At 43.4% G+C, this 72,089-nt stretch overlaps 1 protein-coding gene across 1 annotated transcript; it reads right to left on the bottom strand.

Moving 5' to 3' along the window:
• Nucleotides 1-13,500: 13,500 nt before the first annotated feature.
• On the bottom strand, nucleotides 13,501-56,150 carry FAM83C (family with sequence similarity 83 member C). The gene is made up of 4 exons (XM_069751769.1): nucleotides 55,436-56,150; nucleotides 27,961-28,128; nucleotides 17,882-18,006; nucleotides 13,501-14,716 (listed from the first exon to the last, which is right to left on the bottom strand). The coding sequence occupies exons 1-4, from the start codon at nucleotides 55,940-55,942 to the stop codon at nucleotides 13,933-13,935; spliced, it is 1,584 nt and encodes a 527-aa protein (XP_069607870.1). The 5' UTR covers nucleotides 55,943-56,150; the 3' UTR covers nucleotides 13,501-13,932.
• Between the last annotated feature and the right edge of the window lie 15,939 nt (nucleotides 56,151-72,089).

Genomic DNA, 72,089 nt, shown 5'->3' with positions numbered 1-72,089 from the left:
AGAGGGCTGTGCGGCCCTCTAAAGAAATGCTACCCCACACCATTACTGACCCACTGCCAATCCGCTCATGCTGAAGGATGTTGCAGGCAGCAGATCGCTCTCCACGGTGTCTCCAGAGTCTGTCACGTCTGTCACGTCTGTCACATGTGCTCAGTGTGAACCTGCTTTCATCTGTGAAGAGCACAAGGCGCCAGTGGTGAATTTGCCAATCCTGGTGTTCTATGGAAAAAGCCAAGCATCCTGCACAGTGTTGGGCTGTGAGCACAACCCCCATCTGTGGACACCAGGCACTCAGACCATCCTCATGGAGTCAGTTTCTAACCGTTTGTGCAGACACATGCACATTTGTGGCTTGCTGGAGGTCATTTTGCAGGGCTTTGGCAGTGCTCTTCCTATTCCTCCTTGCATAAAGGCTGAGGTAGCGGTCTGTTGTGAATTTTGCTCTTGGGTTCCCTCCAGTGGTTATCGGTAGGAATGCAGTTGTCTCTGAGTCACAGTCCTGGCCAGGTGTATCTGCTAATTGCTGTTCTGACTGGGATATTTAAGTGTGCAGGATTCATTAGCCCCTGCCAGTTGTCAATGTTCCTTGTGAATAGTGTTGAGCATTCCGATACCGCAAGTATCGGGTATCGGCCGATACTTGCAGTATCGGAATTCCGATACCGAGATCCGATACTTTTGTGATATCGGGTATCGGTATCGGATCAATAGGGATGTGTAAAATAAAGAATTAAAATAAAAAAATATTGATATGCTCACCTCTCCGGCGGCCCCTGGACATCATGCTGCTAACCGGGAGGCTTCTTTGTTTAAAATGCGCGCCTTTAGGACCTGGGAATGACGTCCCGGGTTCTGATTGGTCGCGTGCCGCCCATGTGACCGGCACGCGACCAATCAGAAGCCGCGACGTCATTCGCAGGTCCTCAATTCCTAGAATTAGGAGTTTTTGTGAATGAGAATGACGTCGCGGCTTCTGATTGGTCGCGTGCCGGTCACATGGGTGGCTCCTACATCTTTAGTTAGATGTAGGAAGTTTTTGTATATTCTGCTGTGGATATTTTCGAAGGGTTTTAATACTGACCGCACAGAACTCTGTCCTATCCTGTCCTATTTAGCTAGAGTGGCCTCCTGTGCTAAATCCTGTTTTTCTGCCTGTGTATGTTTTTTCCTCTCCGACTCACCGCCAATATTTGTGGGGGGCTGTCTATCCTTTGGGGATCTGCTCTGAGGCAAGATAGTATTCCTATTTCCATCTTTAGGGGTATTTAGTCCTCCGGCTGTGACGAGGTGTCTAGGATTGTTAGGTACACTCCACGGCTACTTCTAGTTGTGTTGTTAAGTTCAGGATTGTGGTCAGTATAGTGACCACCTTCTCCAGTGAAAGTTCTCATGCTGCTCCAAGGTCACCGGATCATAACAGTACAACTGGCCATCAATGAGTTAAATGCATCTCAGAAGAAGGGAAGAAAGGTCTTGAGCCATTTTTTTTTCTCCAGTCTGTTTTGTGTTCTCTTCCCTCTTAATATCTGGGTGGCTGAGGAGCCTGGTGCAAGCATGAATGTTCAGGAATTAGCTTCTCGTGTACACCAGCTTGCTGCTAGGGTGCAGGGTATTTCTGATTATATTGTTCAGACTCCTGCTTTAGAACCGAAGATTCCTACTCCTGATTTGTTTTCTGGTGACAGGTCCAAATTTTTGAGTTTTAAAAACAACTGTAAACTGTTTTTTGCTCTGAGACCTCGATCCTCTGGTGATTCCATTCAGCAGGTAAAAAATCGTAATCTCCCTGCTGCGTGGCGACCCGCAGGATTGGGCGTTTTCCCTGGAATCTGGGAATCCGACTTTGCTTAATATTGACTCCTTTTTTCAGGCTTTGGGATTATTATATGATGAACCTAATTCTGTGGATCAAGCAGGAGAAGACCTTGTTGGCCCTGTCTCAGGGTCAAGAGGCGGCAGAATTGTATTGTCAGAAATTCAGAAAATGGTCTGTGTTGACTAAATGGAATAATGATGCTTTGGCGGCAATTTTCAGAAAGGGTCTTTCTGAATCCATTAAAGATGTTATGGTGGGGTTTTCCACGCCTTCCGGTCTGAGTGATTCTATGTCTCTGGCCATTCAGATTGACCGGCGCTTGCGGGAGCGCAGAACTGTGCGCGCTGTGGCGTTATCCTCAGAGCAAATTCCTGAGTCCTTCATGCATGATATCTTCCGGACTTATCTTGATAAATTCTTGATTGTATATTTGGACGATATTTTGATTTTTTTCCGATGATTGGGAGTCTCATGTGCAACAGGTCAGGATGGTATTTCAGATCCTTCATGACAATGCTTTGTTTGTGAAAGGGTCTAAGTGTCTCTTTGGGGTGCAGAAGGTTTCTTTTTTGGGCTTTATTTTTTCTCCCTTGTCTAAAGAGATGGATCCGGTTAAGGTTCAGGCCATTCATGATTGGATTCAGCCCACATCCGTGAAGAGCCTTCAGAAAGTTTTGGGTTATGCAAATTTTTTTCGCCGTTTCATTGCTAATTTTTCCAGCGTGGTTAAACCCTTGACCGATTTGACGAAGAAAGGCGCTGATGTGGCGAATTGGTCCTCTGTGGCTGTCTCTGCCTTTCAGGAGCTTAAACGTCGATTTACTTCTGCTCCGGTGTTGCGCCAACCGGATGTTTCTCTTCCGTTTCAGGTTGAGGTTGACGCTTCTGAGATTGGGGCAGGGGCCGTTTTGTCTCAGAGGGATCCTGTTGGTTCCTTAATGAAACCGTGTGCCTTCTTTTCCCGTAAGTTTTCGCCTGCTGAACGCAATTATGATGTCGGCAATCGGGAGTTGTTGGCTATGAAGTGGGCATTTGAGGAGTGGCGACATTGGCTTGAGGGAGCTAAGCACCGTATTGTGGTCTTGACCGATCATAAGAATTTGATTTACCTCGAGTCTGCTAAACGGCTGAATCCTAGACAGGCTCGATGGTCCTTGTTTTTTTCCCGTTTTGATTTCGTGGTCTCGTACCTTCTGGGTTCTAAGAATATTAAAGGGACACTGTCACCTGAATTTGGAGGGAACAATCTTCAGCCATGGAGGCGGGGTTTATGTGTTTTTGATTCACCCTTTCCTAACCCGCTGGCTGCATGCTGGCTGCAATATTGGATTGAAGTTCATTCTCTGTCCTCCGTAGTACATGCCTGCACAAGGTGCAATCTTGCCTTGCGCAGGCATGTACTATGGAGGACAGAGAATGAACTTCAATCCAATATTGCAGCCAGGATGCAGCCAGTGGGTAAGGAAAGGGTGAATCAAAAACACAAAAACCCCGCCTCCATGGCTGAAGATTGTTCCCTCCAAATTCAGGTGACAGTGTCCCTTTAAGGCTGATGCCCTCTCTAGGAGTTTTTTGCCTGATTCTCCTGAGGTCTTAGAGCCGGTCGGTATTCTGAAAGAGGGGGTGGTCCTTTCTGCCATTTCCCCTGATTTACGACGGGTTCTTCAGGAATTTCAGGCTGACAAACCTGACCGCTGTCCTGTGGGGAAACTGTTTGTTCCTGACAGATGGACTAGTAGAGTGATTTCTGAGGTTCACTGTTCCGTGTTGGCTGGTCATCCTGGCATTTTTGGTACCAGAGATTTGGTTGGTAGGTCCTTTTGGTGGCCTTCATTGTCGCGTGATGTGCATTCTTTTGTGCAGTCCTGTGGGACTTGTGCGCGGGCCAAGCCTTGTTGTTCCCGTGCTAGTGGGTTGCTTTTGCAATGGCCAGTCCCTGAGAGGCCCTGGACGCATATTTCGATGGATTTTATTTCTGATCTTCCGGTGTCCCAGAAGATGTCTGTTATCTGGGTTGTTTGTGACCGGTTCTCTAAGATGGTTCATTTGGTGCCTTTGCCTAAATTGCCTTCCTCTTCAGATTTGGTTCCATTGTTTTTTCAGCATGTGGTTCGTTTGCATGGTATTCCGGAGAATATTGTGTCCGACAGAGGTTCCCAGTTTATTTCTAGGTTTTGGCGGGCCTTTTGTGCTAGGCTGGGCATTGATTTGTCTTTTTCTTGTGCATTTCATCCTCAGACAAATGGCCAGACCGAGCGAACTAATCAGACTTTGGAGACTTATTTGAGATGCTTTGTGTCTGCTGATCAGGATGATTGGGTGGCTTTCTTGCCGTTGGCCGAGTTTGCCCTTAATAATCAGGCTAGTTCGGCTACCTTGGTTTCGCCTTTCTTTTGCAATTTTGGTTTTCATCCTCGTTTTTCTTCTGGGCAGGTTGAGCCTTCTGACTGTCCTGGTGTGGATTCTGAGGTGGACAGGTTGCAGCAGATTTGGGCTCATGTGGTGGACAATTTGGTGTTGTCTCAAGAGGGGGCTCAACGTTTTGATAATCGTCGTCGGTGTGTTGGTTCCCGGCTTCAGGTTGGGGATCTGGTCTGGTTGTCTTCCCGTCATGTTCCTATGAAGGTTTCTTCTCCTAAGTTTAAGCCTCGGTTTATTGGTCCTTATAGGATTTCTGAGATTATTAATCCGGTGTCTTTTCGACTGGCGCTTCTGGCCTCGTTTGCTATCCATAATGTCTTCCATAGATCTTTGTTGCGGAAATATGTGGAGCCCATTGTTCCCTCTGTTGATCCTCCGGCCCCTATGTTGGTTGATGGGGAGTTGGAATATGTTGTTGAGAAGATTTTGGATTCCCGGAAGCTTCAGTACCTGGTCAAATGGAAGGGTTATGGCCAGGAGGATAATTCTTGGGTTTTTGCCTCTGATGTCCATGCTGCTGATTTGGTCCGTGCCTTTCATCTGGCTCATCCTGATCGTCCTGGGGGCCCTGGTGAGGGTTCGGTGACCCCTCCTCAAGGGGGGGTACTGTTGTGAATTCTGCTCTTGGGTTCCCTCCAGTGGTTGTAGGTGGGAATGCAGTTGTCTCTGAGTCACAGTCCTTGCCAGGTGTATCTGCTAATTGCTGTTCTGACTGGGATATTTAAGTGTGCAGGATTCATTAGCCCTTGCCAGTTGTCAATGTTCCTTGTGAAGTGTTGGATCACTTTCTGGCTTCTCCTGCTAGCTGCCAAATCCAGCAAAGATAAGTGTTTGGTTTTTTGTGTCTGTGGCACACTGCTGTGTGCTTGTTTTTGTTTGTATTCCTGCTCTGTTTGTAGGATTCGCTGGAGTTGCAGATATACGCTCCTACATCTTTAGTTAGATGTAGGAAGTTTTTGTATATTCTGCTGTGGATATTTTCGAAGGGTTTTAATACTGACCGCACAGAACTCTGTCCTATCCTGTCCTATTTAGCTAGAGTGGCCTCCTGTGCTAAATCTTGTTTTTCTGCCTGTGTATGTTTTTTCCTCTCCGACTCACCGCCAATATTTGTGGGGGGCTGTCTATCCTTTGGGGATCTGCTCTGAGGCAAGATAGTATTCCTATTTCCATCTTTAAGGGTATTTAGTTCTCCGGCTGTGACGAGGTGTCTAGGATTGTTAGGTACACGCCATGGCTACTTCTAGTTGCGGTGTTAAGTTCAGGATTGTGGTCAGTATAGTGACCACCTTCTCCAGTGAAAGTTCTCATGCTGCTCCAAGGTCACCGGATCATAACAGCGGTCCTGCTGATGGGTTGTTGCCCTCCTACGGCCCCTCCACATCTCCTGGTGTACTTGCCTGTCTCCTGGTAGTGCCTCCAGCCTCTGGACACTACGCTGACAGACGAAGCAAGCTTTCCTCCCACAGCTCGCATTGATGTGCTATCTTGCATTACCTGCACTACCTGAGTCACTTGTGTGGGTTGTACGTAGAGTCCATCTCATGGTACCACGAGTGTGAAAGCACAACCAACATTCAAAAGTGACCAAAATATCAGCCAGAAAGCATTGGTACTGAGATGTGGTCTGTGGTCCCCACCTGCAGAACCACTCCTTTATTGAGTGTGCCTTGATAATTGCCAATAATTTCCATCTGTTATCTATTCCATTTGAACAACAGCATGTGAAATTGATTGTCAAACAGTGTTGCTTCCTAAGTGGACAGTTTGATTTCACAGAAGTTTGATTTACTTGGAGTTATATTCTGTTGTTTAAGTGTTCCCTTTATTTTTTTGAGCTGCATATTTGGGCACTGTGTAAGATGCTGTGTGCACAAACCCTTAGGCCGGCGTCACACTGGCGTTTAAAACGGCCGAGTGCAATGCGATAAAAAAATCGCATTGCACTCGGACCAATGTTAACATATGGGGCCGCTCCCAGCAGCCGACTTTTTGTCGGCCGTTTTCCTCGGTCCGAGACAATCGCAGCATGCTGCGATTGTCTCGGACCGAGGAAAACTCTTGGCTCACTCGCACCCATATAAGCCTATGGGTGCGAGTGAGACAGCGCACACCACTCGGATAACATCCGAGTGATGTGCGCTATAAGCGGACCCCAGCAATGGAGGAGATGGAGAAATTCATTTCTCCGCCTCCTCCGCAGCTGTGCTCCGATCCTCCCTGTGCGAGAGAATCGGAGCACAGACGCATGACACTCGGCTCCTGCACTGCTGCGAGCAGGAGCCGAGTGTCATTAGCATATCGCATCCGATGCTCTCGCATCAGATGCAATACGCCAGTGTGACGCCGGCCTTAGAACGTCTTACTAATGTACTCAGTGCCAGTAAGAAAGATGCAGCTTCTAATTTGTCAGTAACTATTGACTGGCCTGCATAATAGCAGGGTACACACTGGTGGCACTGATGTACAAGAGCCTCCGGACAGTGGAAATACTGGGCATGTGTGTCCACTGGCTCTTTATACAGTAGGTGGACCTTCTGGGTGAAAATCAAAAGAACACTAGGTGGCGTTATAACTAATGTGTGAAAGCAAATAGAAAAACTGTAGAAAATTCAATTTATACATTGTTTTGCCACTTTTCAAAGGCTGGCTAGAGAGAAAAGGCAAAATAAAAATGTGGTCCTTATCCTCCTGTACCCCCACTGCTCAGGTGGTCTCTGCAATGATTGGAAATGATGATGTATTAATCAGTCAACTGATCACTGAGACTATTAATTGACAACAAGGTCAGGTGAATGATGAGTGGGACATCATTTTTTCTGTTTCTGGCATAGATCCATTCCCTCTAATCAGTTTTCAAGCAATTATTAGTGGAAAACACTGTGAATTGTATATAAATATGAGCTTTTGTCTAGCACCTTGGACACGACTATAAGTATTTTTGACTAATAGCATGCAATGATTTACGACCATGCACAGTCACCACTGAATTGAGGTAATGGGTAAAAAACAAATAATATCTCTATTTAAGGATTTGATCCTAAAAATATGATAATTTGTGTCCTAAATTATACCATAGTTTACGGTTAACTACACGGCATAAAAATCCAACACAAGTACTATAACTTTAACCCCTTTACACCCAAGGGTGGTTTGCATGTGAATGGCCAGGCCAATTTTTACAATTGTGACCACAGTCCATTTATGAAGTAATAACTCTGGGATGCTTCCATGGATCCCGGTGATTCTCACTTTGCTTTCTCGTGACATATTGTACTTTATGATAGTGTTAAAGATTTTTTTATATGACTTGCAATTATTTGTGAAAAAAGCGTAAATTTGGCAAACATTTTGAACATTTTGCAATTTACCAACTTTGAATTTGCCCTTTAATCACAGAGCTATATCACACAAAATACTTAATAAGTAACATTTCCCATATGTCTACTTTACATGAGCACAATTGTGGAACCCAATTTTTTTTTTGCTGGGAAGTTATAAGGGTTAAGGTTAAACAGCGATTTCTCATTTTTACATCATTTTTTTGGGGGACCACCTCACATTTGAAGTCACTTTGAGGGGTCTATATGATAGAAAATACCCCAAAATGACACCATTCTAAAAACTGCACCCCTCAGGGTGCTGTTATGATACGGTGGTCTAGGAGCAACATGGAACGAGCTCTGAAGGAAGTGGTAACTGTACTGACCGCAGTCCCTAAGCTCAACACAACACTAGAAGTAGCCGTGGAATGCTCCTAACTCTCCCTAGGCATCTCGTCACAGCCTATGAGCTAACTACCCCTAAAGAAAGAAGCAGGAAAGTTATCTTGCCTCAGAGAAAATCCCCAAAGGATAGATTAGCCCCCCACAAATAATGACTGAGTGGAGAGGGAAAAGACATGCACAGAATGAAACCAGGATGAGCACAGGAGGCCAGTCTAGCTAAATAGATAGGACAGGATGCAATACTGTGCGGTCAGTATAAAACACTACAAAAAAGTTTCCAAAAATCTCCACACCTGACTAAAGGTGCGGAGGGCAAATCTGCCTCCCAGAGCTTCCAGCAAGACAGAATTAATTCACACTGATAAGCTGGACAAACATAGAAAGCACAGAATGGATAAGTCCACAATCTATGGACAGAAAAGAGCAAGCAAAAACTTAGCTTTGCTGAACTGGTCAGGATAACAGGGAACTCCAAAGAGATGTGAATCCAACCAGGAACCATTTACAAGTGGCACTGGCTGAAGAAAGAGCCAGGCCTAAATAGCAGAGCAGAAGAGACGATAAGTGGAGGCAGCTGATGACAGCTAACTCCAAGGAGCAGCCATACCACTTGAAACCACAAGAGGGAGCCCAAGAGCAGAACTCACAAAAGTGCCACTTACAACCACCGGAGGGAGCCCAAGAGCGGAATTCACAACAGGGTGCTCAAAACCACATTCAAGATGTTTATTAACCCTTCTGGTGCTTCACAGGAATTTTTGGAATGTTTTCACCAAAAATGTAATACAGATCAAATTTTTTTATTTTACCAGGGGTAACAGGAGAAATTGGACCCCAAAAGTTGTTTTGCAATTTATCCTGAGTTCGCTGATACCCCATATGTGGGAGTAAACCACTGTTTGGGCGCATGGCAGAGCTTCGAAGAGAAGGAGCGCCGCTTGACTTTTCAATGCAAAATTGGTTGGAATCGAGAATGGATGCCATGTCGCATTTGGAGAGACCCTGATGTGCCTAAACAGTAGAAACTCCCCAGAAGTGACATTTTGGAAACTAGACCCCCTAAGGAACTTATCTAGATGTGTGGTGAGCACTTTGAACCCTCAAGTGCTTCACAGAAGTTTATAATGTAGAGCTGAGTATGCTGATATGCAATATGTTGGGGTAAACCACTGTTTGTTTTGCAATCTGTCCTGAGTTCGCTGATACCCCATATGTGGGGGTAAACCACTGTTTGGGCGCATAGCAGAACTCAGAAGGGAAGGAGCGCCAGATTTTACTGTTATGGTTTGCAGGTGCCATGACCCACTGGGAGCGCCCATGAGGTGCCAAAAGAGCAGAATCCCCCCATAAGTAACCCCATTTTACGAACTATACCTCTCATTGAATTCATCTAGGGGTGCAATGATCATATTGCATATTTTATACCATTGGGCAGTGAGGACAAAATCAGTACATTTTAAATATTTTACATTTTACACAAGACGTGGGTAAAAATGGCAACAAAATTTGTCTTATAATTTCTACTGAACGTGGCAATACCCCATATGTGGCTGTATAGTTCTAATTAAAAAAAATATGGCATGAGTACCCCTTTATTCTTGATATCCAACCTTGCTGAAGCTGACAGCTGATGGTTGCAGCCCCAGCTGTGAGTTTGGTCAAAAATAGGGGTGTCAGTATTCCTGGTTTTCCAAGTCACCTTGTGAATGATTTTGCCCTTTGTTAAGATGGAGTTTGCTGTTTTTGTCTGTCCTACTTCCTGTTTGTTTGTTTAAAACCTGACTCAGGTGTCAGCCTCTTTGCTGGAGTACTCTGCTTCCGTTTTCTCTTCAGCTCAGCTGCTTGTTCTACTGTGCTTCTACCCGTGGCTCTGGACATTCTCTGCCTATGTAAGCTACACTCTCAGTCTGTTGACTTTGGAACTTAACACTTGGTTCACGCCTCCTGGTAAGAACTCTGTTTTTGAACTGTGTTTTGGAACTATGTTGCTGACTGTGCTTTTGCTACTTAATCCTTCATTTACTTCCCCCGGAGGGAGCTACTGAAATTTACACCAGTATAATACTTTAATGCAGTATAATACTTTAATGTGAACTTGTTCTGGACTTACCCGTGTTTATACCACAACTGAGATCAACTTGAGAACTTGTTTCTAGACTAACCCGTGTTCATGCCACACCTGGAATTAACCTGAGGACTTGTTCTGGACTTCCCTGTGTTTATTACATACCTGGATATGACTCTTTCTGTACCAGCAGTGTTTTGGATCTGCACGTCACCTGTCACACTCACTTTGATCAGGACGTGTGAAAGAGACCTTATAGATTGTTTTTATGTTTGGCTGCTGTCCACACTAAAAGATGGTTTTTGTTGCAAAAAATAGTTTTTGCATCAACATATTTTGAGAGCTATAATTTTTTCATATTTTGGCGGACAGAGTCATGTGAGGTCTTGTTTTTTGTGGGATGAGTTGACGTTTTCATTGAAACCATTTTTGGGCACATGACATTTTTTGATCGCTTCCTATTCTGAATTTTGGGAGACAGAATGAATAAAAATCAGCATTTCATGAATTTCTTCTTTGGGGGGTGGGGGGCGTTTATACCGTTCCATGTGTGGTAAAATTGATAAGACAGTTTTATTCCGCAGGTTAGCATTATTACAGCAATACCTCATTTATTTTTATATGTTTTGGCACTTTAATACAATAAAAACTATTTTATATAAAAAATAATTATTTTTGCATCCCTTTATTCTAAGAGCTATATCTTTTTTATTTTTCCGCTGATGGAGCTGTATGGGGGCTTTTTTTTAGCAGGACAAAATTACATTTTCAGTGGTACCATGTTTATTTATATACGTCGTTTTGATTGCGTGTTATTCCACTTTTTGTTCTGCAGTATGATGATAAAGCATTGTTTTGTAGTAGAAAAAACACACATCCGCACTGCTCAAAGGACAGACTCAATGTCCGTATTAAATTATCGGTCTAGCACCACAGAAAGTGATACTGGCTGTATGAATCCTCTACACCTGAATCAACGGGGTGCTGCTGCCAGAAAAAATGTACACAGAATCCAATGTCAAAATAGAAAAAAGTAGGCGCGCACTTACCCTGTTGCGGTGAATATCACTTTATTAGGACATATAAACAAACGGATAGCAGGGAGGGATAGAGTCAGCCAAGCATTGTTTTGTGCCTTGTTTTTTTTTATGGTGTTCACTAAAGGGGTTAACTAATGGTAAAGTTTTATAGGTCGGGCCATTGTGGATGCGGCGATACCAAATATGTGTACTTTTATTGTTTAGATTTTTTTTCATTCAAATATTTATTTAATGATCGAATAAATATTTTTTTGAATTATTTTTGATCTTTTTAAAAATATTTTTACAATTATTTAAAACATTTTTTTTAACTTTTTTTCTGACTTTTTTTACTTTGTACCACTATGGGACAATAATTTTTTGCAGGCTGATTGCTTCTATAGCATGCAGATGAAGCAGCATCTGCATGCTATAGAAGCTGTCTGCACTGCACTCAGTGCACTGACACTGAGAGACTTCCTGATTATGCACTGCCCATGACAGGAAGTTTCTTAGCTATGGTGACCCAGATGTCGTCTTGATGACATCGGGTTACCATGGCAGCGATTGGGACCCCGTGGCATCTCCGATCCAAAGGCAGAGGGGCTGTCAGCCCTCTGCCTACTCATAATAACATAGTAACATAGTAACATAGTAAGGCCGAAAAAAGACATTTGTCCATCCAGTTCAGCCTATATTCCATCATAATAAATCCCCAGATCTACGTCCTTCTACAGAACCTAATAATTGTATGATACAATATTGTTCTGCTCCAGGAAGACATCCAGGCCTCTCTTGAACCCCTCGACTGAGTTCGCCATCACCACCTCCTCAGGCAAGCAATTCCAGATTCTCACCGCCCTAACAGTAAAGAATCCTCTTCTATGTTGGTGGAAAAACCTTCTATCCTCCAGACGCAAAGAATGCCCCCTTATGCCCGTCACCTTCCTTGGTATAAACAGATCCTCAGCGAGATATTTGTATTGTCCCCTTATACACTTATACATGGTTATTAGATCGCCCCTTAGTCGTCTTTTTTCTAGACTAAATAATCCTAATTTCGCTAATCTGTCTGGGTATTGTAGTTCTCCCATCCCCTTTATTAATTTTGTTGCCCTCCTTTGTACTCTCTCTAGTTCCATTATATCCTTCCTGAGCACCAGTGCCCAAAACTGGACACAGTACTCCATGTGCGGTCTAACTAGGGATTTGTACAGAGGCAGTATAATGCTCTCATCATGTGTATCCAGACCTCTCTTAATGCACCCCATGATCCTGTTTGCCTTGGCAGATGCTGCCTGGCACTGGCTGCTCCAGGTAAGTTTATCATTAACTAGGATCCCCAAGTCCTTCTCCCTGTCAGATTTACCCAGTGGTTTCCCATTCAGTGTGTAATGGTGATATTGATTCCTTCTTCCCATGTGTATAACCTTACATTTATCATTGTTAAACCTCATCTGCCACCTTTCAGCCCAAGTTTCCAACTTATCCAGATCCATCTGTAGCAGAATACTACCTTCTCTTGTATTAATTGCTTTACATAGTTTTGTATCATCTGCAAATATGGATATTTTACTGTGTAAGCCTTCTACCAGATCATTAATGAATATGTTGAAGAGAACAGGTCCCAATACCGACCCCTGCGGTACCCCACTGGTCACAGCGACCCAGTTAGAGACTATACCATTTATAACCACCCTCTGCTTTCTATCACTAAGCCAGTTACTAACCCATTTACACACATTTTCCCCCAGACCAAGCATTCTCATTTTGTGTACCAACCTCTTGTGCGGCACGGTATCAAACGCTTTGGAAAAATCGAGATATACCACATCCAATGACTCACCGTGGTCCAGCCTATAGCTTACCTCTTCATAAAAACTGATTAGATTGGTTTGACAGGAGCGATTTCTCATAAACCCATGCTGATATGGAGTTAAACAGTTATTCGCATTGAGATAATCCAGAATAAAATCCTTCAGAAACCCTTCAAATATTTTACCAACAATAGAGGTTAGACTTACTGGCCTATCGTGTTCGATCGCAGCATTCCGGGGGGTTAAAGTGCTGGAAGCGGTCTGTGACAGCTCCTGTCACCTAGTGCCGGGTGTCTGCTGTGAGATCAGCTGACACCCGGCCGTGATTGGCCGCGCACCCCCCATGTCCGTGGCCGATCGCGATGGCATACTATTCTGTCCATGGTCAGACAGGCCAAGATCATGGAATAGTACGTCGGATGGCAGAAAGGGGTTAACAAAACTGTTTACCATTCAGTTAGTTGTGAGCATCCTGCTTTATAGGACACACTCTTTCCATAGCTTTAAGTAAGAATTTTTAGAAACACAGATAGGGTGTGCAGGGTTTTCATAAGTAAAAAATATGGTTTTGCTGCTGTATCAGCCAGTTGAAAAAAGATTGATTGCTGTCACTAGTAGAAACAAAATAATAATCTTGTAATTATGATATCTTTTAATTTCTAACAAAATAAAATAAATGATGTTACAAAGCAAGCTTTCCAGACTACTTAGGTCTCTTCATCAGGCACGGTATAACAAAGCATCTGGGGAAGGACAAATATATGCACAAAAAGAGCAGAGATGTGAGATAAATGGACGTTTAAAAAAACAACAGGATTTTCGAAGCATGATGTTCCAAAACTGGATTGGTAGGATTATAGCAATAAATCTAACAAAACATATTTTACAATTTAGAATACATCAATAGTCCGTTAGGAGATGAATATGACATGGATGTAATTCATAGATCCTAGAATAGACAGTCCATCTTGCCGGACAGAAACATTACTCCACACATGACTTTCCAAGCAGGGGTAACAGTTTGACATTTTTGTTAATTAAAGTACTTTCATCTACATCACATTGCTTAAGGCGGACACTGAAAACGACTGTACACCTTATTCTCTAGTAATTTGTTATTAACTTGTGTAATAAGTTCTAATTTGCTATGTCCTAGGGTCATCCTTTTAAAATCTTTGCTAGCATCCTCCCTTTTAATATCAGCTAAAGCAGTCTTATTCGTGGGAGTGCTATCATAATTTTTTTTTTTATTTATAGCCACATCACTTTTCATTCTTGGTGATATCTTGTTTTGTGGATGTAGAAGTTTGTTCTGAAAATGTTCAAGCTTGGCTCTAATAGTAGAAGGTGGGTCGATCAGATCAGGGGTAGATTTTGAAAATGCCTTTTGTTGCATGGCCATTAGGTTATTTTGTTCTGTGTGAGGAACTGACGGTCGTCTCTGATCTTTCGGTGATTCCGCTTTTTGTTTACTTCTCTCGTCGCTTGTGTTTCTGTGATAGTACCTTGACAGCACTGGTTTTTCTTCGCGTATCACAGTGACTGCCTGGTTACTATTGAAGGGTGGTGTCTTTACACTGTTTTGGCTGTCTGAGCTAGAGCTACTGTCAGATTGGTGTAAGCGATCAAGAGGTAGAGGCGATTGAAGAGGAATGTCTACAGCTTGCCATCTGCTCCTGGTGGGTGTAGACACAAATGGTTTGTTGTTTTCATTTTCCGTATTACAAAAGTAGTCATTTTCTAATGAATCTGCATACAAACATCGAAATTCTCTGTCAAACTCTTCCACTATGTTCCCTTTGAAGTAGGTTGCCATATTACTGTGGACATGACCCGAAAGCCAGCTGAAACTGAAAGATAATAAATGTCAGAATAGGTTTTGCTAGGCAAACAAGTAAACATTTTTTTAAAACATTTTTTTTTTAAATCACAAAATCTCAAGAAAAGGGTACGCTCACACTGGTGTATAACACGGCCGAGTGCTATCCAATGTTTTATCAAATAGCAATGGGCCCAATGTTATACTAAGCGGCAGTGCAGATCTGTGATTTTTTTTCTCTCATGTTGATTCGGCATGTGAAAACAATCACAGCATGCTGCCAATGCATATGAAAGGATCATGCTTACCCATGGATGTAAAGGAAACATCAGATTACACTCGGATGTGTGGTGGGGTCGGGTTAGCCGTCCTAAATAGTGATGAGCGAATATACTCGTTACTCGAGATTTCCAGAGCACGCTCAGGTGTCCTCCGAGTATTTTTTAGTGCTCGGAGATTTAGTTTTCCTCTCCTCAGCTGAATGATTTACATCTCTTAGCCAGCTTGTTTACATGTGGGGATTCCCTAGCAACCAGGCAATCCCCACATGTACTTATGCTGGCTAACAGATGTAAATCATTCAGCTGCGGCAAGAAAAACTAAATCTCCGAGCACTAAAAAATACTCGGAGGTCACCCGAGCGTGCTCTGGAAATCTCGAGTAACGAGTATATTCACTCATCACTAGCCCTAAACCTCCAACCTAAGCATGTCCAGGTTTAGAGTGTATATATATATATATATATATATATATATATATATATATTTTTATGTATCGTTGCCACGTATTGTTTGATAAGATATATATTAAATATAACATACACATAGTAATATTAAATATACATTTCCTAGGGAAAGTGTAGTATTAATTTTGAACCACTAGATGGAGATAGTGAACATAATGTAGGATAGAGACTTAGTAATAGTGTAGATAGTTAATGTAGGAGGGGTCCCTTGGGTTAGAGGGAGGGTTCTTCATGTTTTCAGTCAGAAGGGGCCTGGGCACCCATAAAGCTCAGAAGGGCTTAAGTGCCCAGAAACAAGATAGATACCCTGCAACGCTGCTGTTAAAGCATAGTGCCCAGCCATCCAGCAGCCCCATTACTAGCTTGGTCAAAGCCATGCAAGCGTCAGCAGCTTCTGGATCAAAGCTTTATTTACCAGTATACATGGCAGGAAAGACAGGCAGGTCGCTCGCCATGTGGCAGATGATTACGTGGGCTAATGCCCTCGGAGCTGGGGCAAAAAGGCTGCTGAGGGAACCCCCACATAAGGCAAATAAACTGGACAGAGAGGACGATGAAATGCCGTATGAGACGGTAGGACCCGGGCTCGAGACGTGTGAGGAGGAAAGGATAAAAGGGAAAACTGAAATGACGTACACTGTAAAACCTGATGTATCTGGTGTAATGGAACTGAATGACCTGCAAAGAAACGAAAGTAACTGTTGTGCTTGAACTTATCCTTGGACTGTGCCTCAGTTAATTCCAAAGGGACTGGAGCAGTCTGACTGGAGCCGAGTAGAGGTTTTGCCAGTGCAGAGAATGGAGCAGCAGGTGAGCTGTCAAAGGGACATGATTTTTATGTAGAGTGAGGCCCGGGCATGCAAAGCCCGAGTAGCTCCACCATGACTATGGCCCTGGCCGACCTTTACACACGCACAGAGACAATGGAGAGGATGGAGGAATTAACTTCTCCATCTTCTCCGCACCTGTGCTGCAAATCAGATCACAGTAAGATGACACTTGGATCAAACTCTAACAAAGTTTGAGCTGAGTGTCATTAGCATAATCAACCAGATTCATTCGCATGAGAGAATATGCAACAGTGTGAGCGAGTCTAAAGAATTCTATACCAGCCAGACTTTTCCATTAGGCTTCTTGAAAACTAGTAGTTTTGATTTACGTAACAATAACAATTATGTATCAGCAATATTCAATCACTTGCAGGATTTATGCACACTGTTGTATCATGGCTTCATGTTTTGTTGGTCCTTAAAGGGAATCTGTCAGTAGGATTTCACGCCCCAAACTATGTATGAGCATGTAGCTCTTTAAAAGATAATTCCAGCAATACTTATACTTGGCCAGTCCGTTTCTTCATTGCTGAGAAATTAGTGTTTGAATTGATATGCAAATGAGACTGAAGAACTATTTGAAGATCTGAAGCCTCTATCACTCCAGCTCTATTTCCTGCCCAATTCTCCCTCCTGCTTGACCGAAAGCCTTTATGCTGTGTGACTTCCGTTAAAGGCGTCCTCAGTTAAGATGGGGGAAGTGGATGGTGAGTTGGGCTGGAGTTACAGAAGCTTCAGATCTTCAAACAGTTCTTCAGCCTCATTTACATGTCAGTTCAAATGCTGATAACTCAGTAAGGGAGGAACGGACTGGTCATGTACAGGTATTGCTAGACTTGTCTTTGAAAGAGCTACATGAGCATAAAAATAGTTTGAATGGTTAAATCCTGATGACAGCCCTTTACTACATGCAACAGTGGCACATCAGATCATGCATTAAGAAGATTTTCTTTCCTAGAATAATTTTTTCATGTGGTAACGATGCTGTGCCTCAAAGAGGATTGACTCAAACTATAGAGTGCCTACAAGTCAGATGCATGGAAACTCCATTTACTACCTTGCATGGTCTAAGCACATGGCTTTGCTGTATCGATGAGCTCCAACAATGAGGTACATTTCCAATCCAGCAATGTAACTATTGTCCAAAATATAAGACCACAAAACCAAGGTCTAGTTGGAGAGACCGAGACCTGCAGCTAGAGTGCTGGGGCACAATTCATTTAGAATGACTTTATGCACATCAGTATTAATGCTAGACTAAGATGCACCTAATTCTTCAAGAGGCACACGCCACTTAATGGATCAGGTGCATCGTGTAACTGGTGTACACCTCCGCCACATTATGCCAGTCAGAACGTGGAGTGTCATTTCTAGCATAAGGTATGTCACAACTTTTTATGAATTTGTCAGGCGAGTGTTGCCATGTCCTGGTTTGCCCCATCTCTGCCCACTTTGGTCAAAACTTGCATGAAAATGTGAAAAGTTGCAAAACTTTTGCTCATCTATGAAACATTTGATGGTGTTCTATGGCAGAATTGTGGCTGAAACATCTTCTTGAATCGGGGTCTTAGATTTTTTCGGAGTTTGAGTATCATATACAAGAAATCTGATATAAGATTACCTGTAGGAACCAGCAATGACATGTTCACAGTCAATCAACAGAAATTTCTCTAGTGACTGTCCATAAAATTTCTTTCCAGACTTCGTACAATACGTGTCTCCAGTTATTGTACGGATCTTCATTTGCTATAAAGCAGAAAATTGTGAAATATTAAAGTTTTGTTTTCTTTTTTCTGTTTTCCAAAGAAAACATTGATTCACAGATATACAGGAACACAAGTGTAACTACCATAAAATCCCTAAAATGTCAAGGCTTGTACTTTACAAAGATTGCATTAGACTCCACACTCAATACTATAAGATATGCAGACTACATTTAAAGAACATTCACCTGCTTTTCCTTTGTTTTCTAATGTCATCCTTTTTTGAAATGCACAAAAGAAAGAAAATTCTAATGTAGTAAAGTATTCATAGCATCTGCAAAACTGAGAAATAATAGCTATAAACATAATAAATTGGTTATAATTAGGCATATTGGTAGCTAAAATAAAATAGACACTGACATAATCATCATCTACACAATCATCTCATGGTAATTTCAGACAACTTGACCTTGCTTGATAGATTATGTCATAACAAGACGATCTGTAAATGATATTAATATTAATGCTATTTACTTAATATGTGTGTGTCTCTGCTCCTTGTTCCCTGTATGTGAAAACACATACATGCATAACCAGAAAAACATACTGTCAGTTCAGGGCCGGCATTGCATTGGGTAGCGGAAGGAGCAATGTGTCCAAGGAAGTGAGAAAATTGAATTTCCACCAACTATGGTACTAGCACAAGGTTGAGCCATGGACACATTAGCCTGGAATGTCCATCAAAAGCAGTTTTATTTTTGGCAGGATTTGTGTGAAAGAACAAATACACATTACAATATTCCAGTTAATCTCTCGGGCCTCCTTCTTTGTCTATAACATGCTATTTTATTGTTTTGGTTGTTTTCTATCCTGAAACAGAATGAAAAGACTGTGATACAATGATGGTCACTCACACAGGATGCCATATGATTGCTAAGGAACTAGAGCTACAAGATAAATAAAGTATATACATAACTAAACTTAGTGTCTGCATATATAATACTAAAGCTACAGGTACCTTACTGGAGCTGAAAGCAAAATATAAGTCTCATATAAATAATTTAATTTGCTGACTTTTTTACATAGTTTAGACTTTAGGACATACAGCTCTGGCAAAAATTAAGAGACCACTGCAAAATTTTCAGTTTGTCTGATTTTTCTCTTTATAGGTATATTTTTGAGTAAAATGTAAATTGTTCTTTTATTCTATAAACTACTAACAACATGTCTCCGAAGTTCCAAGCAATAAATTTTGTATTTATTTTCTGAAAATGAGAAATGGTCAAAATAACAAAAAATGCATTGCTTGCAGACCTCAAATAATGCTTTCATGCGTCTTGGCATGATTGCCAGCAGTCTTTCACACTGCTTTTGGGTGACCTTATGCCACTCCTGGTACAAAAATGTATGCAGTTCTTTGTTTGATGGCTTGTGACTATCCATCTTCCTCTTGATTACATTCCAGAGGATTTCAATGGGGTTCCGGTCTGGAGATTGGGCTGGCCATGACAGGAATTTGATGTGGTGGTCCTTAATCCACACCTTGATTGACCTAGCTGTGTGGCATGGCGCATTGTCCTGCTGAAAAAACCAGTCCTCAGAGTTGGGGAACATTGCCTGAGCAGAAGGAATCAACTGTTTTTCCAGGATAACCTTGTATGCGGCTTGATTCATACGTCCTTCGCAAAGATTAGCCTGCCCAATTCCAGCCTTGCTGAAGCATCCTGATCAACACCTGGGCATCTAATGGTTAGACAGAGACCTGGAGAGGCATACAAGCCACAGTGTCTTCCACTCACTGTGAAATTTGGTGGAGGATCGGTGATGATCTGGGAATGCTTCAGCAAGGCTGGAATTGGGCAGGTTGATCTTTGTGAAGGACGTATTAATCAAGCCGCATACAAGGTCTCTTAATTTTTGCTAGAGCTGTATAAGGAAAAGGTACAAAAAGCTGTTAAATATACTGAGTACATTTTCAAAGGTTCGTAATTTTTTTTTTCTTTTTGTGAAGGAAGAATATGGATCTGTCATCTCGATAAATCATTGATGCATTCTAAGGAAATGTTTGCACTTATCGAATCACTTCAGTGCATTTTTATTGCCCCTTCCATTGCCAATCAGTAATATGTTTGTGTGTAATGAGTGGATTAAAATACTTACCCATCGCTGCTCAAGTCCTCTCCTGGATCACATGACACAGTTTTGACCTGCTGGTTCACACTTTGTCTTCTTTGTGGACTGGAAGTCAATGTGCATCTATGAAACTCAAAATGAGGTTCCCATAGACTTACAATAAGAAAGGAACTAACAGTTCCCTTTGTGAGTCGTAAAATCAGAGCAGCGGTCACGTGATGCAGGAGAGGACTGGAGCAATGCTGGAAAAGGCAGAAGACAGCAGCCAGTTAGTATTTTAATACAGTGACGTGACTGGACACAATACTGATTGCTAATAGAGAAGGTAATAAAACAAAAAAAGTCCGGAGCACTCCTTTTAACAGTAAGGTAAGAGTCAGTGATCATCAGACTGTAGAACAGTGGAGGCAACCTGTTGCAGTAACAGCTCTCGCCACAGCTAAAAAATGAGTATTGGGGCCTTTGTTTTCAATAGCTTTTTGTGTAGATACACTGTACAGTGTAGGTGATCACTCCCATTCATATTTAACTGTCAGTTTATGTCAATGGAAGAATATGCTGCAGTCCTCCACCCTCTGTCTGAAAGTGAACACCCTGCTTTTATCCTGAGTAATGAATAAATCCCACAAGTCAGCATGTCTTCAAGAAAATGTAAGGATTTCAAGTTCAGACCTGTCAAATAATGAGAATCTTTATATCAGTACAGTACATTCATAGTTCTAAGAAAAAATGATTCTACCCAGCAATAAAATAAATGGGTACATACTAGGAAAAATCTGAAGTTTATCTGATATTATGCGGCAGAATCAGAATCATTAATGTACATTAGAGTTTTGCAGAATTGCATGCGCAAACTATGTACAGTCGAATGGCACCTGGAGTTTGCCCCCCACAGTGTACCTCCATAGTGCTTCAGAATGGCTTTCCCTACTGTAATGCAGATCACCATAGACAGACAGTCCAATTACTGATCAAAATTGTTATACTCGGCATAGCATAAAATGGACAGGACTATTTTCTCCAGCCCCACCTCCTTTAATCTCTTTTTGTCTGTCAGTCTTATGTATTGTTACTAGCATAGTTCTACTATACCTCCCAACTTTGAGTGACAAGAAAGAGGGACACACTTCCGTGCGTGTAACAAAATTTTTTATTTACCACTAAGCCAGTACCCTAACCCAACCCAGTCCTTTATATGCTCCCACGCAGAAATATTGCTCCTAGTGAAGACAATTCGTGTTCTCACACTGTATGGTAACCCTTTCATGTCTCCTACAGTGCCCTCACACAAAATGATTCCCCCACACAGTCCAATGCTTCCGACCAACTAAATTCCTACACACACAATATAAGACCCTCGACAGTGTCCACCACACACCGTAGAATCCCCCATACAGTCTGATGTCCCCTCACACAAACAACTCAGCTACAGCAACAAACACACAACCCTAATACATCAACTCACACACAACTGTGCGCCACATCAATACACACACAACTCTGCCATATCAATACACACGCACAACAGCTACACCAACACACAACTCTGCAACTTCAACAAATACATACAACTCCGCACATGCACATTATACACTACTGTTGACATACCAGCTTTTTGTCATGTAAAAGTCCTACAATGAAGAATAATTTCAGAGCTTTTACCAAACTTAAAGTGTTGTCCACTACTTGGACAATCCCTTCTCAATCTTTATGTTAATAATAAGACATATAATCACCTCTGGTGCTGGCGTAGTTCCAGCAGTGTCAGCACTGGCTCTTTTTGGTGATCATGTGACAATGGCTGCATGGATCACATGGCATACCAATCAATGCTGGCTTCATTCTCTCATCCTTCCGACAAATTAGTCATCCAGAGGAAGTGAGAGCTGTGGCTGCTCTCACTCTTTCCTGATATCAATTACATCTGAAAGAGACTAAAGCCAGTGCTGACTGGCCATAGAGATCTCCTGACATAACAATGTCACGTGAACACCAGAAGAGCCAGTGCCAACAACACTGGAATGGCACCGGTATGAGAGGTGAATATAGTTGTGATTGGCATTTTCATTGGTGCACAGGCTTTTTATTTCCACTATGTATATGCAGTATATATGACCATAAGTCTGTCCATAGACTGAATGGTGGAGATAGGTCTTGTTGGCTCCCTTCTCCACCTGTATGTATTTAACTGTATCTGTGCACTATGGACATGGATACAATTGAAGTCAGTACATATTTCCAACTTCTCGGGACAGCTCGAGTAGTGTAAATCTTGGTTTAACATAGTTTGTTTCCCGCTCCAAACGTCAGGGCTCAGGACACATCTGCCAGGAGAATATATGTGGCGTTTCATGAAGATCATGGACTTGCAGTATAACATCACAACTAATAATTGTTAATGTGATCAGATTGGCAAATGTGTCACAAAAGACTTGCATGTCTGATTTTTGGTTGAAAGTTGCAGAATTTTGCCATCATAGACTTTAATGTTATCGTGCAAGAAGTGTAGCTTATGCTGAACTGTCCAGAACTTCAATTAGGCTAGAACTTTGTGGCAACACATGTCACATGTAACAAAACTCAGGTAAGTTGTTCAACAGAAAAGATGCCTGTGACTAACTTTTGAAAGTTTATTTTAGAGCTATAATTTGGCTATTATAATTAAAACTGCTGAATTGCAGGCAGGTCACATGCTCAACTGAGGTTTATGGAATGCGACATACAGCCAAAAATCCAATTTGTTGCAGTTTGCAACACAACCCCTTTGACAATATATTAGTGCATCACCGTGTAGCCCTAGCCTTAGGCAGGGTCAGACAAGCGTATAATAATAATCTTTATTTTTATATAGCTCTAACATATTCCGCAGCGCTTTACAGTTTGCACACATTATCATCGCTGTCCCGGATGGGACTCACAATCTAAATTCCTATCATTGTGTCTTTGGAATGTAGGAGAAAACCCACACGGGGAACATACAAACTCCTTGCAGATGTTGTTCCTGGTGGGATTTGAACCAGCAAGGCTACAGTGCTAACTACTAAGCCACCTTGCTGCCCAGAAAAATCATCCAATTTTGAAAACTCAGATGATTTTCAACAATATTGTCATCCATGTGCCATTTACAGTCATGGCCAAAAGTGTTGACCCCCTTGAAATTGTTGCAGAAAGTGCAGTATTTCACCTAGAAAATTATTGCACTTATACATTATTGTTATACAAATATTTATTTCCTTTGTGTATTGGAACAACATAAAAAGACAGAAAAAAAGGCAAATTGGACATACTAACACACAAAACTGTGCTCTCAGCAAAAAAAAACTTTTTGTGTACTCTGCACATGTCTCAAAAAAAGGCACTGCGTGTACTCTGCATATTCGCCTGTGGGAGTATTTTGCCTTAAAGACTCTGTATGTACTGTGCACCACTATATTTGGGAGTATTGTGCCAAAAAGCCACTGTGTGTACTCTGCATCCCCACCTGTGGGAGTACTGTGCCTTTAACTCTCTGTGTGTACTCTGCACCACTATAAGTGGGAGTACTGTGCCAGAAAGCCTCTGTGTACTCTGCAACTCCACCTGTGAGAGTACTGTGCCTTTAAGTTCTGTGTGTACTTTGCACCCCCGCCTGTTGGAGTACTGTGAATCAAAGCCTCTGTGTGTACTCTGCAACCCAGCGTGTATGAGCATTGTGTATTCTACAGCTGTGTCTATATGAGTTGTGTGGCTAAAAAAAATTCTACTCTGCAGCTGTCTTTTTGCGTGTCATGTGCCTACATAATAATACTACTCTGCAGCTGTCTCTTTGCCCTTTGTGGGCCTAACAAATAATTTTTGCTTTACCACTGTGTATCCACGAATATACGAGTAGTGTGCCTAAAAATACAGTGCCTTGTGAAAGTATTCAGCCCCCTTGAACTTTTCAACCTTTTCCCACATATGATGCTTCAAACATAAAGATACCACATGTAAATTTTTCGTAAAGAATCAACAAGTGGACCACAATTGTGTAGTTGAACGAAAGTTATTAGTTATTTTAAATTTTTGTGGAAATTCAAAAACTGAAAAGTGGGGTGTGCAATATAGACATTGTGCAGTCTATAAAGACGCGCCGCATGTCCGGATACGCAGGGCTGCCGGATGCCGCCATGCGCACATTGTGGAGATGGGATTTCATAAAATCCCCTCCACTATGTTGTAACATCTGGATGCTGTGGATTGGATGCTGCGGCTGTACGCAGCGTCCAATCCGCAGCAAATACTGAAGGTTTCCTGAACTTGGAAACACACCCTAATGGCGCCTACCTGAGACTGTCTGTAGGTTACTCAGCACAATTCCGCTGACAGGTTCCCTTTAACCCTGCTACAATCCACTTTTGTCCTTGCTATTCCTCCGCTAATCCCGTCTGCAAATCCCTTCATTGTCTCATATTATCACAACTTATCGACTTCAAGCCACTAACACTGACCTACAAAGCCGTCCACAATCTGTCTGCCCCATAATCTCCTGATATCTCCCACCACATAATTTCTGGTCCTCCCAAGACCTCCTTCTTTCCGCCACAATTGTATGGTCCTTATCCAATTGCCTGCAAGACTTCTCTAGAGTATCCCCCATGCTGTAGCATGCTGTAGAATTCTGTGTCCCAACACATCCGTTTATCCACTACATTTGGAACTATTGGAGCGGAACTTCAAAAACCCATCTCTTTAGAACAGCTTACAGCTAGCAATGACCATGGTACTGTAAGAAGAAGGACCGGACCGGGGTAGCTGTCTTGTGATGGGTCCGGAATTGTCGGGCTGTCTCCTCTGTTGTCCTTGGAAAAACCTAGAGACCCGGACCGACCTTTACTCGACAGAGCAGAGGGAGTGACTACTAAGAAAAAGCCTGAGCACGCGTGTAAACAGACAGATTTGGCTGGCTGGCGGGAAGAGACAGCGCATGGCAGGGACAAGAGAGCGCTCTGACTACTGAGCACCGGAATACCGCTGGCCCGCTCTCATGCTTCTCTATGGTAACTCACAGAGACTGTGATCAGTATCTTGCTGTGTGCCCACTGGCTCATGCGACCCGAGGTGCCAGATGCTCCAGGCCTGTGAGTAATGCGTGCACCGCTTACAAAAGACCGGGTAACTTGCCGACAACTGTGCTCCCATCCCCCTGTATACATATGCCGAGCCACGTTAGGCTCGGCATAACATGCCAGTCCAGTGTTGTGGACTGTATTGCACCCTGAGACCCCGGTCCAAGGAACTCGTTAAAGACTCCGAGGACAAGCCGCTGCCATTGGGATTCGACCCATGGACACCTACAGGACGACACTGGATCCAACCCGCACTGACTGTGTTGGCGCCATCGTACCTATTTTGGACTCTTCAGTCAGGAAGCCGTCAGACTGATAAGTTAACTCTTGAGAACTGTTGCTTTCTCTATTATACACTTTACCCCTATCCCATATACCAAACTTTTAAACCCCAGTTTTACCCTACCTCCTCCCTGCGTGGAATATGCTCCTGTTCCAGTAAACCAAGTTAACTCTTGCTCTGTCTCCTGTCCGTTACTGCATCCCGCAACCTGCTCACAGTACCACCTCACCACTAACAGAGCTGCCACTTCACCAACACTGGAGCTGCTGCAACCCCGAACCTACTGTCTTCTTTCCCATTATCCAGTAGAATGTAAGGTTGAATGGGTATGGTCCTCTTACCTACGTACCTGTCTGTCACTATTAGGTTTTGAAATTTCTATTTGTGTTTTGTATGTAACACCTCCTCATGTACATCACCAAAGAATCAATGGTGCTCAAAATATAAATAATAATAATCCCCAGCATGATGTTCCACCCAGTCTTCACCCCTGCCTTCCTTGCCAGTATACACACACCAGAAAGCTGCAGTCTTTGGCACCTGTGTTTCGTCATCATCATCATAGATTTGCTGCAGTGGTCCACTGACCATTTGCACCACCCCTCTCACGTACTCATCCTCAAACAGAACAAATAGTTGGGCATCAATATACTCTATTTCTTCCTCTTGTGGGGCAAAGTCAGGTGGACAGCCCACGGAACCATAGCCAGCAGAGTCATCAAAAAGCAGATATGATTGGTGCATGAATTGGGGCTCAGACTGTTTGGCTGATTTTCAATGATGTGAGGTTTAAGACTGATACCCATGGGCCACAGGTGGAAAATCTGCGCTTTTAGCAGGGGACCGGGTGGAAGACAAAGTGAAGAAACTGAAGGCACTCAGCCATCCAATCTAAAACCACCTCTAATTGTTCTAGCCTCACCATTCATCCAGCTGTACTCGGGTCTATGAAATTACACAGAACTTCTTGTTGCCTGCGTGCAGCAGAGGAAGCTGTTTCGTTTGGGTGTGTAGCAGTCACAGATCAAGTTTGTCTTCTCCCTCCCTAAGCAGCTACACCATTACCAGCAGCAACACGGCCATGAGCCCTATTTGATGCTCCCCTCACTGTTTTCACTCAAAAAAGTGCAGTTTAGATGGTCTGTATACAGATAGAGAGGGGCCAACAGATTATTACGCTGTCTTTTTCAGAGTACTCAAAAAAAAACACACACACAAAAACAGGGTTGGCTACCTTCTCCTCCTACAACTCTTCCACCTACACTGCCACCTCAACCTCCTCCTCTACTTGGACCTCCACCTCCCGGTTCAAGATTATATATTTTTAATTATTTTTATTCTATGTCATTTCCCTATCCACATTTTTTTTGCAGGGCAGTTGTCCTACTCTTCCCACATTTAGCTCCCTTTTTCAGCCCCTTAGCCTTACTATGAGCATTTTGTAGCCATTTTAAAGTACCAAAATTTGTTTCATCATTGACTTCTACTGTGGGTCAGGGTCAAGTTCAGGGACAAGTTCAGATACAGAGCCGAACTTTGAATTCTAGTTTGGCCGAACAACCACAGGTTCTCTCACCCCTAATTGTTGATATTTGTCAACAATTTTGGTTCTCAAGTCCTAAGACAGTTCTCTTCTCCTCTTTCTGTTCTCCTTGTTTAGTGTGGCACACACAGACACACAATGCAAAGATTAAGTCAACTTCTCCCATTTTTATCTAGTTGCAGGTGTGATTTCATATTGCTCATACCTGTTACTTGCCACAGGTGAGTTTGAACGAGCATCATGTTTGAAACAAAGTTGTTTACCCACAATTTTGGAAAGGTGCCAACAATTTTGTCTGGCCAATTTTGTTTTTTTTTGTGAGAAATGATGTCCAGTTTGCCTTTTTTTCTCAGTTTTATTTGTGTTGCTTCAATACACACAAAGGAAATATATATGTGTATAACAAAACAAGTCTAATTGCAATCATTTTCTGGGAGAAATACTTCATTTTCTGGAACAAGTTTAAGGGTGCCAACACTTTCGGTCATAACTGAATGTGTCTGTATGTTACATCAGTCTGACACTCGTGCGGCATTTAATTTTATACATTAACATTTTAAAATGTACATGATCAAATTCAGTTTCCCATGTTAATAATACCAATGTATCTGTAAATATCAAATGCAATACAGACGTTCCATATGAGATCTGTTTTTTTTTTTAGCACCTATAGACTTGAAAGAGCAAGTCTCATCCAATATACGAAAGATAACAGTGCATGCTGCAAATTTTTTCACACGGACACTGAAATATCCTTTTGAAAAACTGATATCTGTACAGCCCTATTGAATTACATTGGTCAGTGTGATGTCTGATTTTTACACAGAAAGCACGTCATTATAATATGCTCGTCTGAATGAGGAGATCCTCATGATGGTCGAGTTAAGATTTGTTTTGATGTCCATTCTTGTATGTATACTGCACAATATACATTAAATACACTGAACTTACAGGTATTTGAACTTTATTGAATCCCAACTTCTCAAACATCTCTATGAAGTAGATAAGATTCTTCTCATCAAGCAACAGGTACACAGGGACTTTTCGTTTACTTGATGCTTCTATCATATCACATAAGAGGTCCACATCTGTGAATAGATCCATGACCAAAGCAATGACCTACAAAAACAATAACATAATAATAAATATGACAAATACATTGAAATATTCAATCTATCTAGTGTAGACAATGCATAGTTGAAAGGGAAGTCTTCCTAAAATATGCCATAGTGTGAGGTTGCCATGACTGTGACTATGGTGCTAAGCAGTATCAAAAACAAGCAGCTTTATTGAACCCCTTCACCCCCGAGCCTGTTTTCACCTACCTGACAAGGCAAAATTTTACAATTCTGACCAGTGTCACTTTATGTAGTAATAACTCTGAAACGCTACAACATTTCCCAGTGATTTTGAGAATGTTTTTTCATGACACGTTGAACTTTATGTTAGTGGCAAATTTAAGTCCATATTTTTTGTGTTTATTTGTGAAAATATCAGAATTTTGGTGAAAATGTAGAACCTTTTTGCAATTTTCAAACTTTTAATTTTTATGTCCTTAAACTAGAGAGGTATATCACACAAAACAGTATATTAAATTCAATCATTAACATTTACCACATATCTACTTTACATCAGCATCATTTTTTTATTTTTTGTTTTGTTAGGAAGTTAGAAGAGGTAAAAAGTTATTCAGCAATTTCTCATTTTTCCAATAAAATTTACAAAAACAATTTTTTTAGGGACGACATCACATTTGAAGTGATTTCGAGGGGCCTATACGACAGAAAACACCCAAAAGTGACACCTTTTTAAAACTGCAGCCCTTGAAGTGCTTAAAACCACATTCAATAACTTTATTAACCCTTCAGGTGCTTCACAGGAGTTATAGCAATGTGGAAGAAAAAAATGAACATTTTTCCTTTACCCACAAAAATGCTGTTTAGCCCCAGATTTTGCATTTTCACAAAGGTAACAAGAGAAAATGGACCATATAATTTGTTGTACGTAGGGTTGAGCGAAACGGGTCGAACATTTTCAAAAGTCGCCGACTTTTGGCTAAGTCGGGGTTTCATGAAACCCGATCCGACCCCTGTGCGGTGTTGGCCATGCGGTACGCGACTTTCGCGCCAAAGTCGCGTTTCAATGACGCGAAAAGCGCCATTTCTCAGCCAATGAAGGTAAACGCAGAGTGTGGGCAGCGTGATGACATAGGTCCTGGTCCCCACCATCTTAGAGAAGGGCATTGCAGTGATTGGCTTGCTGTCTGCGACGTCACAGGGGCTATAAAGAGGCGTTCCCGCCGACCGCCATCTTACTGCTGCTGATCTGAGCTTAGGGAGAGGTTGCTGCCGCTTTGTCAGAAGCAGGGATAGCGTTAGGCAGGGTCCATTAACCACAAAACCGCTTGTGCTGCAGCGATTTGCACTGTCCAACACCACCCTCGGTGTGCAGGGACAGTGGAAGTTTTTTTTTTTTTTTTTCCCCTCAGCGCTGTAGCTCATTGGGCTGCCCTAGAAGGCTCCCTGATAGCTGCATTGCTGTGTGTACGCCGCTGTGCAAACCAACTGCTTTTTTCAAAGCACAAATCCTCTTGTTCCTTCCTTTCTGCACAGCTATCTTTTTTGTTTGTCCACACTTTTTATTTCATTTGTGCATCAGTCCACTCCTTATTGCTGCCTGCCATACCTGGCTGAGATTACTGCAGGCAGGGAGATAGTAGCTGCCTGCCATACCTGGCTGAGATTACTGCAGGCAGGGAGATAGTAATTGTAGGACATTCCCTGTTTTTTTTTTTTTTTGGTGGGAGATTAAGATTGGCAATTTGGCATTTCTGCTAGAGTGCCATCCCTGTGTGTGCCATCTCTCTCACATAGTGGGCCATAGAAAGCCTTTTCATTAATCTGTATTTTTTTTTGTGGGGTGTATAAATTCTCCCTGATAAAAATACAGTGGGAGATTAATATTGGCCTTTGGGCTTGTGTGCCAGTCCTGAGTGTGCCATCTCTCTCACAAATAGTGGGCCATAGAAAGCCTATTTTATTTTTTTTTGGGTTTTATAAATTCTCCCTGAAAAAAAGGGAGATTAATATTGGCCTCTGGGCTTGTGTGCCAGTCCTGAGCGTGCCATCTGTGCCAGCCCTGAGCGTGCCATCTCTCTCACAAATAGTGGGCCATAGAAAGCCTATTTAATTTTTTTTTTGGTTTTATAAATTTTCCCTGAAAAAAGGGAGATTAATATTGGCCTCTGGGCTTGTGTGCCAGTTGTGAGCGTGCCATCTGTGCCAGTCCTGAGCGTGCCATCTCTCTCACAAATAGTGGGCCATAGAAAGCCTATTTAATTTTTTTTTTGGTTTTATAAATTTTCCCTGAAAAAAGGGAGATTAATATTGGCCTCTGGGCTTGTGTGCCAGTTGTGAGCGTGCCATCTGTGCCAGTCCTGAGCGTGCCATCTCTCTCACAAATAGTGGGCCATAGAAAGCCTATTTAAATATTTTTTTGGTTTTATAAATTCTCCCAGAAAAAAAGGGAGATTAATATTGGCCTCTGGGCTTCTGTGCCAGTCCTGAGCGTGCCATCTGTGCCAGTCCTGAGCGTCCCATCTCTCTCACAAATAGTGGGCCATAGAAAGCCTATTTTTTTTTTTTGGGGGGTTTTAGAAATTCTCCCTGAAAAAAAAGGGAGATTAATATTGCCCTTTGGGCTTGTGTGCCAGTACTAAGCGTTCCATCTCTCTCTCTCTCTCAGTCAGTGGGCCATAGAACGCCTATTTTTGGTTTTATTTGTTTTCTAAATTCTCCCTGAAAAAATCATTTTATTTTATTTGGTTTCTAAATTCTTCCTGATAAAATCATATTTTTTTTATTATTTTTTTTTCTAAAGTCTCCCTGAAAAAAAAAAAAAAAAAAAAAAAAACAGTGGGAGATTAATATTGGCCTTTCTGCTTGTGTGCCAGTCTTGACTCCTGGGTGCGTCATCTCTCAGTCAGTGGGCCATAGAACGCCTATTTTTGGTTTTATTTGTTTTATAAATTCTCCCTGAAAAAATCATTTTATTTTATTTGGTTTCTAAATTCTTCCTGATAAAATCATATTTTTTTTATTATTTTTTTTTCTAAAGTCTCCCTGAAAAAAAAAAAAAAAAAGCAACCAAAAAAAACAGTGGGAGATTAATATTGGCCTTTCTGCTTGTGTGCCAGTCTTGACTCCTGGGTGTGCCATCTCTCTCTCTCTCCCTCTCTCTCCAATTGTGGTCCATAGAAAGCCTATATTTTTTTTCCTTGATTTGGGTTCCAAAATCTACCAGAGAAAATAACTACATCAATCATTGGTAGAAAAATATTGGCCTCTGGGCTTGTGTGCCACTCCTGACTCCTGTGTGCGTCATCTCTCAGTCAGTGGGCCATAGAACGCCTATTTTTGTTTTTATTTGTTTTATAAATTCTCCCTGAAAAAATCATTTTATTTTATTTGGTTTCTAAATTCTTCCTGATAAAATCATATTTTTTTTATTATTTTTTTTTTCTAAAGTCTCCCTGAAAAACAAAAAACAAAAACAAACAAAAAAAACAGTGGGAGATTAATATTGGCCTTTCTGCTTGTGTGCCAGTCTTGACTCCTGGGTGTGCCATCTCTCTCTCTCTCTCTCTCTCTCTCTCTCTCCAATTGTGGTCCATAGAAAGCCTATATTTTTTTTCCTTGATTTGGGTTCCAAAATCTACCAGAGAAAATAACTACATCAATCATTGGTAGAAAAATATTGGCCTCTGGGCTTGTGTGCCACTCCTGACTCCTGTGTGCGTCATCTCTCAGTCAGTGGGCCATAGAACGCCTATTTTTGTTTTTATTTGTTTTATAAATTCTCCCTGAAAAAATCATTTTATTTTATTTGGTTTCTAAATTCTTCCTGATAAAATCATATTTTTTTTATTATTTTTTTTTCTAAAGTCTCCCTGAAAAAAAAAAAAAAAAAACAAACAAAAAAAACAGTGGGAGATTAATATTGGCCTTTCTGCTTGTGTGCCAGTCTTGACTCCTGGGTGTGCCATCTCTCTCTCTCTCTCTCTCTCTCTCTCTCTCCAATTGTGGTCCATAGAAAGCCTATATTTTTTTTCCTTGATTTGGGTTCCAAAATCTACCAGAGAAAATAACTACATCAATCATTGGTAGAAAAATATTGGCCTCTGGGCTTGTGTGCCACTCCTGACTCCTGTGTGCGTCATCTCTCAGTCAGAGGGCCATAGAACGCCTATTTTTGTTTTTATTTGTTTTATAAATTCTCCCTGAAAAAATCATTTTATTTTATTTGGTTTCTAAATTCTTCCTGATAAAATCATATTTTTTTTATTATTTTTTTTTCTAAAGTCTCCCTGAAAAAAAAAAAAAAAAAAAAAAAAAAAAAAACAGTGGGAGATTAATATTGGCCTTTCTGCTTGTGTGCCAGTCTTGACTCCTGGGTGTGCCATCTCTCTCTCTCTCTCTCTCTCTCTCTCTCCAATTGTGGTCCATAGAAAGCCTATATTTTTTTTCCTTGATTTGGGTTCCAAAATCTACCAGAGAAAATAACTACATCAATCATTGGTAGAAAAATATTGGCCTCTGGGCTTGTGTGCCACTCCTGACTCCTGTGTGCGTCATCTCTCAGTCAGTGGGCCATAGAACGCCTATTTTTGTTTTTATTTGTTTTATAAATTCTCCCTGAAAAAATCATTTTATTTTATTTGGTTTCTAAATTCTTCCTGATAAAATCATATTTTTTTTATTATTTTTTTTTCTAAAGTCTCCCTGAAAAAAAAAACAAAAAAAACAAACAAAAAAAACAGTGGGAGATTAATATTGGCCTTTCTGCTTGTGTGCCAGTCTTGACTCCTGGGTGTGCCATCTCTCTCTCTCTCTCTCTCTCCAATTGTGGTCCATAGAAAGCCTATATTTTTTTTCCTTGATTTGGGTTCCAAAATCTACCAGAGAAAATAACTACATCAATCATTGGTAGAAAAATATTGGCCTCTGGGCTTGTGTGCCACTCCTGACTCCTGTGTGCGTCATCTCTCAGTCAGTGGGCCATAGAACGCCTATTTTTGTTTTTATTTGTTTTATAAATTCTCCCTGAAAAAATCATTTTATTTTATTTGGTTTCTAAATTCTTCCTGATAAAATCATATTTTTTTTTATTATTTTTTTTTCTAAAGTCTCCCTGAAAAAAAAAAAAAAAAAAACAAACCCCAAAAAAAAATGGGAGATTAATATTGGCCTTTCTGCTTGTGTGCCAGTCTTGACTCCTGGGTGTGCCATCTCTCTCTCTCTCTCTCTCTCTCTCTCTCCAATTGTGGTCCATAGAAAGCCTATATTTTTTTTCCTTGATTTGGGTTCCAAAATCTACCAGAGAAAATAACTCCATCAATCATTGGTAGAAAAATATTGGCCTCTGGGCTTGTGTGCCACTCCTGATTCCTGTGTGCGTCATCTCTCACTCAGTGGCCCATAGAAAGCATATAGTTTGTTACATTTGTTTTCTAAATTCTCCCTGCAAAAATCTATTTTTTTTTTTTTTTGGGGTTTCTAAAGTGTTCCTGAAAAAAATAAAAATAAAAAAAAAATAATAGTGTGACATTAATATTAACATTTGTGCTTCAGTGACAGTCCTGCGTGTGGGGCATCTCTCTAATTTGCAGCCACCAAAAAAAGAGTGTGTAACATTGGGCCTGATTTTCGCTGTGGTCTCACCAACCTGTAAAGGGGTAGCTAAATCATACTGAAGTTATAGCTCACCGTGTAAGTTGTGTGACTGCAACAAATAACGTTAGTTTGGTTACGTTTTTAAAACAATGAGGAAGTCTAGTGGAAGAGGTCGTGGCCGGGGGCGTTCATTGTCAGCTGGTAATGAGGGTAGTGGTAGTGGTGGAGCATCAGGTGGTCGTGGGGAAAAAAATATTGCACCTAAGTCTGGAGCTGTGGAGCCAGGTTCGTCGTCCGGCTACACAAGGCCTCGAACGCTCCCTTTTCTGGGATTAGGAAAACCGCTTTTAAAGCCGGAGCAGCAAGAGCAAGTTTTGGCTTATCTTGCTGACTCAGCCTCTAGCTCTTTTGCCTCCTCTCGTGAAACTGGTAAAAGTAAAAGCAGCGCGTCGTTAGTGGATGTTCACGGTCAGGGACAAGTCACTTCCTTGTCCTCTTCAGCAAAAACAACAACAGAGAAGAATGCAGCAGGCGACACAACGGGTTACTCCATGGAGCTCTTTACACATACCGTCCCTGGCTTAGAAAGTGAAGCAGTTAACAGTCCATGCCCATTACAAATTGAATCTGACATGGAGTGCACTGACGCACAGCCACAGCCAGACTACTATGCTGGTCCTTTGACTCAGACCACAACATTGCCCTCGCAGGGTGCTGATCAAGAATCAGACCCTGATGAGACTATGTTGCCCCATCACGAACGCTATACCACCGAACGACACGGTGACACAGACGAAGTTGCGCAGGAGGTACAAGAAGAGTTATTAGATGACCCAGTTCTTGACCCCGATTGGCAGCCATTGGGGGAACAGGGTGCAGGCGGCAGCAGTTCTGAAGCAGAGGAGGAGGAGGGGCCGCAGCAGGCATCAACATCGCCACAGGTTCCATCTGCCGGGCCCGTATCTTGCCCAAAACGCGTGGCAAAGCCAAAACCTGGTGGAGGACAGCGTGGCCATCCGGTTAAAGCTCAGTCTGCAATGCCTGAAAAGGTATCCGATGCTAGAAAGAGTGCAGTCTGGCATTTTTTTAAACAACATCCAATTGATCAGCGCAAAGTCATCTGTCAAAAATGTTCTACTTCCTTAAGCAGAGGTCAGAATCTGAAAAGTCTCAATACTAGTTGCATGCATAGACATTTAACCACCATGCATTTGAAAGCTTGGACTAACTACCAAACGTCCCTTAAGGTTGTTGCACCCTCGGCCAATGAAGCTAGTCATCAACGCAACATCCCTTCCGGCAGTGTAGGACCACCATTTAGCGCACCACCTGCTGTATCTGTGCAGGTATCTTTGCCAGGCCAAAGCAGTCAGGGTCAGGGAATCACCAGTTTCGTAGTAGGAAACACTGCATCTAGGGCACCGGCGGCAACAATACCATCTCCCACCGTCTCTCAGTCTGCCATGTCCACCGGCACCCCCGCTAGTTCCACGATCTCCAGCTCTCCAGTCCAGCTCACCCTACATGAGACTATGGTTAGAAAAAGGAAATACTTAGCCTCGCATCCGCGTACACAGGGTTTGAACGCCCACATAGCTAGACTAATCTCGTTAGAGATGATGCCCTACCGGTTAGTTGAAAGCAAAGCTTTCAAAGACCTGATGGACTACGCTGTACCACGCTACGAGCTACCCAGTCGACACTTTTTTTCCAGAAAAGCCATCCCAGCCCTCCACCAGCATGTTAAAGAGCGCATCGTCCATGCACTCAGGCAATCTGTGAGCACAAAGGTGCACCTGACAACAGATGCATGGACCAGTAGGCATGGCCAGGGACGTTACGTGTCGATCACGGCACACTGGGTAAATGTGGTGGATTCAGGGTCCACAGGGGACAGCAAGTTTGGGACAGTTCTGCCTAGCCCACGGTCTAGTAAACAGTTGTCTGTAGCCGTTCGCACCCCCTCCTCCTCCTCCTCGTCCTCCTGCAGAAGCAAGAGCTCGTCCACAGACCGCAGTCGCACAAACACTCCATCCGCACCTGCCACTGTTGCACACCAGGTCTCCCATTATGGGGCAGCTACTGGCATACGTCAGCAGGCTGTATTGGCTATGAAGTGTTTGGGCGACAATAGACACACCGCGGAAGTTCTGTCCGAGTTCTTGCAGCAAGAAACGCAGTCGTGGCTGGGCACTGTAGATCTTGAGGCAGGCAAGGTAGTGAGTGATAACGGAAGGAATTTCATGGCTGCCATCTCCCTTTCCCAACTGAAACACATTCCTTGCCTGGCTCACACCTTAAACCTGGTGGTGCAGTGCTTCCTGAAAAGTTATCCGGGGTTATCCGACCTGCTCCTCAAAGTGCGTGGACTTTGCGCACATATCCGCCGTTCGCCTGTACACTCCAGCCGTATGCAGACCTATCAGCGTTCTTTGAACCTTCCCCAGCATCGCCTAATCATAGACGTTGCAACAAGGTGGAACTCAACACTGCACATGCTTCAGAGACTGTGCGAACAGAGGCGGGCTGTTATGTTTTTGTGGGAGGATACACATACACGGGCAGGCAGTAGGATGGCAGACATGGAGTTGTCAGGTGTGCAGTGGTCGAAGATTCAAGACATGTGTCAAGTCCTTCAGTGTTTTGAGGAATGCACACGGCTGGTTAGTGCAGACAACGCCATAATAAGCATGAGCATCCCCCTAATGCGTCTGCTGATGCAAAGTTTGACGCACATAAAGGATCAGGTGTCTGCACCAGAGGAAGAGGAAAGCCTTGATGACAGTCAGCGATTGTCTGGTCAGGGCAGTGTACATGACGAGGTACCGGGCGAAGAGGAGGTGGAGGATGAGGAGGATGATGGGGATGGGTATATTTTTAATGAGGAAGCTTTCCCGGGGGCACGGGAAATTGGTGGCGTGGCAAGGCCGGGTTCTGGTTTTTTGAGGGACACAAGTGACGTAGATTTGCCTGCAACTGCCCCTCAACCAAGCACAACCGCAGATTTGACAACGGGAACTTTGGCCCACATGGCGGATTATGCCTTGCGTATCCTCAAAAGGGACACACGCATTACAAAAATGATGAACGATGACGATTACTGGTTGGCCTGCCTCCTTGATCCTCGCTATAAAGGCAAATTGCAAAATATTATGCCACATGAGAACTTGGAACTAATATTAGCAACAAAACAATCAACTCTTGTTGACCGTTTGCTTCTGGCATTCCCTGCACACAGCGCCCGTGATCGTTCTCACACGAGCTCCAGGGGCCAGCAGACCAGAGGTGTTAGAGGGGCAGAAATCAGAAGTGGCGTTGGCCAGAGGGGTTTTCTGACCAGGTTGTGGAGTGATTTTTCTATGACCGCAGACAGGACAGGTACTGCAGCATCAATTCAAAGTGACAGGAGACAACATTTGTCCAGTATGGTTACAAACTATTTTTCATCCCTTATCGACGTTCTCCCTCAACCGTCATTCCCATTTGATTACTGGGCATCCAAATTAGACACCTGGCCAGAATTGGCAGAATATGCATTGCAGGAGCTTGCTTGCCCGGCAGCTAGTGTCCTATCAGAAAGAGTATTCAGTGCTGCAGGTTCAATACTAACAGAAAAAAGGACTCGTCTGGCTACCCAAAATGTAGATGATCTAACCTTCATTAAAATGAACCACAACTGGATTTCAAAATCTTTTGCCCCACCCTGCCCGGCTGACACCTAGCTTTCCTATGAAAAGGTCTTGCCTGTGGACTATTCTGAATGACTTTTCCAATCTCGTAATTTTCTTCACCTGATTGTCCAGCATACGACATGTTTCCACCTCACGAAATGGCCAAACTCCCCACACGGGGCCGTGCTATCGCCACTTTGCGCTTGGACCCTTGAGAGTGCTGTTTGTCTGAAGAGGTGGGTGTGGCCGCTTTTGGTCGACGGCACTGCCACTGGGTCCCTCATAGTACAATAAAGTGTCTCTGGCGGTGGTGGTGCGCACCCAACGTCAGACACACCGTTGTAATATGAGGGGCCCTGTGCCTGTACCGCCGGCCACAAGACAGTTCCCCCCCAGCTCAAACAGTGCTCTACCACTAGCAAAATTATCTCTCACAGCTTCACCAATGTGTAGTCTAGGCGCTGACATCCTTCAATGCCTGGCACTGACAATACCATTGTTTTGACATTTTTGTTATGTTAGGCCTTCGAAGCCTGTCTGCGGTCCCTTCTTTCTACAACTACTACACTGACCAGGCCACTGCTGGCCGTGTTACCCTGGAACCAATTTAAAAGTGCCTACAGTCAGCCCAATTTTGTTATGTTAGGCCTTCGAAGACTGTCTGCCGTCACTCCTTCCACTAGACTTCCACTGACCAGACCACTGCTGCCCGTGTACCCCTGGAACCAATTTAAAAGTGCCTACAGCCAGCCCAAGTTTGTTATGTTAGGCCTTCGAAGCCTGTCTGCGGTCACTCCTTCCACTAGACTTCCACAGACCAGACCACTGCTGCCCGTGTACCCCTGGAACCAATTTAAAAGTGCCTACAGCCAGCCCAAGTTTGTTATGTTAGGCCTTGGAAGCCTGTCTGCGGTCACTCCTTCCACTAGACTTCCACTGACCAGACCACTGCTGCCCATGTACCCCTGGAACCAATTTAAAAATGCCTACAGCCAGCCCAAGTTTGTTATGTTAGGCCTTGGAAGCCTGTCTGCGGTCACTCCTTCCACTAGACTTCCACTGACCAGACCACTGCTGCCCGTGTACCCCTGGAACCAATTTAAAAGTGCCTACAGCCAGCCCAAGTTTGTTATGTTAGGCCTTCGAAGCCTGTCTGCGTCCCGTTCTTTCAACTACAACTACACTGACCAGGCCACTGATGGCCGTGTTCCCCTGGAACCAATTTTAACTTGCCTACAGCCAGCCCTATGTTATTATGTTAGGCCTTCGAAGCCTGTCTGCGTCCCGTTCTTTCAACTACAACTACACTGACCAGGCCACTGATGGCCGTGTTCCCCTGGAACCAATTTTAACTTGCCTACAGCCAGCCCAATGTTAGGCCTTTGATGCCTGTCTGCCGTCACTCCTTCCACTAGGCCTCCACTGACCTGTCTATTGCTGCCCGTGTACCCCTTGAACCAACATCATTAAATATAAAAAAAATTAATTTGATTATAAAAAATAAGATCGTGTTGAGATCTCAAATGCAGACATTTTAACAATCAAAACAAACACACAACAAATATCTGGAACTGTACTACAAAGGTCCAACAGCTACAATTTCTTTCTCCTGCAAGAAGTTAACTGAAAGTTTTTTGGAGTTGTTAACACAGATATGGCATCCACCGAGTGTTGTCCTGTCGCGTCTCCTTTAAATTATTTCCAATAAGATGTTAAACTATTAATTTAATAAAATCAATAATTAAAAAAATAATTGAGTAAGTCAAAAGCACATTGCAAATAAACATTAATTACAAATCAAGAAGCATGGCGCGTCCGAGGGTGAGTAGATACCGAATAAGAATATAATCACCCTCGGACGCGCAATGCTTATTTAAAACAGCCTTCCTTCCTAAGAATCAGCCCTTCCGTGGTGTAGAGAGAGGTTGTGTTACACTCCAAGGTGTTCCCCAGGTTGCCTTTCCTGAGCTTCGATCTTCCGGCTCTCGTTTATTAGCTGTTGGAAACTACGCTGCATTAGGCCTACTAATTGTGTATGGGTGAAACAGTGGCGCATCTGCGGTCCCTCCTTCCACTAGGCCTCCACTGACCTGTCTACTGCGGCCCGTGTACCCCTTGAACCAACCTAATAAAATATTTAAAAAATTAATTTGATTATAAAAAATAAGATCGTGTTGAGATCTCAAATGCAGACATTTTAACAATCAAAACAAACACACAACAAATATCTGGAACTGTACTACAAAGGTCCAACAGCTACAATTTCTTTCTCCTGCAAGAAGTTAACTGAAAGTTTTTTGGAGTTGTTAACACAGATATGGCATCCACCGAGTGTTGTCCTGTCGCGTCTCCTTTAAATTATTTCCAATAAGATGTTAAACTATTAATTTAATAAAATCAATAATTAAAAAAATAATTGAGTAAGTCAAAAGCACATTGCAAATAAACATTAATTACAAATCAAGAAGCATGGCGCGTCCGAGGGTGAGTAGATACCGAATAAGAATATAATCACCCTCGGACGCGCAATGCTTATTTACAACAGCCTTCCTTCCTAAGAATCAGCCCTTTCGTGGTGTAGAGAGAGGTTGTGTTACACTCCAAGGTGTTCCCCGGGTTGCCTTTCATGAGCTTCGATCTTCCGGCTCTCGTTTAGTAGTTGGTGGAAACTACGCTGCATTAGGCCTACAAATTTGGTATGGGGTGTAGAGACAGGTTGTGTTACACTCCAAGGTTTTCACCAGGTTGCCTTTCCTGAGCTTCGATCTTCATGCTCTCGTTTAGTAGGTGTCGGAAAGTAGGCTGCATTAGGCCTACAAATTGGGTATGGGGTGGAGAGAGATGGTGTGTTACACTCCAAGGTGTTCCCCAGGTTTCCTTGCCATTGCTTCGGTCTTCCGACTCTCGTTTAGTAGTTGTAGAAAAGTACACAGCATTAGGCCTACAAAATGGGTATGGGGTGGAGAGAGATGGTGTGTTACACTCCAAGGTGTTCCCCAGGTTGCCTTTCCTGAGCTTCGATCTTCATGCTCTCGTTTAGTAGGTGTCGGAAAGTAGGCTGCATTAGGCCTACAAATTGGGTATGGGGTGGAGAGAGATGGTGTGTTACACTCCAAGGTGTTCCCCAGGTTTCCTTGCCATTGCTTCGGTCTTCCGACTCTCGTTTAGTAGTTGTAGAAAAGTACACAGCATTAGGCCTACAAAATGGGTATGGGGTGGAGAGAGATGGTGTGTTACACTCCAAGGTGTTCCCCAGGTTGCCTTTCCTGAGCTTCGATCTTCATGCTCTCGTTTAGTAGGTGTCGGAAAGTAGGCTGCATTAGGCCTAAAAAATGGGGAATGGGGTGGAGAGAGATGGTGTGTTACACTCCAAGGTGTTCCCCAGGTTTCCTTGCCATTGCTTCGGTCTTCCGACTCTCGTTTAGTAGTTGTAGAAAAGTACACTGCATTAGGCCTAAAAAATGGGTATGGGGTGGAGAGAGATGGTGTGTTACACTCCAAGGTGTTCCCCAGGTTGCCTTTCCTGAGCTTCGATCTTCATGCTCTCGTTTAGTAGGTGTCGGAAAGTAGGCTGCATTAGGCCTAAAAAATGGGGAATGGGGTGGAGAGAGATGGTGTGTTACACTCCAAGGTGTTCCCCAGGTTTCCTTGCCATTGCTTCGGTCTTCCGACTCTCGTTTAGTAGTTGTAGAAAAGTACACAGCATTAGGCCTACAAAATGGGTATGGGGTGGAGAGAGATGGTGTGTTACACTCCAAGGTGTTCCCCAGGTTGCCTTTCCTGAGCTTCTATCTTCAGGCTCTCATTAAATTGTGGTTAAATGGAACAACTGCATTTGGCGTACTAGTTGGTTTGGGGCCTACTATCGGTGTCTGCCACTCCTTGCTGTTCTCCTGGTTTCCTGTCCTGAAATTCCATTTTCAGCCTCTCGTTAAGTAGTTGTTAATGTTAGACTGCATTTGGCCTACTAGTTGGGTTGGGGCCTACTATCGGTGTCTGCCACTCCTTGCTGTTCTCCTCCACTGAACAAAGCTGTGCCGCCTGTTTACTACGGTTGCCAATTTTGAACTGCATTTCGACTACTTACTGATTTGGCCCTACTCTCTGTGTCAGCCTCTCATTCCAGTTGTCCTCCACTGCAATGCCCCCTGGTTATTCCTGTGTTACCAATTTTGAACTGCATTTAGCCCACTTTCTTCTTTGGGCCTATATCTGTGTTTCCACTTCATCGTGCCCATTGCCCAGCCAGTGATAGATGAGTCTGCTGGTACATTGACCCATAACGCAACATTCCCCGTGCACGCTACACAACAACATTGTGACCCTGCTGAAAGTCAGGTTGCTCTTCCCGCATACCATACCACCTTACACGGGGACAAAGAGGAAGGTGCAGATGAAAGTGCAGGTTCCTTCATCAGGTGGGGGGAGGAATACTAGTTGGCGACGTCACTGGCACAGGGCCTCTCATAGTACGCAAAAGTGTTGCTGCCGGTGGGAGGCGCCCCCGCCGTGCAAACACACCGCTGTACTTTGAGGGGCCCTGTGCCAGTGCCAATGCCAACGAGTGGGCCCCCCCTGCTTGCTCAGGTTCACAGCACTTGCAAAGTTGAAATACTTACCTCTCCCTGCTCCACTGCCGTGACGTGGTCCAGATTTCCTGGGCCCACTAATTACTTGAACCAGCCCTACCCCCCACAACTTTAGCCAAATGACCCCCAATTTCAAATGCCTTCCAATTATTATAAGGTAAATTACGCTTGACAAGCTTCATTAAGAAGAATGGATGGTTTTGACATTAAAATGGGTACTCTAGGTGTTTTCCTGGCCCCCACTCACTGCCGACTATGCTGCCCCATTGACTTGCATTGGGTTTCGTGTTTCGGTCGATCCCGACTTTACGTCATAATCGGCCGATTTCACTCGACCCGACTTTGGACATAGTCGGGTTTCGCAAAACCCGGCTCGACTCTAAAAAGGTCAAGGTCGCTCAACTCTAGTTGTACGAGCTCTTCTAAGTATGCCAATACCCCATATGTGGTGGAAAACTACTGTTTGGGCACACAGCAGAGTCTCAAAAGGGAAGGAACAACATTTAACTTTTGGATCGCAAAATTGGCTGGAATAGATAGTGAATGCCATATCACGTTTGCAGAGCCCCTGATGTGCCTAAACAGTAGAACCAAGTCGCACCATTTTGGAAACTACATATACCTAAGGCCAATTTCACACGTCAGTGGCTCCGGTACGTGAGGTGACAGTTTCCTCACGTACCGGAGACACTGACTCACGTAGACACATTAAAATCAATGTGTCTCTGCACATGTCAGCGTGTTTTCACAGACCGTGTTTCCGTTTGAAAAACACGGAGACATGTCAATGTTTGTGGGAACGCACAGATCACACGGACCCATTAAAGTCAATGGGTCCGTGTAAAACACGTACCGCACACGGATGCTGTCCGTGTGCAGTCCGTGTGCCATGCAGGAGACAGCGCTACTGTAAGTGCTGTCCCCCCCGCGTGTGGTGCTGAAGCCCCATTCATTTCTTCTCTCCAGCAGCGTTTGCTGGAGAGAAGGAATGAATAATCTTTTTTTTTTCTTTCCCCTTAAAAACAAAGTTTCTGCGTCCCCTCCCGCCTCCCATCCCCTGTGCGCCCTCCCCCCCCGCTTGCCAGGAAATATTCACCGACACCCAGCTCCAGCGATGTCTCCTCTCCAGCCTGTTATGACTGCCGCGACCAATCAGCGACGACCCCAGTCTGATTAGTCCCTCCCTTGCAGTCAACGCCCGCCGCCCGCGCCATACTCCCCGCAGTCACCTCTCACACAGGGTTAATGCCAGCGGTAACGGACTGCGTTATGCCGTGGGTAACTCACTCCTTTACTGCCGCTATTAACCCTGTGTGACCAAGTTTTTACTATTGATGCTGCCTATGCAGCGTCAATAGTAAAAACATCTAATGTTAAAAATGATTAAAAATAAATAAAAAATCATTATATACTCACCTTTCGCGATGCTCCGGTGACCGCTCCATGCAAGCGGCAGGTTCCGTTCCAAGGATGGTATGGGAGAAGGACCTGCCATGATGTCACGGTCATGTGACCGCAACGTCATCACAGGTCCTGCGCGAGAAGAACCTGCCATGACGTCACGGTCATGTGACCGCGACGTCATCACAGGCCCTGCGCACCTGCGTGAGAAGGACCTCCCATGACGTCACGGTCATGTGACCGAACTACAAGGGGCCCTCGGAAGGTGAGTATACGTTTATTTTGTAATTTTTAACCTGTGACATACGTGACTGGCCAATATACTACGTAGCTGGGCAATATACTACGTGGCTCTGTGCTGTATACTACATCGCTGTGCAATATACTACGTGGCTCTGTGCTGTATACTACGTCACTGGGCAATATACTATGTCACTGGGCAATATACTACGTGACTGGGCAATATACTACGTGACTGGGCAATATACTAGGTGACTGGGCAATATACTACATCACTGGGCAATGTACTACGTCACTGGGTAATATACTACGTGCCTGGGCAATATACTTCGTCGCTGTGCAATATACTACGTGGCTGGGCAATATACTATGTGGCTGGGCAATATACTACGTGGCTGGGCAATATACTACGTGACTGGGCAATATACTACGTGGCTGGGCAATATACTACGTTGCTGGGCAATATACTACGTGGCTGGGCAAAATACTATGTGGGCTGTGCAATATACTACGTGGCTGAGCAATATACTACGTGGCTGGGCAATATACTACATGGGTTGTGCAATATACTACGTGGCTGGGCAATATACTATGTGGCTGGGCAATATACTACGTGGGCTGTGCAATATACTACGTGGCTGGGCAATATACAATGTGGCTGGGCAATATACAATGTGGCTGGGCAATATACTATGTGACTGGGTAATATACTACGTGGCTGGGCAATATACTACGTGGCTGGGCAATATACTACATGGCTGGGCAATATACTACGTGGCTGGGCAATATACTACGTGGGCTGTGCTATATACTACGTGGACATGCATATTCTAGAATACCCGATGCGTTAGAATCGGGCCACCATCTAGGAAACAAAGGAAACACTTAAACAACAGAATATAACTCCAAGTAAATCAAACTTCTGTGAAATCAAACTGTCCACTTAGGAAGCAACACTGTTTGCCAATCAATTTCACATGCTGTTGTGTAAATGGAATAGAAAACAATTATCAAAACACCCTCAATAAAGGAGAGGTTCTGCAGGTGGGGACCACAGACCACATCTCAGTATGAATGCTTTCTGGCTGATGTTTTGGTCACTTTTGAATGTTGGTTGTGCTTTCACATTCGTGGTAACATGAGACGGACTCTACAATCCACACAAGTGGCTCAGGTAGTGCAGCTCATCGAGGATGGTACATCAATGCAAGCTGTGACAAGAAGGTTTGCTGTGTCTGTCAGTGTAGTGTCCAGAGGCTGGAGGCGCTACCAGTAGACAGGCCAGTACACCAAGAGATGTGGAGGGGGCCGTAGGAGGGCAACAACCCATCAGCAGGACCGCTACCTCAGCCTTTGTGCAAGGAGGAAAAGGAGGAGCACTGCCAGAGCCCTGCAAAATGATCTCCAGCAGGCCACAAATGTGCATGTGTCTGCACAAATGGTTAGAAACCATCTCCATGAGGATGGTCTGCATGCCCGACGTCCACAGATGGGGTTGTGCTCACAGCCCAACACCGTGCAGGATGCTTGGCATTTGCCATAGAACACCAGGATTATCAAATTCTCCACTGGCGCCCTGTGCTCCTCACAGATGAAAGCAGGTTCACGCTGAACACATGTGACAGACATTACAGAGTCTGGAGATACCATGGAGAGCGATCTGCTGCCTGCAACATCCTTCAGCATGACCGGTTTGGCAGTGGGTCAGTAATGCTGTGGGGTGGCATTTCTTTAGAGGGCCGCACAGCCCTCCATGTGCTCGCCAGAGTTACCCTGACTGCCATTAGGTACCGAGATGAGATCCTCAGACCCCTTGTGAGACCATATGCTGGTGCAGTTGGCCCTGGGTTCCTCCTAATGCAGGACAATGCCAGACCTCATGTGGCTGGAGTGTATCAGCAGCAAGATGAAGGCATTGAAGCTATGGACTGGCCCGCCCATTCCCCAGACCTGAATCCGATTGAGCACTTCTGGGACATCATTTCTCGCTTCATCCACCAACATCACATTGCACCACTGACTGTCCAGGAGTTGGTGGATGCTTTAGTCCAGGTCTGGGAGGAGATCCCCAGGAGACCATATGCCACCTCATCAGGAGCATGCCCAGGCGTTGTACAGTTGGTAGGTCATACAGCCACGTGGAGGCCACACACAATACTGAACATATTTTCCTTGTCAGGAGGCATTTCCACTGAAGTTGGATCAGCCTGTAATTTGATTTTCCCCTTTTATTTTGAGTATCATTCCAAATCCAGACCTCCATGGGATATTCATCTTGATTTACATTGATCATTTTTATGTTTTATTGTTCTGACACATTCCACTACGCAATGAATAAAAATTTGCAACTGGAATATTTCATTTAAGATATTTTAGTTTTCCCTTTATTTTTTGAGCAGTGCATATATATATATATATATATATATATATATATATATATATACATATACATATATATATATAATTGTCTAAGGGTCACTTCCGTTTGTCTGTCTGTATTTCTGTCGGTCTTTCTGTCACAGATATTCATTGGTCGCGGCCTCTGTCTGTCATGAAAATCCAAGTCGCTGATTGGTCGTGGCAAAACGCCCACGACCATTGCCATGACCAATCAGCGATGGCCATAGTCTGGCAGCGAAATGGCCGCTGCTTTACTGCCCTGCAGTCAGCATTGAGCGCTCACACAGTGATAATGCCAGTGTTAATGGACTGCGGTGTAACGCACTCCATTAACGCTGCTATTAACCCTGTGTGACCAACTTTTTACTATTAATACTACGTATGCAGCATCAATAGTAAACAGATATAATGTTACAAATAATGATAATAAAAAAAAAGGTTATTCTCACTCTCCGACGTCACGCTGTCCTCGGCAGTGCATGCGGCAGGTTCCGGTGCCAAGGATGCTATGCGAGAAGGACCTTCCATGATGTCACGGTCATGTGACCACGACATCATCACAGGTCCTGCGTTCATACCAACCCTGGAACCGGAAGCTGCCGCGTGCACCGCACACAGGCGCCAGGAATTCAAGGGCTCTTCGGAAGGTGAGTATATGTTTATTTTTTATTTTAAGTCTTTTTTAACCACGCATATAGTGCCCACATTGCTATATACTATGTGGGCTGCGTATACTACGTGGGTTGTGTTACATACTGCGTGGGCTCTGTTATATACTACATCTCTGCTATATACTATGTAGTTGGGCAATATACAACATCGACTGTGCAATATACTACATGGCTCTGTTATATACTACGTGGCTGTGCAATATACTATGTAGCTATGCAATATACTACGTGCCTCTACAATATACTACGTGGCTATGTTATATACTACATGGCTCTGCTATATACTACGTCGCTGACCAATATACTACATAGCTGTGCAATACACTACGTAGCTGTGCAATACACTATGTAGCTGTGCAATACACTACGTGACTGTGTTATATACTACGTGGCTGTGCATTATACTACGTGCCTGTGCAATATACTGCGTGGCTCTACAATATACTACGTGGCTATGTTATATACTACGTGGCTCTGCTATATACTACGTGGATAACCAATATACTACATACCTGTGCAATACACTACGTGGCTATGTTATATACTATGTGGCTGTGTTATATACTATGTAGCTCTGCTATATACTACATACGCTGTGTTACATACTATGTAGCTCTGTTATATATTACGTAGCTATGTTAGATACTACGTCGGTTGTGTTATATACTACATCACTGTGCAATATAGTACGTAGCCTGTGCTGTATACTATCTACATATTCTAGAATACCCGATACGTTAGAATTGGGCCACCATCTAGTATATATATATATATATATATATATATATATACATACATATTTATGGGTATAATATTATTCATTTTATTATTATTTTGTGATTTCTAAAAAATATTTTTGCAATTTTTTTTACTTTTTTACTTAGTCCCTCTATGGGACTTTTACTTTTATTACGCTGTTCGCTGGTAAAATGCATTGCACTACATCAGCACTGCAATGCATTATGCCTCTCAGTGCTGCACTGACAGAAGCCTCTTTGGCCATGCTCCTGGCATGGACTATGCAGACCACCATCGCTGGAAAACTCGGAGGTCGCCATGACTACCTTGGGTTGCCATGGCAACCGTCGTGCCCTCATGTTGACGTCATGGTAGCACTAATTGGAAGGGAGATGGAGCCTTTCCCAGCTTCCTAAAAGTTGCAATTGATATCAATTGTGGCATTTATGGAGTTAAAAAGCTGGGCAGTGAGTCGGCTGTGATCGTGCTGGCACAACTCCTGCATGACGCCATGATGTACCTATAAGTCATCGGTTGGGACCCCCTGTCAGACCATGGAAAAAGCTTGATGGCAGAATAAAATCAAAGGAGTTTTATTAAACAGGTTTTACAGGTCAACACATTTCAAGGTTCTGTATGACCTCTTCATCAGGATGAAAAAACCTAAGGCTGAGGTCACACTCGCACGAGTCTCTTGCATCAATATCCGGCACAGCCGCTGGCACTCGGGACCGGAGTGTGCGGCTGCATAGAAATACATGCAGCCGCACGCTTCGGGCCCGAGTGCTGGTTGCTATGCCGAGTATTGATGTGAGAAACTCATGCGAGTTTCTCGCATTGCATAGGCAAGTGTGACCCCGGCCTAAGAGTGACTGTCAGAAATGTTCGTCTTTTGAACTGTCGTTTAAAAAAAAAAAAAAAAAACGCCAAACCAGGCACATGACTGAGTCAGAGTTGAGTCAGAAATCTCCTTTGGCAGCTGACATCATGTGTCGGGAAAGACTCACAAGACCCCCATTTACATAAGTCATTTCCTGGCCCAGCTTAAATCAGTGAGTCTGGCTAATCTTGCTCTAATGTGTATGGACACTACATTGAATTCTGGCACGTGAGCTTATTATAATAACATTTTGCTTCTGTGACTCATTTCCAGTTTATCATTAATGCTGAAACTTGTGAGTTTCCCTGCAGGTGTCTGAGTCATGTTTACCTGTATGACACCCCACACTGGTAGTACAGGCAGTTGCTTCATGTGACTGGTTCTTAACTGAAGATGATCATCATATGCTATGATCTATGTTTATTTCCCTAGGCAGGATTGCTTCTCATCTCAAGTCTAACTTTCCAGTTTTGGAGTTTTGGATCTGTATCAGACCAGTTTTAGAATACCGTAACGCGACTGCATATTAATTCATAATATTCACAATATAATGGTTACAAAACATAGATCAGGTACAGATCTATGAAGCCATAAAAAAGATGTTCAAATGTTAAAGGGGTTTTCCACTTTTAGAAAAGTGGTCCTGACTCCCGAAGCTTTTGCTGTTATGTGAAATAACAAAACTAGATAGTACACAGACTCGCCTGATACATCGCCGGCTGTGTTCTGTTTACAGGGGTAATGTTACGACTAAGCGTAGATCACCACCACTGCAGCTAATCCCTGAGCTCAACAGCTTGTGCCATCTATATTGGTTGAGTGCTATTTGGCTAAGGAGAGGCCATCAATATTAAAGTTCCGGACAACCCCTTTAAATGGGTTTCCTCTATTTTACAAAAACTGCCCTAAAGTAGGAAATGTAAAAGAAAAGAAGTAAGCATGACTTTACAGTTCAATTCCCAGTAATCCATTAGTGCCCACTGGTATCTGACATGTTGACTTCCTATCCAATGACATGAGCTCTTCAGGTAATTACTTGCTGCTTTTACTGAAAGATTTTCAATGACCTTTCTAAAGAAAACTGGTGGCCGATCACAGGATGAACGAGCAAAACATTGTGCAGTGCAAAAGATCATTGGGGATATCTGAGACATGGCTGGACGAGAGTCATGACTGGGCTATTAACTTACAGGGCTATAGTCTGTTCAGAAATGACCGAATGGATAGGCGAGGGGGAGGGGTGTGTATATATGTAAAATCGTCCTTAAAACCCATCCTGTGTGATAATAGAGGTGAATCTAATGAAAATGTAGAGTCCCTGTGGGTGGAGATAAGGGGAGGGGGAAAAAATTATACATTTCCAGATAGGGGTTTGTATAAGTCTCCAAAAATATTGGAAGCAACAGAGAATATCCTTGTAAAGCAAATAGATGAAGCTGTGACTCAAGGAGAAGTCAATATTATGGGGGACTTCAACTACCCTGAAATAGATTGGGGAACAGAAACCTGCAGTTCCAGAAAAGGTAATCGGTTTTTGACAACTATGAGAGACAATTACCTTTCACAACTGGTTCAGGACCCAACAAGAAGGGGGGCACTGCTAGACCTAATATTAACCAACAGGCCAGACCGCATATCAAATATAAGGGTTGGGGGTCACCTGGGAAATAGTGATCACAAAATAATAAGTTTTCATGTATCCTTTAATAAGATGTGTAGTAGAGGGGTTACAAGGACACTAAACTTCAGGAGGGCAAATTTCCAATGGATAAGAGATGATCTTGGTGCAATTAACTGGGACGATATCCCGAGACATAAAAATACACAAAGAAAATGGGAGACGTTTATTAGCATCCTGGATAGGACCTGTGCACAGTATATACCGTACGGGAATAAACATGCTAGAAATAGGAGGAAACCAATATGGCTAAATAGAGCTGTAAGGGGCGCAATAAGTGACAAAAAGAAAGCATTTAGAGAATTAAAGGAAGTAGGTAGTGAGGAGGCATTAAATAAATATAGAAAATTAAATAAATTCTGTAAAAAGCAAATCAAGGCAGCAAAAATTGAGACAGAGAGACTCATTGCCAGACAGAGTAAAAATAATACCAAAATATTCTTTAACCCCTTTCTTCCATTGGACGTACTATTCCGTCCATGTGGGGTGGGCCTTACTTCCCAAGGACGGAAGCTGACATCCGACACTATGTGCCAGGAGTGGTCATGGACCGCCCCCGGCACATTAACCCCTGGCACACTGCGATCAAACATGATCGCGGTGTGCCGGCGGTATAGGGAAGCATCACGCAGGGAGGGGGCTCCCTGCGGGCTTCCCTGAGACCCCCGCAGCAACGCGATGTGATCACGTTGCTGCGAGGGTCTCTTACCTCCTCCTCCCTGCAGCAGGCCTGGATCCAAAATGGCCACGACATCCGGGTCCTGCAGGGAGGGAGGGGGCTTACCAAGTGCCTGCTCAGAGCAGGCGCTTGGTAAGCCTGCATTGCTGTAAGTCAGATTGCTGATCTGACAGTGTGCTGTGCAAATTGTCAGATCAGCGATCTGTTATGTCCCCCCCTGGGACAAGGTAAAAAAAAAAATTTCCACATGTGTAAAAAAAAAAAAAAAAAAATTCCTAACTAAAGATGAAAAAAAAATATTATTACCATAAATACATTTCTTTATCTAAATAAGAAAAACAAACATTAAAAGTACACATATTTAGTGTCGCCGCGTCCGTAACGACCCAACCTATAAAAATGTCCCACTAGTTAAGCCCTTCAGTAAACAACGTAAGAAAAAAAAAAAACGAGGCAAAAAACAACGCTTTATTATCATACCGCCGAACAAAAAGTGGAATAACACGCGATCAAAAAGACGGATATAAATAACCATGGTACCGCTGAAAACGTCATCTTGTCCCGCGAAAAACGAGCCGCCATACAGCATCATCAGCAAAAAATAAAAAAGTTATAGTCCTCAGAATAAAGCGATGCAAAAATAATTATTTTTTCTATAAAATAGTTTTTATCGTATAAAAGCGCCTAAACATAAAAAAAATATAAATGAGGTATCCCTGCTGGGAGATCGTTGGTCGCTGGGGAATGATCAGGACCTTTTTTTGGTCGCTGATCACCCGCTGTCATCGCTGGATCGGCGTGTGTGACTCCGATCCAGCGATGTGTTCACTTGTAACCATGGTAAATATTGGGTTACTAAGCGCAGGGCCGCGCTTAGTAACCCGATATTTACCCTGGTTACCATTGTAAAAGTTAACAGCTTGTTAGAATCTCATTGCCTAATCCTTGTATTCCATTTTATAGAGTATTAGTCAGGAGACCCCCCAATATACTGTACTTTAGATAGTTTACAGATTCTATGTGTGTGAGATGGAAAATGGCATTTTGGGCCTCAGTTATATGGAAATAATACCCATATTTAGCTGACCTTATGCCTAATGTAACCTACTCTTTAGATCAAATGCCTGGATTTGAAAGAAATCCTGGTAAAAGAAAAAAAAAATAGAAATCCTTCACCTCAGAAGAAGGTAGGTATTTCTGCACGTTTCCTTTCTGTTTTATAATAGCCATGTACCAGGACCATTCCTAGTATATATGACAGTGTTGTTCACTTATCTGTTACATTGAGAAATGTCTGTAGAATTATTAATTTAAATAAATATGTATGTGCCATGTGCATGTGGCAACAGGATGTAACCTCACCCTGGAAAAAAAAAGTGTGGCAGCAGGTATGAGTAAATGCAAGCTGAGGAACAGAAAAATACAATTTAAAGAAAACCTTTCACCAGGAAAATGCTGTTCCTATTGTGGCATGGTGATACAGAGCACATCATAGAACAAGAGGAACAGAGCAGATTTATATAATTTTATATAATGGTGAAACATGTCATTTATTAATGGAAATCCCTGCTCCTTCTTGACTCAAGGGGCCAGTGTGCGGGCTTATCAGTGAGTAATAGGGGTGTGTGTGTGTATATACAGGGACAGCTGTCATTCACTGATAAGACCATCCACTACACCTCTAAGATAATGATAAGCAGGGATTTAAAGGGAATCTATCAGCAGGTTCTTGCTACCTCATTTGAGAGCAGCATAATGTAGGAAAAGAGACATTGATTTCATGGAGTTTAGTTTACTGGATGCAGCAGTTGTGACACAATCAGTTTATAGATGTAGCAGATCTTAAGAAAGCTGACACTAAACATTGTAAGTGAACAATAGCACACAGCCTAATAAGTGACACATCCCTGTATTCAGTGTTTTAACCCCTACATTATGCTGTCCTCCGATTACATATCAAAAACCTGCTGACAGTTTCCCTTTTAAAGGAATAAAATGCAAGTTACACTGACTCCTTTCCCCAAACCTATATAGCAATCTGACACACTCCCCCAGCTCTGTACCATGATGCTTGTAGATGAAAGGACAGTTGAACTCTGTTTTCTATGGTCACTATAGATATGCTAAAGTCCTAGACCCAGTGTAATGTGCACAGAAAGTAATTTAGAAGGCCTCTGTAGAAACCGTGATGATTGCCCAGCAGCAATCATCAGCATTCTTTGTTCCTTGACTATCCCTTTTATCGGATTTTATTCTAGCTTGTATTTACATGTGGTAACAATATTGATCTGACATCTTTGCCTTTTCTTGTCAGTCCTGTCACTAGCTTCACCTGCATTTGTATGTGGCTCTGTTTGGGTAAGGATTGCTGTACCTAGGCAACACTATTCTAAAACACAATGCTTTCTTTATCACTGTTGTAAAAATGTAAAAAATATATAGAATCACAATATGGAACTTGTACGCTGCCCAGGAAGAAAACAGCATTTCCTGCGTATGAGCCATTTGAACTTTTACACTGAACATGGAGGAGCTGAGCAGATTGTTATATGGCTTTGCAGGAAAAGAATCAATATTTTATTAATATATATCCCTGCTCTTTTTATCTATAGGAGTCCAGTGGGCAGAATCTTTAAGGCATATGCATAAAGGAATCAGCCAATCACTAATTAGGATTCATTAGGACCATCCACTGGACTCCTAAGCATAGAAAGAGCACAGATTTAAACTAATCAAACATGAGAGATATGAAATCTCTGCACAAAATTGTATAAATCTGCCCACCACCTTCTACTCTGTGTCCTGCTTCCTACAGATAAGAGAATTATAATGTGAAAGGGAATCCATCAGCAGGTTTCTGCTATGTAATCTGAGAAAAGTATAAGGTGAAGGCAGAGACGCTGATTCCAAGAATGTATCACATATTAGGCTGTGCGCTGTAGTTTCAATTCAGTTTTTTGTTCAGCAGCAGAATATCACTGCAGGACCAGGTCTCAGGTGCAGACCAGTCAGACTACTCTGTGTAACTCCACCCCCTCACCACTGATTGGCTCCTTACTGACAGTGCACACAGGAAGCTGCCAATCAGGGATGTGGGCGGGGTAGGGTAATACACAGCTCAGCATTCTGACCACTGCTACATCTATTGAGAAAACATGGATTTTATCAAAACTGCAGCAAACAGTCCAACAAGTGACACATCACTAGAATCAGGACCTCTGCTTCTACATCATGCCACTTTAAGATTAAACAGCAAAAACCTGCTGAAACATTCTCTTTGAAATTGCCAAACATATTAGATAATTATCATCCATTTCATTAGAACCAACATACTATTTAATATGTATGGCCTCATAATTTTACCCGGATGGCTGATGTCAGAAAAGAAAACAATTAGTTGGATTTCAGCATGGCCATTCCTTTGGTTTTTAAGGGAGATAATCTATAACAATTGTTCCAATAATAGCTGTCTGCATTGTATGGCCATCTTTGGACTTCTCCCCCCCCCCCCCCCCTTCTTTTGTTTGTAACCCTCTGCATGTTTCTCATACAGATTTTATCCTTCCACTCCCACTCTATTAGGTTTAAAATCCTCTCTTTCTTTTTTTTAAAAAAGTTTACTCTCTAAAAGAAATAAAGAGCAAATATTTGTATTATATATTTCATTTGTAAATTATTTTCATTGGCTGATTTGCAATCCCTGTTAGGCTATGTGCACACGTATAGAGCTCCTCTGCGGATTTGTCCACAGCAGATTTGATAAATCCGCAGGGGAAACCATTTTCTTCTTCGGATTCCGCTGTAGATTTACATCTGCACTTTTCTATTGGAGCAGATGTAAAAACGCTGCGGATTCCGCACAAAGAATTGACATGCTGCGGAAAATAAAACGCTGCGTTTCCGCACGTTTTTTTCCGCAGCATGGGCACAGCGTTTTTGGTTTCCCATAAGTTTACATTGTACTGTAAACTCATGGGAAACTGCTGCGGATCCGCAGCAAAATCTGCATCGTGTGCACATACCCTTAATCTTCACTATTATATTTGGCAGTCGTGTAACATTATCTTGATCTTATCATGAAACTTCAGATCTGCAAAAAAATAATAATTAACTATATTCAGTTGCAACTAAGCCGATATCCTACCCCCCACTCCTTCATCTCAGATCATTAACACAGGGGTCATGGAATCTTAAAGAACTAATGGTCACTGGGAAGTTTCTTGCCGCAAAATCGTAGCTCTGAATTGTGATGGCATGAATTCATATTTATTTAGTACTTATTCAGGCAACGTAATTCCTAAGACCAGGTATAAAATTCCTGCCAACCAAATATCCATATCTACCGTAAGTTCTTGGACAGCTTTGAAAATGACATATCCAAGGAAAAGGTATTGGGGATAAATAGTCAAATCAGACATCAATTTTTCTCAGACTAATTCTATCCGATTGTCTGATTTTGATTCAAGTCTCGAATCAAATTTGCCAATACAAGTCTGTGGGTCTGTGAAAAAATCGGACTGAACTCTGATGCTATCCGTATGCTGCCTGTTTCTCATGGATTGTTTAATAGCAGAAGCCTGAGAAACATCTCTAGAAAAATAGATGAAACTGTGACCTGTGACCAAACTATGATGGTAAAAACTGACTCACTGACCAGACTGATCAAAAAAACGAATGAAACTAGGGCAGATTGTTGCTTACGTTACGAGAAAACTCACTGAGGTGTCTGAACGAAGCCTAATTCTCACCTTATTTCTAGTGAATTACAAATGTATTCAAATAATTATTTTGGAGGAAAATGCACTTACCGATTTTGCTTTAGTAATGAGCGATCTGATCAGGTCTTTGATGATGTTATTGCGCTGTTTTTGGAAGATAACTTGCACTTCTGTTCCTTTACTACGAGTGAGAATAGGAATATCTGGCCATCCCAGCTCCAGATTGGGTGCCTCAATATCAGACATCATAGGAAAGTAGGTGCCAGATGTCAGCTCGGAAGGACAGGAGTCAGGGAATCCAGGTCCACCACCGTCTCCATCCTTGTCTAATGCATCCTCCAATTTATTAATAGTGGTACTACTGCAGATATAGTCAATGTCCAAGCTGGATAGAAAGGGCAACTCTTTTTCATCACTGAGTGCCTGTAGATATGCCTTCTCTCCTTGTTCCACCAAAACATCTGTGGCCAGCCGGGCAGACTCATTGTAATTCAGCACCGATGACGAACTTTGTCTCCAAGGGTTTTTAAGGTCTTCTACTCTGCTTTTCAGTTGTCCAAGAGTTCGACCTCCTCTCCTTATTTCAGAATTAAGCATCACTGCAGGACTATCCGTAGGCTTCCTCTGATAACCGGTGATGGTGAAAGCTCTGACTTGTGTGTTGGCCTTTGTCTTGGTTGTATGCCAATCAGCTGACAGTATTGCTTTTATACTTGTCACTTGTAATGAGTTTCACTATGTAGCTACATGATCTCTCCCACTCCACAAGACTTCCTCATACTTTTGCAATCTGCCAGTAACTACTGAACTTAGTTTTGTGATCTTCCAGCTAAATGTTGCCCTACCCCCAGCGCTGCTACCTGTTTGTTGAGTTTTTTGTAAACCTACCCAGCTAAAGACTGTTGAAGTAGTTACTATCCAACTTGTTCCAACAGGCTACAGATAAGGCTTCCTGACAACCATGTGCTACTTTCTTGGACAATGCAATTCTGACTAAATGGTTCCTTCTATTGTTCCTCAGCAAGCTGTAACAGAAGGGCTGATATACATATATACAAAAAATATATAAAAAAGAGTTTTTGGCAAAGCCAGCTGGAGGAAGGGACCTGGAGGAAGACACATGTGGTGTTGAAACATTTCGTCCATAAGGGATTGAATGTATGCAATATTGTTACTGGAGAAATCTGGAACTTTTTAATCTATATATATAATTGTCTAAGGGGTACTTCCATCTTTCTGTCTGCAACTTCCGTCACGGAAATCCCGTGTCGCTGATTGGTCTTGGCAGCTGCCTTTCCTGGCTGCCGCGACCAATCAGCGACGGGCACAGTCCTGCCGAGAATTACTCCCTACTCCCGTTCAGTCAGTGCCCAGCGCCCGCTACATACTCCCATCCAGTCAGAGCTCACACAGGGTTAATGACAGCTTTATCGGACCGCGTTTTGCCGCGGGTAACGCACTCCGTTAACGCCGCTATTAACCCAGTGTGACCAACTTTTTTACTATTGATGCGGCCTATGCAGCATCAATAGTAAAAAGATCTAATGTTAAAAATAATAAAAAAACAAAAAACCTGCTATTCTCACTTTCCGTCGTCTGCCGAGCCGCGCGCGCCTGCCACCAGCTTCCGTTCCCAGAGATGCATTGCAAAATTACCCAGAAGACTTAGCGGTTTCTGTTACGACCTGGTGGTCAGGACAATAATGGACCTGGTGGTTAAGAGCACACGGAATGACCTGATAGTTACTGATAATATAGGACGAGCTCTGAGATGTGGGAACTCTGCTGACCGCAATCCCTAATCCTATCACACACACTAGAAATAGCCGTGGATTGCTCCTAACGCTCCCTATGCAACTCGACACAGCCTAAGGAACTAGCTAGCCCTGAAGATAGAAAAATAAAGCCTACCTTGCCTCAGAGAAATTCCCCAAAGGAAAAGGCAGCCCCCCACATATAATGACTGTGAGTAAAGATGAAAATTACAAACACAGAGATGAAATAGATTTAGCAAAGTGAGGCCCGACTTACTGAACAGACAGAGGATAGGAAAGGTAGCTTTGCGGTCAGCACAAAAAACTACAAAAAGACCACGCAGAGGGCGCAAAAAGACCCTCCGCACCGACTCACGGTGCGGAGGCGCTCCCTCTGCGTCCCAGAGCTTCCAGCAAGCAAGACAACAATCAAAATAGCAAGCTGGACAGAAAAATAGCAAACCAGAGAAAAACAAGCAGGAACTTCGCTTCTGCTGGGAAGACAGGTCACAAGAACGATCCAGGAGTGAACTAGACCAATACTGGAACATTGACAGGTGGCATGGAGCAATGATCTAGGTGGAATTAAATAGAGCAGCCAGCTAACGAATTAACCTCGTCACCTGTGGAAGGAACCTCAGAAGCCGCAGCCCCACTCACCACCACCAGAGGAAGCCCATGGACAGAACCAGCCGAAGTACCATTCATGACCACAGGAGGGAGCTTGACAACAGAATTCACAACAGGTTTCGTGAGACCGCAACGTCATCTGGGTAATTTCGCTATGCATCCTGGGAACGGAAGCTGGCAGCAGCCGCGTGCGCATGAACACAGCTTCGCTGGACGCCGGAGGGTGAGTATATAACTATTTTTTATTTTATTTATTTTTGTTAACAGGGATATGCTGCCCACACTGCTGTATACTACGTGGGCTGTGTTATATACTGCGTGGGCTGCATTATATACTACATGGCTGCTATATACTACGTGGGCAGTGTTATATACTATGTGGGCTGTGTTATATACTGCGTGGGCTGCGTTATCTACTACATGGCTGCTATATACTACGTGGGCAGTGTTATATACTATGTGGGCTGTGTTATATACTGCGTGGGCTGCGTTATCTACTACATGGCTGCTATATACTATGTGGGCAGTGTTATATACTATGTGGGCAATGTTATATACTACGTGGGCTGTGTTATATACTGCATGCCCTTTGTTATATACTACGTGGGAAATGTTATATACTGCGTTGCCACTGTTATATACTGTTATATACAGCGATGGGCACAGTCCTGATGAGAATTAGTCCCTCCCCACTCCCGTCCAGTCAGTGCCCGGCGCTCGCTCCATACTCCCGTCCAGTCAGCGCTCACACAGGGTTAATGACAGCTTTAAGGGACCGCGTTATGCCGTGGGTAACGCACTCCGTTAACGCCGCTATTAACCCTGTGTGACCAACTTTTTACTATTGATGCTGCCTATGCAGCATCAATAGTAAAAAGATCTAATGTTAAAAATAATAAAAAACAAAAAACCTGCTATTCTCACCTTCCGTCGTCCGCGGAGCCGTGCGCACCTGCCGCCAGCTTCGGTTCCCAGAGATGCATTGCGAAATTACCCAGAAGACTTAGCGGTCTTGCGAGACCGCTATGTCATCTGGGTAATTTTGCTATGCATCCTGGGAACGGAAGCTGGCAGCAGCCGCACGCACATGGACACAGCTTTGCTGGACGCCGGAGGGTGAGTATATAACTATTTTTTATTTTAATTATTTTTGTTAACAGGGATATGGTGCCCACACTGCTGTATACTACGTGGGCTGTGTTATATACTGCTTGGGCTGCGTTATATACTACATGGCTGCTATATACTACGTGGGCAGTGTTATATACAATGTGGGCAATGTTATATACTGTGTGGATTGCGTTATATACTGCATGGCTGCTATATACTACATGGGCAATGTTATATACTGCGTGGGCAGTGTTATATACTGTTTGGGCTGTGTTATATACTGCATGCCCTGTGTTATATACTACGTGGGAAATGTTATATACTGCGTGGCCACTGTTATATACTGTTTGGGCTGTGTTATATACTGCGTGGCCACTGTTATATACTGCGTGGCTTGTATTAACACATTGAGTATTCTAGAATATGTCGTGGCCTGTGCTATACTGTATACTATGTGGCTGCTGTATACATACATACATATTCTAGAATACCCGATGCGTTAGAATCGGGCCACCATCTAGTGGATAAATAAAAGGTATATTTTACTCTACCATTGGACTGATCGCCGGAGAAACAAAAAGTTTTTTCTTTACATATATACATATATACACACATTATAAAGCAAGGAGAAAAACAGGGAGCATATGGTAAAGATATAAATAAGATAATCTTTATTACTACAAAAGAGTTAAAACAGTCATTGGACGTCAGTAGTAACACATGGTAACCCACAACATAACACATGAAGGGGGGAAGGAACACCCCACATCTAACCACCCCAACACACTGTAACAAATGCTGGTGATATAATGAGCATCATAAAATAGGTGCACTGAAAGTAAAAGGGAAATACAACCATAACAGGGCCCAGGAAATAAGGAAGAAATCTGTATTGGCAACTGGAGTGGCCTCTGTGACCACAGTATCACCCTAACCAATGTATAGCAGCCCGTACGCAGGACCTAATCAGCGGTATGGGGCAGGTAGAAAGTAACAGCCATAATGGCCCCTATACCCCCGGTGACATGTATAGCATACCACGAGCCCAGCAGGATAGGGGAACGGTATAGAAATAAAGAAGTGACAGCGGGACCGGTGCCCAGTGCAGAGACTGAAGCCAGCATGTAATGACAGCTGGGGTGACCCCAGCGACCATAATAGAGCCCAGAGACAATTGCTTACCCGTGCAAGTGGAGGGGAGGAAGATGTGGAGAAGTCCCACCGGTAGAAACGCCCCGGCGCGCGTTTAGCGGCGTACACACGCCGCTTCCTCAAGAGGAAGTGTAATCCAGTGAGACAGGACCTGCCTATAACCTCCCTGACCCTGGTCACACGTCCGGGAACTGCCAATCCGAGTAGCGCTGTCGGCGCATGCGCACTGCGGCGGTAAAGCTCGACAGGAAGACCTGGCGCCCAGCCAGGCACGGAGGCCAAAAGAACACTCCACACAGGACATAGAGGGCATCCGCACGCAGGGCGATGCGCACGGCCACAGGGAGGCGTGACAGAAAATAATGTGACAGAAAAGCATACAGTAGCTGGTAGAAGGGGATGTAACATAACCGCCAAAAATCCACAGATATACATAGCCATATATTAACAGTATACATATAACTGCGCCAGACAAAAAGGGGGGGGAGGAGTATACATAAGTATCTCTATATATATAATAGAATAGAAATAAGATATCATAAATTAGTCCATCGTAGAACTGGAATCATGCGACGTATCCTGTAGATCGCTCCATAGACTTTGTGGAGAGGCATATAAAGGGGAAGAGTCATTCCAGCAACATCCACGCATGTGGCCGGCACGGATGGTGTTGGCAGGAGATGGTCAGTATGTGACGCGGCCAGGAGCCAGGAGGGCCACAGAGCAGGGCTCACCAAAAGTACCTACTGATAATAAAATGAACAATAGACCAATTAAAAACAAATAAAAACAACAAAGAGTCCACCAGTGGGACACGATAGAACAAAGAGGATGGGACACACCCTAATTAACCCCTTAAGCCCCGAGGGTGGTTTGCACGTTAATGACCGGGCCAATTTTTACAATTCTGACCACTGTCCCTTTATGAGGTTATAACTCTGGAACGCTTCAACGGATCTTGGCGATTCTGACATTGTTTTCTCGTGACATATTGTACTTCATTTTAGTAGTAACATTTATTCGATATAACTTGCGTTTATTTGTGAAAAAAACGGAAATTTGGCGAAAATTTAGAAAGTTTCGCAATTTTCCAACTTTAAATTTTTATGCCCTTAAATCACAGAGATATCTCACGCAAAATACTTAATAAGTAACATTTCCCACATGTCTACTTTACATCAGCACAATTTTGGAACCAAAATTTTTTTTTGTTAGGGAGTTATAAGGGTTAAAAGTTGACCAGCAATTTCTCATTTTTACAACACCATTTTTTTTTAGGGACCACATCTCATTTGATGTCATTTTGAGGGGTCTATATGATAGAAAATACCCAAGTGTGAGACCATTCTAAAAACTGCACCCCTCAAGGTGCTCAAAACCACATTCAAGAAGTTTATTAACCCTTCAGGGGTTTCACAGGAATTTTTGGAATGTTTAAATAAGAATGAATATTTAACTTTTTTTCACACAAAATTTATTTCAGCTCCAATTTGTTTTATTTTACCAAGGGTAACAGGATAAAATGGATGCCAAACATTGTTGTACAATCTGTACTGAGTACGCTGATAGCCCATATGTGGGAGTAAACCACTGTTTGGGCGCATGGCAGAGCTCGGAAGGGAAGGAGCGCCATTTGACTTTTAAATGCAAAATTGACAGGAATTGAGATGGGACACCATGTTGCGTTTGGAGAGCCACTGATGTGCCTAAACATTGAAACCCCCCCACAAGTGACACCATTTTGGAAAGTAGACACCCTAAGGAACTTATCTAGATGTGTGGTGACCACTTTGACCCACCAATTGCTTCACAGAAGTTTATAATGCAGAGCCGTAAAAATAAAAAATCATATTTTTTCACAAAAATGATCTTTTCGCCCCCAATTTTTTATTTTCCCAAGAGTAAGAGAAGAAATTGGACCTCAAAAATTGTTGGCCAATTTGTCCTGAGTACGCTGATACCCCATATATGGGTGTAAACCATTGTTTGGGCGTATGGCAGAGCTCGGAAGGGAAGGAGCGCCATTTGACTTTTCAATGCAAAATTGACTGGAATTGAGATGGGACGCCATGTTGCGTTTGGAGAGCCCCTGATGTGCCTAAACATTGGAACCCCTCACAAGTGACACCATTTTGAAAAGTAGACCCCTTAAGGAACTTATCTAGATGTGTGGTGAGCACTTTGACCCAACAAGTGCTTCACAGAAGTTTATAATGCAGAGCCGTAAAAATAAAAAATCTTATTTTTTCACAAAAATGATCTTTTCGCCCCCAATTTTTTATTTTCCCAAGGGTAAGAGAAGAAATTAGACCACAAAAGTTGTTGTGCAATTTGTCCTGAGTGCGACGATACCCCATATGTGGGGGTAAACCACTTTTTGGGTGCATAGCAGAGCTCGGAAGGGAAGGAGCGCCATTTGACTTTTCAATGCAAAATTGACTGGAATTAAGTTGGGACGCCATGTTGGTTTGGAGAGCCCCTGATGTGCCTAAACATTAAAACCCCCCACAAGTGACACCATTTTGGAAACTAGACCCCATAAGGAACTTATCTAGATGTGTTTTGAGAGCTTTGAACCCCCAAATGTTTCACTACAGTTTATAACGCAGAGCCGTTAAAATAATTTTTTTTTTTTTTCGCAAAAATTATTTTTTAGCCCCCAGTTTTGTATTTTCACAAGGGTAACATAATAAATTGGACCCCAAAAGTTGTTGTCCAATTTGTCCTGAGTACGCTGATACCCCATATGTGGGGGGGAACCACTGTTTGGGCGCATGGCAGAGCTCGGAAGGGAAGGAGCGCCATTTGGAATGCAGACTTAGATGGATTGGTCTGCAGGAGTCACGTTGCATTTGCAGAGCCCCTGATGTACCCAAACAGTACAAACCCCCCACAAGTGACCCCATATTAGAAACTAGACCTCCCAAGGAACTTATCTAGATGTGTTGTGAGAACTTTGAACCCCTAAGTGTTTCACTACAGTTTATAACGCAGAGCCGTGAAAATAAAAATTCTTTTTTTTTTTTCACAAAAATGATTTTTTAGCCCCCAGCTTTGTATTTTTACAAGGGTAACAGAATAAATTGGACCCCAAAAGTTGTTGTTCAATTTGTCCTGAGTACGCTGATACCCCGTATGTGGGGGGGAACCACTGTTTGGGCGCATGGCAGAGCTCGGAAGGGAAGGAGCGCCATTTGGAATGCAGACTTAGATGGATTGGTCTGCAGGCGTCACGTTGCATTTGCAGAGCCCCTGATGTACCCAAACAGTAGAAACCACCCACAAGTGACCCCATATTGAAACTAGACCTCCCATGGAACTTATCTAGATGTGTTGTGAAAACTTTGAACCCCCAAGTGTTTCACTACAGTTTACAACGCAGAGCCGTGAAAATAAAAAATCCTTTTTTTTCCCACAAAAATGATTTTTAGCCCCCCAAATTTTTATTTTCCCAAGGATAACAAGAGAACTTGGACCCAAAAAGTTGTTGTCCAATTTGTCTCGAGTACGATGATACCCCATATGTTGGGGTAAACCCCTGTTTGGGCGCACGGGAGAGCTCGGAAGTGAAGGAGCACTGTTTTACTTTTTCAATGCAGAATTGGCTGGAATTGAGATCGGACGCCATGTCGCGTTTGGAGAGCCCCTGATGTGCCTAAACAGTGGAAACCCCCAATTATAACTGAAACCCTAATCCAAACGCACCCCTAACCCTAATCCCAACTGTAACCCTAACCACACACCTAACCCTGACACACCCCTAATTCTAATCCCAACCCTAATCCCAACCGTAAATGTAATACAAACCCTAACCCTAACCCTAGCCCTAACCCTAGCCCTAACCCTAACCCTAATGGGAAAATGGAAATAAATACATTTTTTTTAATTTTATTATTTTTCCCTAAGGCTAGGTTCACATTGCATTAGGGAAATCCGTTTAGCACTAGCGGATTGCGCTAACGCAATGTCTTTTTAGGTGTCGTGTTTAGTGGTCGCGTTAACGTCCCCGCTCTGGAAGATCGGGGATCGGACCTCGGGCGCGCCGCGGACGCTGCAAGCAGCGTCTGAGGCGCGCCACAAAAGAACGGCACCTTGCTAGCGCGAGCCGAAAATGGCACGCTCTAGCGATGCGCTACACCCGAAAATCACATTGCTGTCAATGGTTGTGCTAACGGACCCGTTGCACGGCGTTAATTGTGACATTTTCGCCGTGCAACGCTGTCCGTTAGCGTTAACCCATTAACGCAATGTGAACCTAGCCTAACTAAGGGGGTGATGAAGGGGGGTTTGATTTACTTTTATAGCGAGTTTTTTATATCGGATTTTTATGATTGGCAGCCGTCACACACTAAAAGACGCTTTTTATAGCAAAAAAGTTTTTGCGTCTCCACATTTTGAGACCTATAATTTTTCCATATTTTGGTCCACAGAGTCATGTGAGGTCTTGTTTTTTGCGGGACGAGTTGACGTTTTTATCGGTTACATTTTCGGACATGTGACAGTTTTTGATCGCTTTTTATTCCGATTTTTTGTGAGGCAGAATGACCAAAAACCAGCTATTCATGAATTTCTTTTGGGGGAGGCGTTTATACCGTTCCGCGTTTGGTAAAATTGATGAAGCAGTTTTATTCTTCGGGTCAGTACGATTACAGCGATACCTCATTTATATCATTTTTTTTATGTTTTGGCGCTTTTATACGATAAAAGCTATTTTATAGAAAAAATAATTATTTTGGCATCGCTTTATTCTCAGGACTATAACTTTTTTATTTTTTTGGTTATGATGCTATATGGCGGCTCGTTTTTTGCGGGACAAGATGACGTTTTCAGAGGTACCATGGTTATTTATATCCGTCTTTTTGATCGCGTGTTATTCCACTTTTTGTTCAGCGTTATGATAATAAAGCGTTGTTTTTTGGCTCGTTTTTTTTTTTTTTTCTTACGGTGTTCACTGAAGGGGTTAACTAGTGGGCCAGTTTTATAGGTCGGGTCGTTACGGACGCGGCGATACTAAATATGTGTACTTTTATTGTTTTTTTTGTTTTTTTTTTATGTAAAGAAATGTATTTATGGGAATAATATTTTTTTTTTTCTGCTTTATTTAGGAATTTTTTTTTATTTTTTTTTACAAGTGTGGAAATTTTTTTTTTTACTTTTTCACTTTGTCCCAGGGGGGGACATCACAGATCACCGATCTGACAGTGTGCACAGCACTCTGTTAGATCGGTGATCTGACATACAGCCGGGCAGGATTAGAGCTGCAGCTGCAGCCTGATCCTGACCCGGAAGTGCTCCCTGCAGGACCCGGATGCAGCCCGGCGGCCATTTTGGATCCGGGGACTGCAGGGAGAAGACGCTCGGTACACGGTGAGCACATCACCGTGTACCGATCGTCTCAGGGAAGCCCGCAGGGAGCCCTCTCCCTGCGCGATGCTTCCCTGCACCGCCGGCACACTGCGATCATCTTTGATCGCGGTGTGCCGGGGGTTAATGTGCCGGGAGCGGTCCGTGACCGCTCCTGGCACATAGTGCCGGATGTCAGCTGCGATAGGCAGCTGACACCCGGCCGCGATCGGCCGCGCTCCCCCCGTGAGCGCGGCCGATCGCATATGACGTACTATCCCGTCCATGGGAATTAAGTCCCAGGTCACCTGGACGGGATAGTACGTCATATGGGATTAAGGGGTTAAAGAGATACACACAAAATTAGAGGTAGGGAGCAAAACTAAGGGACTCATTGAGACCCATAGGAGTCACCGTGTCAAGCGTGACAATCCACTTCGTCTCGATCTGGGCTAATCTTTTTTTGTTGTCCCCACCTCTAACTCCCAAATGGAGCACATCAATCCCCCGCATTTTCAGTAATTTCTCGTTGCAGTTATGATGCAACTTGAAGTGATGGGGGATAGTTTTGAGATCCGCCATCGTGGACACCGTCCTGGCCGCGCCAATGTCCCGCACATGCTCCCTAACACGGAACCTAAGTTCACGAGTCGTGAGACCAACGTATATCCTGGGGCACGGACAGGTAGCATAATAAATGACATTGGTCGTACAGCAGGATATACGCCGTCTAATCTGGAAGGTTCTAGAACCATCACTGGAAGAGAAGTCAGAGCAGCGCAGGACATTGGCGCAGGCGAGACAGTGCCCACATGGCACACAACCAACACGAGGGCCACCGGTACAAAAAAAGTTTTTATCTGGAGCAGGGATGTAATGGCTCCTCACCAACATATTACTGAGGTTAGTGCCTCTCCTTGGGGTCATAAGGGGAAAGGAGCCCAGGGCAGCGCACAGGGAAGGTTCGACCTGAAGAACAGGCCAATGCTTTTTCAAAATAGACCTCATACTCTCCCATTCATGATTGTAGGTGGATATGAATCTAATGCGCCCATCTCCACCTTCAGCACGACGTTGGGCATTGGGGTGCAGCAAGTCACTGCGTGATGTCTTGCGAGCCCGATCATAACCAGCCTTGATGGACCTGCGGCTATACCCACAGGCCACAAATCTGTCCCTCAGATCCATGGCCTGCACCTCAAAACGGGCCTCAGTGGAGCAAATCCGCCGCACCCTGAGGAACTGTCCGACCGGGACGGCCCTAATGGTGGCCGAATAGTGAGGAGAAGAGGCATGTAATAAAGAGTTGACAGCAGTCGGCTTCCTGTATACATCCGTCTGGATGCGCCGGTCAGTGTCGACCTCCAGACGGATGTCCAGGAAGTCGACCGCAACCTCACTTGAATTGTAAGTGAGCCGTATGTTGAACGGATTCTCATTAAGGCTCATCATAAACTCCCCGAGCTGGTGGGAAGATCCCCCCCACAAAAACAAAATATCATCGATGTAACGATGCCAGCACAGCACATGGGCAGCGAGCGGTGGGCCCCGTCGCCAAAAATCTCCCTCTCCCAGGCGCCAAGGAAGAGGTTGGCATACGATGGCGCACACGCCGCGCCCATGGCTGTGCCACACTTCTGGAGATAAAAAGTGTCTTTAAAGACAAAATAATTGTGGGTGAGGATATACCCCACCAGCTCGAGAATCAGCTCACACAAATGGCCGCCCAGGTCCAGATCCACCTCCACCCGGTCCAATAAATCTACATATGATGAGGATACTAGTTCTGCCTCCCAATCTAATGGTCCTGTTACCTCTGGCCCTGGGGATAGAAGAATGGCCACAAGGCAGTTCAGCAAGACCCAGACCTCTGGAGGGGGGGGGCTGCCAAGGTTGGTACACAGGGATGCTTACAAGTACTCAATCTTTCTACCCATACTCTCTCAGAGGACCAAATTTATGTCCTCAGTAGGGGTCTGACTTTTTCTCCCACAAACTTTTGATTATTTTTCAGCGTCCTATATTATCAGTAACTATCAGGTCATTCCGTGTGCTCTTAACCACCAGGTCCATTATTGTCCTGACCACCAGGTCATAACAGGAGCCATTACATCCCTGCTCCAGAAAAAAACTTTTTTGGCACTGATGGCCCTCATGTTGGTTGTGTGCCGTGTGGGCACTGTCTCGCCTGCCCCAATGTCCTGCGCTGCTCTGACTTCACTTCCAGTGATGGTTCTAGAACCTTCCAGATTAGACGGCGTATATCCTGCTGTACGACCAATGTCATTTATTATGCTACCTGTCCGTGCCCCAGGATATACGTTGGTCTCACGACTCGTGAACTTAGGGTCCGTGTTAGGGAGCATGTGCGGGACTTTGGCGCGGCCAGAACGGTGTCCACGATGGCGGATCTCAAAACTATCCCCCATCACTTCAAGTTGCATCATAACTGCAACGAGAAATTACTGAAAGTGCGGGGGATTGATGTGCTCCATTTGGGAGTTAGAGGTGGGGACAACAAAAAAAGATTAGCCCAGATCGAGACTAAGTGGATTGTCACGCTTGACACGGTGACTCCTAAGGGTCTCAATGAGTCCCTTAGTTTTGCTCCCTACCTCTAATTTCATGTGTATCTCTTTAATTAGGGTGTGTCCCATCCTCTTTGTTCTATCGTGTCCCACCGGTGGACTTTTTGTTGTTTTTATTTGTTTTTAATTGGTCTATTGTTCTTTTTATTATCAGTAGGTACTTTTGGTGAGCCCTGCTCTGTGGCCCTCCTGGCTCCTGGCCATGTCACATACTGACCATCTCCTGCCAACACCATCCGTGCCGGCCACATGCGTGGATGTTGCTGGAATGACTCTTCCCCTTTATATGCCTCTCCACAAAGTCTATGGAGTGATCTACAGGATACGTCGCGTGATTCTAGTTCTACGATGGACTAATTTATGATATCTTATTTCTATTCTATTATATATATAGAGATACTTATGTATACTCCTCCCCCCCTTTTTCTCTGGCGCAGTTATATGTATACTGTTAATATATGGCTATGTATATCTGTTTATTTTTGGCGCTTATGTTACATCCCCTTTTACCAGCTACGATATGCTTTTCTGTCACATTATTTTCTGGCACGCCTCCCTGTGGCCGTGCGCATCGCCCTGCGTGCAGATGGTTCCGACATGTAGACCGGTTCCCTCTATGTCCTGTGCGGAGTGTTCTTTTGGCCTCTGTGCCTGGCTGGGCGCCAGGTCTTCCTGTCGGGCTTTACCGCTGCAGTGCGCATTCGCCGACAGCGCTACTCGGATTGGCAGTTCCCGGACATGTGACCAGGGTCAGGGAGGTTATAGGCAGGTCCTGTCTCACTGGATTACACTTCCCCTTGAGGAAGCGGCGTGTGTATGCCGCGAAACGCGCGTCGGGGCGTTTCTACCGGTGGGACTCCTCCACATCTTCCTCCCCTCCACTTGCACAGGTAAGCAATTGTCTCTGGGCTCTATTATGGTCGCTGGGGTCACCCCAGCTGTCATTACATGCTGGCTTCAGTCTCTGCGCTGGGCACCGGCCCCGCTGTCACTAATTTATTTCTATACCGTTCCCCTATCCTGCTGGGCTCGTGGTATGCTGTACATGTCACCGGGGGTATAGGGGCCATTATGGCTGTTACTTTCTACCTGCCCCATACCGCTGATTAGGTCCTGCGTACGGGCTGCTATACATTGGTTAGGGTGATACTGTGGTCACAGAGGCCACTCCAGTTGCCAATACAGATTTCTTCCTTATTTCCTGGGCCCTGTTATGGTTGTATTTCCCTTTTACTTTCAGTGCACCTATTTTATGATGCTCATTATATCACCAGCATTTGTTACAGTGTGTTGGGGTGGTTAGATGTGGGGTGTTCCTTCCCCCCTTCATGTGTTATGTTGTGGGTTACCATGTGATACTACTGATGTCCAATGACTGTTTTAACTCTTTTGTAGTAATAAAGATTATCTTATTTATATCTTTACCATATGCTCCCTTTTTTTCTCCTTGCTTTATAATCAGTCTTTGGAGCGAATATGGATATATAATCTGGGTTGTTACTGTAGAGATTATTTCTCCCTTTTCCCAGATTTTGTTAATATGTATTCGGAATTTTGGTTGATCTATACACACATACAGTATGTATGCCGAACATGCAAATGTCAGAGAGATTATATATATACATATATATATATATATATATATATATATATGTATATATATAACATTTACATATTCAGTTACTTCTATTATTTTACTAAATGATCGTAGATTGGTCAGACAGATTTCTAAAACAGTTATTCTTCCAGTAAGATTTCAGTAAAGTCTCAGCTGTCACATATACGTCTAGATAGGGCTCAACTATCAAAGGCAATCCCATAAAAAATAAATGGTATGGTAATCCCCCATTCTGCTGCTCGATTGAGGTCTCAGCAGTCAGACCCACTTCGATCTACTAGTTGTCACCTACGCTATAAATGGAGCTTACTTGGATACCACTTTTGGTTACCAAAGTAAAAGAATGACAGCATGGTTTAAGCAAGCACATAACTTAAAACAAAAACTTTTAAATACAAATTTTTCTAACAAATTTTTGCAATTGTTGCAACATGTCACAAGACCCCCAACAATTTGCTGAAACTAAGGGAAGAATTCAGTTTATCCTCAGGTCATGAGCAGACTCATTATTCATATGGACTGTATGACTAAAAATACAATGGACCTGGACCCTTATGGGTCAAAACTTCTGACGTGGCTATTTCATACCAATGTTGTGTTTTTTAAGGTCAGTTACCCTTTAACTACCAACCCCCGCCTCACCTATTTTCTGTTATTTATATATGGCAGCAACATTATCGACCTTGCATTCCCTCACATCTATGGCTATTGAGGCTCATTATACGCTCTGTGCACATTAATACACTACTGTTCCTTTTCAGGAACTGTATATTTATAGTCAAGGATGGGATTGTATCCTGTGTTATTACAGCAGGAAATCCTTTCACGAAGTTTTCTGTGGCATGAGATAAATACAGTATGTAACAATAGAAGACTCCTTTCCTTATAATTTGTTACACTTTACCTTCTCTGATACATTTTATCAGTTCCAGCGTGGAAGACAAGAGGGAGTTGTGAATTGTAGCCAAATTGTCAACTGTAACAATTATTAGGTCGTGAGTAGGGTTGAGCGAAACGGGTCGTTCATTTTCAAAAGTCGCTGACTTTTGGCAAAGTCGGGTTTCATGAAACCCGACCCGTCCCCTGTGCGGGGTCGGCCATGCGGTACGCGACTTTCGCGCCAAAGTCGCGTTTCAATGACGCGAAAAGCGCCATTTCTCAGCCAATGAAGGTGAACGCAGAGTGTGGGCAACGTGATGACATAGGTCCTGGTCCCCACCATCTTAGAGAATGGCATTGCAGTGATTGGCTTGCTGTCTGCGGCGTCACAGGGGCTATAAAGGGGCGTTCCCGCCGACCGCCATGTTACTGCTGCTGATCTGAGCTTAGGGAGAGGTTGCTGCCGCTTCGTCAGAAGCAGGGATAGCGTTAGGCAGGGTACATTAACCACCAAACCGCTTGTGCTGTAGCGATTTCCACTGTCCAACACCACCTTCGGTGTGCAGGGACAATGGAAGCTACATTTTTTTTTTTTTTTAGCGCTGTAGCTCATTGGGCTGCCCTAGAAGGCTCCCTGATAGCTGCATTGCTGTGTGTACGCCGCTGTGCAAACCAACTGCTTTTTTCAAAGCACAAATCCTCTTGTTCCTTCCTTTCTGCACAGCTATCTTGTTTGTTTGTCCACACTTTCCTTATTGCTGCCTGCCATACCTGGCTGAGATTACTGCAGGGAGATAGTAATTGTAGGACAGTCCCTGTTTTTTTATTTTTTTTTGTGGGAGATTAAGATTGGCATTTCTGCTAGAGTGCCATCCCTGTGTGTGCCATCTCTCACTCAGTGGGCCATAGAAAGCCTATTTATTTTTTTGGTTGATTTGGATTCTAAAATCTACCTGAAAAAATCACTAAATCAATCAGTGGGAGATAAATATTGGCCTCTGGGCTTGTGTGCCACTCCTGACTCCTGTGTGTGCGCCATCTCTCATTCAGTGGGCCATAGAAAGCCTATTTATTTTTTTGGTTGATTTGGATTCCAAAATCTACCTGAAAAAAATCACTAAATCAATCAGTGGGAGATAAATATTGGCCTCTGGGCTTGTGTGCCACTCCTGACTCCTGTGTGTGCCATCTCTCACTCAGTGGGCCATAGAAAGCCTATTTATTTTTTTGGTTGATTTGGGTTCTAAATTCTACCTGAAAAAATCACTAAATCAATCAGTGGGAGATAAATATTGGCCTCTGGGCTTGTGTGCCACTCCTGACTCCTGTGTGTGCCATCTCTCACTCAGTGGGCCATAGAAAGCTTATTTATTTTTTGGGTTGATTTGGGTTCTAAATTCTACCTGAAAAAAACAATAAATCAATCAGTGGGAGATTAATATTGGCCTCTGGGCTTGTGTGCCACTCCTGACTCCTGTGTGTGCCATCTCTCACTCAGTGGGCCATAGAAAGCCTATTTATTTTTTTGGTTGATTTGGGTTCTAAAATCTACCTGAAAAAAATCACTAAATCAATCAGTGGGAGATAAATATTGGCCTCTGGGCTTGTGTGCCACTCCTGACTCCTGTGTGTGCCATCTCTCACCCAGTGGGCCATAGAAAGCCTATATT

This window comes from Ranitomeya imitator, chromosome 2 (assembly GCF_032444005.1).
Source record: "Ranitomeya imitator isolate aRanImi1 chromosome 2, aRanImi1.pri, whole genome shotgun sequence".
Taxonomy (NCBI): domain Eukaryota; kingdom Metazoa; phylum Chordata; class Amphibia; order Anura; family Dendrobatidae; genus Ranitomeya; species Ranitomeya imitator.
The sequence above is the reverse complement of the archived record's forward strand: the minus strand, read 5'-3'. Positions and strand labels throughout refer to the sequence as shown.

Coding starts and splice junctions, on each gene's coding strand:
- FAM83C (XM_069751769.1), bottom strand. CDS start 55,942: ATGCTTAATTCTGAAATAAGGAGAGGAGGTCGAACTCTTGGACAACTG. Junction 28,129..55,435: donor TCATTACTAAAGCAAAATCG/GTAAGTGCATTT, acceptor TTGTTTTTGTAG/GTCATTGCTTTGGTCATGGA. Junction 14,717..17,881: donor GTCATTGCTGGTTCCTACAG/GTAATCTTATAT, acceptor ATTATCTTTCAG/TTTCAGCTGGCTTTCGGGTC.